The sequence below is a fragment of the Triticum urartu genome, chromosome 3A (assembly GCF_056163025.1).
Source record: "Triticum urartu cultivar PI428250 chromosome 3A, HENAU_Tu73, whole genome shotgun sequence".
Lineage (NCBI taxonomy): Eukaryota > Viridiplantae > Streptophyta > Magnoliopsida > Poales > Poaceae > Triticum > Triticum urartu.
This window is the reverse complement of record NC_141875.1, coordinates 696,408,693-696,480,781: the sequence shown is the minus strand read 5'-3', so window position 1 is coordinate 696,480,781 and position 72,089 is coordinate 696,408,693. Positions and strand designations below refer to the sequence as shown.

The 72,089-nt window shown below is 43.2% G+C and overlaps 1 protein-coding gene and 1 long non-coding RNA gene across 2 annotated transcripts; one reads left to right on the top strand and one right to left on the bottom strand.

The window, feature by feature from the left end:
• Window positions 1–41,535: 41,535 nt before the first annotated feature.
• Window positions 41,536–43,013, bottom strand: LOC125549299 (expansin-B11). The gene is made up of 4 exons (XM_048712742.2): window positions 42,689–43,013; window positions 42,473–42,585; window positions 42,173–42,366; window positions 41,536–42,092 (listed from the first exon to the last, which is right to left on the bottom strand). Exons 1-4 carry the CDS (start codon window positions 42,924–42,926, stop codon window positions 41,768–41,770), a joined length of 870 nt encoding a protein of 289 aa, XP_048568699.1. The 5' UTR covers window positions 42,927–43,013; the 3' UTR covers window positions 41,536–41,767.
• Window positions 43,014–56,935: 13,922 nt separating this feature from the next.
• LOC125546043 (uncharacterized) lies at window positions 56,936–58,446 on the top strand. The gene is made up of 2 exons (XR_007300420.2): window positions 56,936–57,542; window positions 58,131–58,446. It is a non-coding gene; the product is annotated as an uncharacterized LOC125546043 (long non-coding RNA).
• The last annotated feature ends 13,643 nt before the right edge of the window (window positions 58,447–72,089 follow it).

Sequence of the window (72,089 nt, the reverse complement as noted above, 5' to 3'; positions counted from 1 at the left end):
TGTGATGTGCATTACCGAGACGGCCCAGAGATACCTCTCCGACAATCGGAGTGACAAAACCTAATCTCGAAATACGCCAACCCAACATGTACCTTTGGAGACACCTATAGTACTCCTTTATAATCACCCAGTTACGTTGTGACGTTTGGTAGTACCCAAAGTGTTCCTCCGGTAAACGGGAGTTGCATAATCTCATAGTTATAGGAACATGTATAAGTCATGAAGAAAGCAATAGGAACATACTAAACGATCGGGTGCTAAGCTAATGGAATGGGTCATGTCAATCAGATCATTCTCTTAATGATGTGATCCTGTTAATCAAATAACAACTCTTTGTTCATGGTTAGGAAACATAACCATCTTTGATTAACGAGCTAGTCAAGTAGAGGCATACTAGTGACACTAAGTTTGTCTATGTATTCACACATGTATTATGTTTCCGGTTAATACAATTCTAGCATGAATAATAAACATTTATCATGATATAAGGAAATAAATAATAACTTTATTATTGCCTCTAGGGCATATTTCCTTCATTAGGCAACCCCATTACCCCAACCAGTCGAGCCTCAGCGTTTCAAGTCAAAATATCTGGCGGCCAAAATTCCAGCCCTAGGAAATTCCCCTCATGTCCCCGGTCCATAATGACTACCGATGAACAATGGAGGGATGCTTTAGTAACTAGACAACGTTACCTACCGTGCCGAGCACGGTTCAATTCCCTCGGTCGCCGCTTGTCAAGGTCACCCGTCAACTGCATTGCCTACTACTACTACTACTACTACTACTACTACTACTACTACTACTACTACTACTACTACAGGATAAGCACAGAATTGAGCCCGTTTGTTCGTGCCTAGTACTTGAGTTAATATATCAGGCAATGCACTGGTACGGAGGGATTATCCTTTTACTCTGCATATATAACTTGTCTGAAGTCTAACTAAGCAAAATATTTGACCAAATCCTTTCTTAAGAAAATACAACATGACAGATGTATGGCTTGAAAATTTATTGCATGATGCAGGTTATGATATTGTTTCGAATCCTGGATCTTAAATTTCTGAAAATCCAAAAGTGATCATAAATTCTTGAAACTAAGCATGGTCACGTGATATGGCACAAATGTTACTTCGTAAGTTTTTTCTTCAATTTGAGACAAGCTGCTTATGACAAGTTGCACAAATGAAGAGCCAAGGTATTTTGGAAGAAAGGCCTGTCACACTAAGGCGAACGCTTTCACTATTGAAAACGTGGGCGTTTACGTGCCGCCACGAGTCCCCGCTTCTCATCGGCAATCGGCAGGTGCCGTCCGAGCAAGCGTGTGAGTCGACGGGAGGCGTGCGAGCAGACTGCTGCACCGGCTGTCAGGGAGGCGTGTGAGCAGACCGCTGTGCAGGCTCACCGGGAGGCGAGCCCTTTAACCAGGCTCCGCCGCCCACCGTCGTCCCAACTTCTCCCACTATTAATGTCGCCAGCGCCGCAGTTTAAAATCAACCCCACACTACCCGGTACTCCCTCCTTTTCGGTTTATAGGGCTTATCTCAAAATATTAGTTTTTCCATTTTATAAGGCTCAATTTTGTTTTTTCCCATCACCTGTTCAGATTCCAAGGTAAATTAAATCATTGCATGCAAGTATTAAGAGAAAATTGACCAATGCATGTAATTTATGCATGCATGCGTTGCAATTAATGCATTGGTAAACATATTTTTTTGAGAAAAACAAGAGCATTAATTGGGTGCTTTTGCAAACTACAAAAAGTATTCCACCACTCACCATCTACCTTGGTTGGTGAGATTTTTGAATTGAGCCTTATAAACCGGAAAGGAGGGAGTATCGCTACAATCCTCTCTCTTCCTCTCCGATTCTCCTGTCGTCTACCTCCAACTAGCCTGACCTAAACGTACGCCATGCCGCATCACGATGGTCTGCTCTTAGTGTTCCAGTTTCCTGAGGAAGACACCCAGCCGGAGTCTCAAGAACATAAGGCGCTTTGGGACGAGCTTGAACTGGCCTTGCGGGAAGACGCCACGCCTGTCCCCGCTCCCGTTCCGGCTCCCGTCACCCCGACTGCGTCAGCGCCCATCCCCGTGGCATTGATGGGCTGGGAGCCGCACATTGTCGCCGAGCTTGATCCCATGGGGTTCCACGAGGTGCCCGCCGACTTTCACGCGCCCGTGCACCTGCCAGCGCATGCGCCTGCGCATGCACTGATGCGCATGACCGTGCCAGTGCCCGTGCACCTGCCAGCGCCTGCGCCTGCGCATGCACTGACGTGCGCGCCCGTGTCGGTGCCCGTGCACACGAATGTCTCCACCGCGCCGTTGACAGCGCCTGTCCCCGTGCGGGTGCCAGTGCCCCCCTCAGCAGCATGGATGGCCGCCGTCGACCGCTTTCTTGCACCAACGCCAGTCGCCTCCTCCCGCCAGTCGACTCGCTCCGAAGTCCAGAACATTTTGGCCTTCCTTGAAGCTAGGCCAACGTCCAGGAGTACGCCAACAACGGCACAAGACGCCGCCGTCGCCGTCGGTCAGTGGCCCGACGACACACAGAGCACGGCAGAGGAGCCGCTTCCCACCGCGAGACGCCCCCGCCGCCGCCGCATAATCTAAATTTGCCATGAAAAATGTTCGGATTGCCATGCTTAAAATCCGAACGTTTATCATTTCCGTTTATTTTATATCGATCATTGTATAATTTAAAGTCGGAGTCAGACTGAACGAAATGTATGGTTTGATCGATTGAATGTTCTGCTAGAGCCGTATCAAATTAAATATAAAACGTCATCAAGCCACATGTATTCCTTGTCATCCAACGACCTAGACTGCTTCAATGTCGAGCGCTCAACACGTTTAGCGTGCAGTTAATTTCATGCCAAAAATAGTGCTAATCACATGACAACACGCAAATAATATCCTAGTAGTTAATATCCGCATGCACTTAATATACATCCAAATTAACGTGCATTGCACGTACACACTGACTAGTGCTGCTAGTATGTGAAACTGGTGCCGTGACTTGTGAACGCGTCCAGATATGGTCAACGGCAACATCGCCCGCGAGTTCTTCCTGTTTGCCCGTGCGTCTAAACGCAGAAGGGGAGGAGAGAGAGAGCACACATGGAACCCACCACTAAGTGAAGACATGTAGATATATTTTGTGCGTGGGAGGAAGCAAGGTCAACCGATCACATAGGGTCTCCGTGCAATCGAAAGAGTGAGACGGGTTGGAGAGAGTGACCTAGATAGACGATGTGCGTGAGAGAGTATACAATGTGAATAGGTCGAATTGGGCTCAAACATGGTGATATATTGTTTTTGTCCGAGAAAGAGCGAGGTCAATCGAGACATACGGAGAGAGAGAGAGAGAGATTGAGTGAGCGTGGCCCACCATGAGGTCGAAAGAGTGGTGGCGGCTTGGATGGACTGACCTAGATAGACAATCTGCGTGAGAGAGTATAGAGTGTGTCGATCGAGGCCCGAACAGGGAGATATATCATTTGTGTGCGAAAGAAAATGAGGTTAAACGAGACTCGGATAAAGAGAGCGAGATTGAGCGAGTGTGGCCCGCCGTGCGGAAGAAAGAGTGAGACAGTCTCGAGGGAGTGACCTAGATATACAACGTGCGTGCGTGCGCATGCACGAGAGGTTGGGGGGCTAGATAGGCAATGCATGTATTTAGCGCGAGAGGGGGGAGAGAGCTCGACATGGGGTGCAATGGCGGGTGTGTGAGGTAAATACATTTGGTAACAGAGTGGAAAAAGGGGTTGTGTAGTTGAGAGACTTAGAGATCGAAACATGGAGAGAAAGAATTGACGTGTGTTGGAAACCGATAGCTTCCTAAGATGGTTAGGAGAGGAAGATTGACCGATACAGGAAGTATGCAGCGTTTGTGCGGGGGGTGGGGGGGGGCTAAAACAACATTTGAATTTACATAGTACGAGACTTAATATCAATGTTTCAATTCGGTGTACATTGTAAGATTTGAACCAAGGAGCAGGCATACGGGTAATTATTTCGAATTCGTGCCATACTAAGTTTCGAAAAGTTGACATTGACTCAGTTTGTTGTGCTATTTTGTAGGTCATATGTTTGAATCCATCCAAAAGTTTTATCACTACCATGGTGTTCATCATATACATATGCATTTGTATTAAAAAAGTAGCATGGATACAGTGAAATGCGAAATCCACGTTAGAATTGGAGATCGCTACGTGACACACACTCTAATTCAAATAACTAACTACGTGACACACACTCTAATTTAAATAACTAATTATGTGAGACACACTCTAATCCATGTTAGCGTGGTACCATTTTGATTTTTTTTCAAATAACTCATTAATTAATTTATAGTACTTCCTCTGTTCACTTTTATAAGACCTTGAAGACATTTCAGACAATGTGCAAACCAGTTCATTTTAAGTTGTTTGAAACGACTTACAAAAGTGAACGGATGGAGTATCTCGTTTCGAATGACTAATTATTGCAAGGAAAACACGGGCATGGTAATACATACAGATTCGTTTGCAAATGAAAGAAGATTCGTTTGCATTCTCAAATGTAGGCGCACCAGGCAAACCAGGGTCGTGTCGTTGTGGACGCTGCTTCGGTGCCTTAAAGGCAACTGCCTTTGTGTCACTGACATGTGGGCCAGCCACCTGTTGGGCCCATATGTCATGGACACAAAGGCAGGTGCCTTTAGGCACCGAAGCATAGTCCTGTCCGGGTGGTCGCGTGTGTCATACGGACGCGTAGCACCCAGCCACCCACCCCTCCCCCCCAAAAAAAGGACGACGACAACATAAATTCGCGCTTCCATGTTTCGGATTGAAATATCTGGCGGCCCCAATTCCAGCCCTGCAAAATCTCTCTTCTCCACCGTCCCCTTCCATGCCCAGATTGCTCAAATCCCTAATTTGCCGCCAACCCTCGAATCGCCCTTCGTCTCGTCTCTTTCCCCACCGTTCCCCACCTCTGTGCGGGACAACGACGACGAAGACGACGGTCGCGCTTCACCACCGCATCGGAGCTACCTCATCTACGCCCTTGTCCATCGCACCGGGTGGTCCACCGACAACGTCGGCCGCTGCAACCGACGTGCCTCACAGACACCGAGTTCCACCACATCAGGTGCACTTCACCGACGCCGTCTCCCAGCTCACCAAGGCTACTTCACCGAGCACATCGTCGCACCTCCGCCCCCCGAGGCCGTTGGGGCTTCACCAACGGTCTCGTCCACCGCATCGTAGCACTCCGCTGCCAGTCAAGATCTGCATCCGTGCACGGCCAGCCAACGCCAGCGCATCACCCTCAACGGCTCTGAAGTGACCCGCACTCTAGCTAGGCGAGCATGCCCAAACGCCGGCCCGAACTAGGTATCCACACATCACTCCCTTGTGCACTGTTCCGACGATGTTTGGATATCCTTTCACTGCTCTCTTAGCTTACACGCCTGTGCAACTCTGACCTTAACTCTTATTTCTTCTGGAGATATCGTCTAAAACAAGCAAATCCATATTTTAGCGAAGCATGACGGCGCTACGGGATCTGGTACACATCTTGCACACCCGTATAACCTTATAAGTATCTGTCCTCCGGTACAACATCAAGGTCGATTCCTCTTATTTGATCAACCATTCGCCGTGTCAAAAATGCAGAGGGGGATGCAAGGAGCACAAGGCCTGCACATCCAAGCAAGTGGTAACATGGACTTGTACATGGAACATCCCAAGCGCAAGTAGAGTTGCAGTGAGCCTGTACAACGAGCTAGTTTAAGTCCCTGCATTTCATTTAATTCGTACTGGCATTCGTGTATGATTTGTGTGCAGTGGCTGATCCACGAATTCAAGTTTCCAGGGGCGAACATTAACTTAAAAAATACGAAGGCACTTGCACTCCGGAAATCAACATAACTTGAGAAATGTGAAGCTACATGCACTTTGAAAACCAGCTAATGATCCAAAGTAGTTCAGATTATAAACACTAAATGATACAAGCACCAAAAAACACAAAATGCAACATGGTGTACAAGGACTACAAACATGGTCTGTACCTGCTTGAATTATCTGTTCTCTGGCTGAAAATATCGAAGTGTAATTGCACGTATAACCAGTGCGCAAATTGCATATCAATATATCTATCCTGCACAAGTATACCAATAGTTTCAAACAACAGATTAGAAAAGTATTTATGCTATGTTGTCATGATACGGGGACTTTCTGGTAGATGGCCTCGACGTTTCCTCAAGCTATGAAAATGCACTATAATTTGCTTGTCATCAATGCCTGCAAATCTCTGTCTCTCTCAACATAGTAGATCATCATTAGACACTAAATCCTTCAATGAGCTTGCAAAATGCTTGCATTAGATCCCTCATTAGACACTATATGTTCATCACCAGGAGCATGTAAAATGCTTGCATCAAATCCTTCATTAGCAGTCTGTTCATTAGACACATCAGGCTCAAGAACAACATGAGCTTGTATGTTTGCACCGGAAACTTGATTAGATACATCAAATTCAGTCAGTTCAGTATTGATTGGGGGAGTTAAAAAATAAGTAGAAATTGGTTTCATTTTCCCATAGATTCCCTACATACAAGCAGTTTTACAACATCGTCAGGTTTAACTATTGGCCAGAAATTGAAGAGTTGAATTAGATATAATCAGGGATGTGATGTACCTGCTCGTTGCGCATGCTACTCTTGCAATTAGCGACTGTCCGTTTGCGCAAGCTCGATGCCATGCCCGTGCTGCCGCCGCTGCCTCCCATGCAGGCTACACCCAGGGTTGGATCTTCATCTTCTTGTCCTTCCGTTCGCTTGAAGCCCGGCGACCGCCCTCCAACGAGGGCGCGAGGAAGTGCTGTGTAGGTCTATCCAGCGGCGGCTAGGTTAGGAGCGAACCAGACTGGAGGCTGGAGTGAATGAATTGGGATTTTTCCTGCTGTCGATCAATATGGGAGGCGCTCATTTGGGCCACGAGCCTGCTATAGGGCCTGCCTTGCACTTATGTTATTGGCCCATCCAAATTGAAACATTTTTCTTCATTTTTTACATTGCCTGCTCGTGCGTTGGGACGAACAAAACTAGTGTGGGCCAACCTGGACGACTCAAACTAGGTGCACACTTTCCAGCCACCTAAGGCGGCCGCCCATACCAGCCCCTATGGTGGCGTCGCCCCTTTTTGCGTGTATGGATAGTGAAAAATATTCCAGTGGCGCTTTTGATTTACCCACAGAATGATTGAATTGCTTGTTTCTATGAACTGAGTTCGCCAATAATGTGAAGGATGCCAGTCTTTTCATCCTATTCTAGATTGCTTAGATCTCGATATGCCAAAAGTAATTGCATGAAATATACAGTAAAAGCCAGTGTGATGTGTTTGGCTACAACTAGTCTGACTACACGTCCTCATATAACATATCAAGGACGCACCATCTTACCAGATTAACCATTCGACTTACCCATGCAGTGTGGGAAGAAAGAAGTATTGGGACTGCGTATCCAAGCAATTGATGCCATGGACTCCTTCGTACAACCATGTAAGCGAAAAATAAGTTGCAGTGTGCCTGTACAAAGAACTAGCGTAAGTTCAGTTACTTGCTTCTCGGAATTTTAGTTAGCCACTTATTGCAAAATTGTTCAATTACGTTGCTTGGCTTAATTTAGTTTGCTACTGATTACATAATGGCACAGCCTGTTAATCATATTGTAGACTACGCCTATCTATGTGTTTGATACTTACTGTTAAGAATTACCTATTTGCCTTAACTTAAATATCTACTTGTTTGTTTAACTACTTTGCTGCTGCAACAGCGGGTTACAATGATGTTAATAACTACTTTTCAGCATCCAATTGAAACTCTTTAATTCCTTGTTTGTTTAACTGGTTTGGTGTTATAACTCCCAGTTGAGATGTTTTGCTAACTTCAACTTTTTTGAATCCAATCGGAACTTTAATGGAAAAACAGGTTAGCCCAAGATCAAAGAGCGAAGTCCCCATGGACGTTGCATCATCCCACAACAGTGGCACCGGCCAATCGTACATTATGAATTGCCAACTGCTGATGCTCTAGAGGCTAAACTAGTGGTAGAAAGAGATTCTGCTTCTGCACTTAGAGATGAAGTTGACATGTTGAGGAAGCAAACAACACAATCACAAGCAGTACTCAAGACAACCATTAAATATTTGGTGGATTTCAAAATGAAGCAAGCTGAGACTGACCAGATTGTTAAGGTCCTAAAGGAAAAAAGGAAATTAAATACCTACTTGGTAAATCATAGGTGAAATGTTCTTTCCATAGTTGAATAACCTTTGTGTTCTCTGTTCATGTAATCAATCAAACCATTTGTTTTAGAGATCATGTAATAATTGTTTTTTTATTTTTATTTTATTTTATTTGAGCACAAGTCTGTATTAATTGATAAGACTCGGAGACATTTCATTTGGATTGCTGTGCCAGACCTATAAATATGCCAATCGGGCTGAATGTGCATTCAACAATACTAGTATAGATGGACCATAAGTGGCACGCATCGGAAAGGGCCAAGATGCTGGCTAAAAAAAAGGATGTAGTTGTAGCAAAAAAAAAGTACAACGGCCTGGCTTATGTATGTTAGTTGATATTATTGATCCATATACTCTATAAGTGTTTATATGTCCATTAGTTCCGTACATTCTTGGTTGATTGACTCGGTATTTGAATCTTGATACATCGCTTGTGTACATATCTAAATGGGAGTACACATTATGCTGCGTGTGAGTTGGACATGAAGTGTTCCAAATATTCGAATTCACCTTAAACTGGATTCTAGTTTCTGAATTTGAGTATCGGCATTTGTAAACCATATTCATATATGACAGTGGAATACATCTTTGTCGTCCTTTTGAAGATATATAAAAACACATAGAATGATTTATAAAGATTCATATAGGAATACAAAATGGATTCGAATTTAGTTGCCAGGGTAAACGTGGATGCTTATTGTCCCAAAATTCGAAAGAAACAACAAAATTTCCACTCCCACATCGGCTGCCCGAAGCCAAGTGTTTGGGAGATGGAAATTACTGTCTACCCATTACACGGACAATCCATCGGCCTGATTTCCACTGCTCTAAATAGGGGTAGGTTAGTAACTTCAATTAGACGTGACACGACCGCCTCTGAGCCCATTCCGACACAGTGGGCGTCAAATATGGGCGGCAAAACTCATTTGATTCAAGATCGTCTGAAAGACCTCTGTTTCTCCCTCCATTCCCCATTCGTACACGGTCGGCGGCAAAACAAACTCTCCTCGTCCGAAATAGATGTAGGCTAATATTTTAAATAGGGGCAGATGTGTAACTTCCATCAGACGTGACACAACCGCCCTACCTGTCAGCCCCGTTCATACACCGTGGGCGCCAACCGTGGGCGGCAAAACACCCTCTCCTCGCCCGAAATAGTTACCGGCAAATATTTGGGAGATGCGAGATTACCGTCCTATCCCCAACCGACGAGACGTCCAAATTTGAAACGGGGGATAAGTTTGTAACTTTCCCATATTTCAGATAGGCGCGTCCCAAAAACATGGTTTCCTGTACCTCTCCCTCCATTTTCCCATTCATACACCATCCGCGCTAGAACACCCCATTCCCACACTAGCCTCCGTCCGCCAACCCATCCATCGCCGCCGTCCTCCACCACATCCATCGCCACCGTCCTCCACCATGCCGGAGCGCCTACCAAGACCGCGTCGTCCACTGCTAGAGATGGACGTTTCTCATCCACGGTGATGGACCAATAGCCTTGCATCGCGTCCTCTCGCTTCATCGGCGTCGTCGTCCTCTTTGTCGGGGCCGCTCACACGACCTTCTCTTCCACCGCAACGGGACTTATCCCCCGATGCACCCGTCTACCATCGCAGATCTGCTTCAACGTCACCGACAACCATCGCACCCCCGATGCCTACACGGCGCCGCAAGAGAGGTGGTACTTCATATCTCCTCAACTTTTTGATCTCAACCAGAAAATAGATCTTAACTTGGTTACTCTACTTTCTTTTCAGCTCTTAGAATTTAGTTCTTAGTTCAAAGCAAACAATGGATGCTAAATATCATTTCTACGATTTGCAGCTTCAAATCTACCATGGCATAGCCATAATACGGTTTAATTGATCATGCTTAGGGTTTAATTGATCATGTTGGTTCCGTGGTGGTTTCTTTAATAGAAATCAGAGGGGAAACCCTCTTTTGCTAAAAAATATGTGCTTAGAGTTTCCCACTTTTATGATCACTATACGATCAGAATACGTGCTTCATTTCATAATAACACTGCTCCACCCATCAAGCTAAACAAGCTTAGTTGTTCAAATACGAATATGATATTATTAAAACAGAGTTGTTTAATTGGTCAGCTAAATGTTCCTAAATTAGTTTCGAAAATGCATGTTCGCCGCTCGGGTGTGTATCTCTGTGTGTGGTCTGGTCAGCACGGTTGGGGAGGTGAACTTTGCATATGCAAGGGTTTATAGGGAGACACTCTCCAAGTTGAAACCGCAATGCATTCCATAGATAATCTAACTACTTTTTATGTTTTCATGAATCTCAGATTCTGAACAGCATCATAATGATTATGAGCTTGCGCGCATGAAAAGAATAAAGCAGAACAATGCCATGGCTGTCAAACTTGGCATTAAGGGACTGAAATCAAGCCTGGATGCAATGCAATGCAAACACTCTCCACCTACAGATTCATGCTCAGAATATGATCCTAATAGTGATTCTGAGCTAGAGGGAGACCTAAGTCAATGTAGCTCCCTAGTGGAGGAGTCAGAGGAAGATGCCCTATCTTATTCACCCATCAAGGTACTTGCTCTAACTTTCCAAGGTTACATTGCTCGCACATATCTTGCAACTGATGCTTTGCATTGCTTCTACTTTGTTGAACTGCCATTAGCTTAGTTTACGCATCGTGTATGTGAATACACCCCGCCTATCCATTTTCAGTACATATTCCATCTGTCATCATACCATATTTATCCATTCAAATGCTGTTCTTGTGTATCAGACGTTCAAAAGGAAGAGGGCGATTGCTGATCGTGGAGGAGCACAAGCAAAGTATTTGGAAAAGGTAGTGGCACCTGATAAATCAAATAGCCCATTAGGTGTAGTTGCAATATCACCTGACCCAAAAAATACCCCAACTCTAGCAGACTCTAGCCCTACTACACTGGTCATTTCTGATGCCCCAACTCAGCAGACCCCAACTGCAGCAAACAGGGGCTCCTGTCGGTGTACTAGAGTAGGGGTACCCTAGTATCCCGAACTTGTGCACGGGCAGTTGCAGCATCCCGCGGCAAGGCTTGCCGGGTGACCGCCAAGGTCCTCCGTGGTTCCTTTGGAGCCATTCAAGAACAAAGTATCCAAGTCAAGGAGACAAGACCCCGGCAAGAGGAGCTTGTCGGGAAGGCTAACAAAAGTATCCCAAGACCCCGGCAAGAGGAGCTTGCCGGGAAGGCCACCCAAGGCATTTCAAGGAACTTGCCGCGGCGCACCACGCGTCCCGGCAAGGCCCGGTGAGCGACAAGCTCCCGGACGCAACAAGACAACGACAGCGGCAAGGCGCTTGCCGCGGCAAACCACCTCTCTGGGCCCGCGCTCCAGCACATCCACCAACGTGTCGCTCTGGGGCCCTTCCAGGCGTACGTGGCGGGAGGCTGTGCAGCCAGCGGCGTGCGGTGGCAAGCGGCGCTGACAAGATTGCCATCGTGGCGAACAGTGGCGTCCCTGGCGGTCCCTTTTCACACTGTTTAGGCGACACAGACGGACATTTAAGACTCTTGTCCCCTGCCGTCAGGGTTAGGTATGATACACTGTAGCAGGTAGCTGTGCCTACCACAGCTCCTTTCCATTTTTACCCTTTATCCCCGTTGCCACCTGTCGGTAACCCCTTGAGCATATAAAAGGAGGCCCGTGTGCAACATAGAGGGGGGTTCGAACACTCACGCTCAGTCTCGCTAGCTGCTGGTGTGTACTGTAGCACTCCGCGCCCCCAAGCAAGAAATCAATACAAAACACAAAGCAGGATTACGGTTTTACGCATCCGTGCGGCCCGAACCTGGGTAAATCGCTCGCGTGCATCGCCTCGATTTGCTCTTTGCACGATCTCCGCCCCCGCCGAACCGAAAGGGACTCGGTATGATTATGCCAGTTGACATAGCACCAGCTGTACGACGCAAAACCCCCATTCCAGCAAAGAGTACACCAAATCCAGTTGCCAAATCCCTTTTCAAACCAGAGAGAGCCCCAATTGCAGCAAATTGGACCCCTGTTCCATTTCTTCCCAGTTTAGAAGACGAAGCTTATGTTGTTGTCAGGAACTTTGTGCGCATCTTTCCTTCATGGATAGATTATACCGCAGACACAGAACAATTTCCAGTCTTCCTCCGCAACTTACGCGTAAGTAATGTACTAATGTTATTCATGGTCATTACTGCATATGTTTCTGCTGACAGAAGACACAAGATTTCATTCTTTTAAATAGGCGAGGCGCAAACTGGATTGTGATGACGAGCAAGGGTTGGTTGCGCTTTTCAAGCACTCGGTGATGAAGTATCGTTCCTACCTGAGGCAAGCGCACTTCGATGGCAAGCCTCTGAATGAAATTTCTGTGAAGTCTCCGGTGCTACATTTATCCGACGGTGACTGGAATAATCTTGTTACACATTGGTCTCGGCTGCAGCGTAAGGTACTGTCTATGATATCACATCACAATTTGAACTACATTTCTGCATTTGCCTTAATGTCTCACTTGTACGAAAACTGTTAGCAGAAGAACATTCGTTCTCAAGGGACCATAGAATCTCGCAACTATACTGCACACTGCATTGCTCTTGTGAGTACCTCTTGCCCTGCATGACCATATTTACTTTCATAGCTGTTTGATTATGTAGCATCACCGCACATGTTAGCCTCGTAATCGTCCATTTGGTGGACATTATAAGATCCGTATGGACTCTTACATAAATTTAGAATCAACCCAATGCTTTTGAAGAGGTTTAGCTCTGCAGTCCTCTTGTAAGGACTGAACGTGGTCTATCACTGTACTTACATTAACAGCTACTCCCTCCGTCCCATAATATAAGAACGTTTTGTACATTACACCAGTGTTCAAAACACTCTTGTATTATGGGAAGAGGGATTGGTTCATTTTGTAGCATTCTGCATCTTATCTCCCTCGCTCACCATTTACTAAAAAAGATCAGATCTATATTTAATCTTACCAACAAGTAGAATACACAGACAATGCCAGTGCAGAAGTGTGGCCCATTGCTCTTGTCAGTACATTTTGTCCTATAACGCTTGTACTTCCAGGGATTAGTAGTTGATTATGTAGCATCAATCTTCATCTTATCTTCATTATCCTCTACCCCTTCCAGTATTATCATATCTATAATTACTCTCTATAAAATGTAGAGTACAGGCAATGCTTATGAAGAAGATTCTGTGCTGAAATTCTTGAGTTATCCTTCCCTTGACATGGAGAAGGGCATTATAAAGCCGGTGTTAACTATTACTGTAAGTCAGTCCTTCTAAAGCCTTTATCCTTAACTGTTGTTTAATTTGCTCATACTCCCTATCGTTTACTGTTGTTTAGTTTGCTGTTTCTACCAAAATGCATGTTCGTAAGAACCGTAAGTTCTAAGTTTTACTTGTAAAACCAAATTCCTTATTCATACCATGCACATTACTTAATACTCCCTATATGTATGCTTGTTTTTGTGGATCTATAATCTATTGTGTGGTGAAGCAGCCCACCTTTGCACCTTGTCATCTCCTGTTTTATCTTACTGATGTGGCTGATGATATGAACAACATGCTATGCACATTATCCAAAATAGATACAATGATTTTCTTTCCCCTTCATCTATGCTTGTTATGTTGACATGGTAATCCAGTAGTGTGGTGAAGCTCCCCGCATTATGAACAATGCCAAATTATGCTATATGAAGGCTGTGAGACAAACCCAACATATATTGTAGCAAAGAAGGCAAAACATCTTGAAGATAGCGAGACAACCCCAAAGTCTTGTCTTGATGTAGTGTTCAAGTTACTTGACACTAACAGTCAGACAAGCTCACAAAATTCATTGTCTGAATCAGTTCGACTTCTTCAGTCCCAAGTTCTAGTAGAAAGGCATTCTGCAACTCAACTTCGACTTGAAGTCCTATCTCTAAGAAAGATTGCGGAGAACACCAATGAGAACCTCATCGCTAAACAGCTACACCTGGAAGCTATGACCGACATGCTAGGCCGGTCTCACAGCCTTGCTCAGCAGCTTGCGCAGCAGTTCCCCCCGCAAGGTAACCTTTGTTGAACTGTCTTGGAAGTGGTCTCGGTTCAGTATTATTTTGTTACGCTGCAATGGTGCCCAGTTTTTGTAATTTGTTTCTACGTTGCGCTTTATGATCACTGGTGGCGAACTTTGATGCCTAGTGGATGTAATATACCTTAAACCCTTTATTGTATAGTGTAGGTTTATTCTAAGTTACTATGCCGTAATTTCTTTATTGTATAGAGTAGCTTTGTTCTTAATTCATACTAGTTACGTAGCAGCATGAAATGAACCCCGGCCCATGATTGTGCGAATCAAATCACGGGCTTTTAACAGGATAAAATTGTCTCGGTCCTTGTTTGGCCCAATCAGATATCGGCTGCGAGCAGGCCGGATGCAAACATGGCCGTAGTTAGGCCCAACTATATGACTGGCTTTTAACAGGCCGAAATTAATATAGGGCCAAAATGTTAAACGGGCCCTTAACAGACCAAAACTAATATCAGGCCGAATTACTAAGTGGGCCTTTAGCAAGTGGGCCCAAAATCATAGTGTCCAGTTGACGGGCCGAATCTGATATGGGCCATAATTGATCCCAAAGCCTCTTAAAGGGCCGGACCTGATCTGGGCCGTAATTTCGCCCAGAACGTGGTAGGCTTTTAACGGGCCGGATCTCATATGGGCCACTATTAGGCCCGGAGCGTGGCAGGCATTAATGGACTGGATCAAATATGGGCCGGCATTTGGCCCAAAACATGGCAGCCAGTTAATGGGCCGGCCTACTAGGGTCCTCAGAATCTTGTGGGCCTACAGCTGGGCCGGCCCATTAATGTCGGCAAAATCTCGTGGGCCTTTAGCTGGGCCGGCCCATTATGACCCGCAAGAATCTTGTGGACTTTACCTGGGTCGGCCCATTATGGCACACAAAAATCTTGTGGGCCTTTACCTGGGTCGGCCCATTATGGCCCGCAAAATCTTGTGGGCCTTTAGCTGGGCCAGCCCATTACGGTCCACAAAATCTCGTGGGCCTTTAGCTGGGCCGGCCCATTATGGTCCGCAAAATCTTGTGGGCCTTCAGTTGGGCCGGCCTATTTAAACTTGTTGGGCCGTGCCACGTGTCGACATATCATAGGCGCCTATCTGACCCACTGACGAGCTGACACGTGTTTCGTCCGGCCAATAAGAATTTTACACGTGGAAATTTCCCATTGGTCGGGGCTGTTAACGGGTTATCGGATCCAAAACCCGACCCGATAGCTTAACGGCGTTCCGTTACGGTGGATGCCACATGTCGGTCACCCTTGACGAAAGCACTTCTGTGACGCGCGATTTATCGTCATGGAAGTGGACACTTCCGTGATGATAATTTTGGTAATGTCATGGAACACTTCTACGACAGCACAGGTATGACTATCTTGATTCTGTCATAAATTTTTCATGGATGTACATGCATGACAAAAAAGCGACCTACTGTGACAAACACGTATCATCACGGAAGTGTATTTTTTGTAGTGAGTTCTCCCCCTCTCTTGTGGAGATCTATTTGATGTAATCTTGTTTTGCGGTGTTTGTTGAGGCCGATGAATTGTGGGTTTATGATCAAGTTATCTATGAACAATATTTGAATCTTCTCTGAATTCTTTTATGTATGATTGGTTATCTTTGCAAGTCTCTTCGAATTATCAGTTTGGTTTGGCCTACTAGATTGATCTTTATTGCAATGGGAGAAGTGCTTAGCTTTGGGTTCAATCTTGCGGTGTCCTTTCCCAGTGACAGTAGGGGCAGCAAGGCACATATTGTATTGTTGCCATCGAGGATAACAAGATGGGATTTATATCATATTGCATGAGTTTATCCCTCTACATCATGTCATCTTGCTTAAAGCATTACTCTGTTCTCTTGAACTTAATACTCTAGATGAATGCTGGATAGCGGTCGATGTGTGGAGTAATAGTAGTAGATGCAGGCAGGAGTCGGTCTACTTGTCTCGGACGTGATGCCTATATATATGATCATACCTAGATATTCTCATAACTATGCTCAATTGTGTCAATTGCTCAACAGTAATTCATTTACCCACCGTAATACTTATGCTCTCGAGAGAAGCCACTAGTGAAACCTATGGCCCCCGGGTCTATTTTCCATTATATTAATCTTCCATCTACAAGCTATTTCCTTTTCCGTTTATTTTGCTTTCTTTACTTTGCATCTTTATCATAAAAATACCAAAAATATTATCTTATCATATCTATCAGATCTCACTTTCGTAAGTGACCATGAAGGGATTGACAACCCCTTTATTGCGTTGGTTGCGAGGATTTTATTTGTTTGTGTAGGTGCAATGGACTCGCGCGTGGCCTCCTACCGGATTGATACCTTGGTTCTCAAAAACTGAGGGAAATACTTACGCTACTTTGCTGCATCACCCTTTCGTCTTCAAGGGAAAACCAACGCAGTGCTCAAGAGGTAGCAAGAAGGATTTCTGGCGCCATTGTCGGGGAGGCTTACGCAAGGTCAAGTCAAGATTTGGACTCCCGACAATGAGCCATTTCTGGCGCCATTGCCGGGGAGTCTACACAAAAGTCAACATACCAAGTACCCATCACAAACCCTTATCTCCCGCATTACATTATTTGCCATTTGCCTCTCGTTTTCCTCTCCCCGACTTCACCCTTGCCGTTTTATTCGCCCTCTCTCTCCATCCTCCTTCTCTTTCTCTATTTGCCTCTTTTTGCCCGTCTCTTGTTTGCTCGTGTGTTGGATTGCTTGCTTGTCACGATGGCTCAAGATAATACCAAATTGTGTGACTTTACTAATACCAACAACAATGATTTTATTAGCACTCTGATTGCTCCTCTTACCGATGCCGAATCTTGTGAAATTAATGCTGCTTTGCTGAATCTTGTCATGAAAGATCCATTTTCCGGCCTTCCTAGTGAAGATGTCGCTACCCATCTAAACAACTTTCTTGATTTGTGTGATATGCAAAAGAAAAAATATGTGGATAATGATATTGTTAAATTGAATCTATTCTCGTTTTCGCTTAGAGATCGTGCCAAAGCTTGGTTTTCGTCTTTTCCTATAAATAGTATTGATTCGTGGAATAAGTGCAAAGATGCTTTTATCTCTAAGTATTTTCCTCCCGCTAAGATCATCTCTCTTAGAAACGATATCATGAATTTTAACCAACTTGATCATGAACATGTTGCACAAGCTTGGGAGAGGATGAAATTAATGATACGTAATTGCCCTACACATGGTTTGAATTTATGGTGAGTATACAAAAAATTTATGCCGGATTGAATTTTGCTTCTAGAAATCTTTTAGATTCGGCCGCGGGAGGCAGTTTTAGGGAAATCACTTTAGGAGAAGCTACTAAAATCCTAGATAATATTATGGTTAAATATTCTCAATGGCACACTGAAAGATCTACTAATAAGAAAGTGCCTGCGATGGAAGAAATTAATGTTTTGATGCTTTGATTGAAGAAAAATTGCTTAAGATTGATGAGTTGGCTAGGAACGTTGATAGAATTTCTCTTGATATTGATTCTTTGAAACTTAGATATATTCCACCTAATTATGATATCAATGAGTCTCTCAAAGCCATGAGAATTTCCATTGATGAGTGCAAAGAAAGAACCGCTAGGATGCGTGCTAAGAAAGATTGCTTTATAAAATCATGTTCTTCTTGTTTCCATGATAATAAAGATGAAGATATAAAAGTTATTGATGTGTCCCCTATTAAATATTTGTTTTGCAATATGAATCTTGATAATGATGGGATTGAATATGATCCACCTTTACCTAGAAGACGTTCCAAAAATTCGCAGTCTTTAGATCTTGATGCTAAAATTGTTAAAAGTGGGATTGAAGAAGTCAAAACTTTAAACATCAATGAACCCACTATTTTGGACTTCAAGGAATTTAATTATGATAATTTCTCTTTAATATATTGTATTTCCTTGTTGCAATCCATGCAAAATTCTCCTCATGCTTATTATTAAAATAAAGCTTTTACTAAACATATCGTTGATGCTTTGATGCAATCTTATGAAGAAAAACTTGAGTTGGAAGTTTCTATCCCTAGAAAACTTTATGATGAGTGGGAACCTACTAGTAAAATTAAAATTGAAGATCATGAATGCTATGCTTTGTGTGATTTGGGTGCTAGTGTTTCCACGATTCCAAAGACTTTGTGTGATTTGCTTGGTTTCCGTGATTTTGATGATTGCTCTTTAAACTTGCTCCTTGCGGATTCAACTATTAAGAAACCTATGGGATGAATTAATGATGTTCTTATTGTTGCAAATAGGAATTTTGTGCCCATAGATTTTATTGTTCTTGACATAGATTGCAATCCTTGCTTTTATGCCTAGCTAGGGGCGTTAAACGATAGCGCTTGTTGGGAGGCAACCCAATTTTATTTTTATTCCTTACTTTTTTCTCCTGTTTAGTCATAAATAATTTATCTAGCCTCTGTTTTGGTTGTGTTTTTTGTGTTTAATTACTGTTTGTGCCAAGTAGAACCGTTGGGAAGACTTGGGGAAAGTATTTTTAATCTTCCTATAAAAATAGAAACTTTACCACTCACGAGAATTGGAGCCATTTTTATTTGGAAAATTATATTTAGTTAATTCTTTTTGAATATGATTAATAGATAAATTTCTCACGTCCAGCAATTTATTTTAGAATTTTTGGGGTTCCAGAACTTGCGTTAGCTACAGATTACTACAGACTGTTCTGTTTTGACAGATTCTGTTTTTCGTGTGTTGTTTGCTTATTTTGATGAATCTATGGCTAGTAAAATAGTTTAAACCATATAGAAGTTGGAATATAGTAGGTTTAACACCAATATAAATAAATAATGATTTCATTACAGTACCTTGAGTGGTGTTTTGTTTTCTTTCGCTAACGGAGCTCACGAGATTTTCTACTTTAAGTTTTGTGTTGAGAAGTTTTCAAGTTTTGGGTGAAAGATTTGATGGATTATGGAACAAGGAGTGGCAAGAGCCTAAGCTTGGGGATGCCCATGGCACCCCAAGATAATCTAAGGACACCTAAAAGCCAAAGCTTGGGTATGCCCCGGAAGGCATCCCCTCTTTCGTCTACTTCCATCGGTAACTTTACTTGGAGCTATATTTTTATTTACCACATGATATGTGTTTTGCTTGGAGCGTCTTATATTATTTGAGTCTTTATTTTTTAGTTTTCCACAACCATCCTTGATGTACACACCTTTTGAGAGAAACACACATGCTTCGGAAATTGTTAGAATACTCTATGTGCTTCACTTATATCTTTTGAGTTATATAGCTTTTGCTCTAGTGCTTCACTTATATCTTTTAGGGCACGGTGGTGGATTTGTTTTATAGAAACTATTGTTCTCTCATGCTTCACTTAGATTATTTTGAGAGTCCTACAAAACAGCATGGTAATTCGCTTTAATTATGTTAGGCATTCAAGATTAATAAAAAAGTTTTATTATGAGTGTGTTGAATACTTTGAGAAGTTTGATACTTGATAATTGTTTTGAGATATGGAGATGGTAATATTAGAGTTGTGCTAGTTGAGTAGTTGTGAATTTGAGAAATACTTGTGTTGAAGTTTGTGATTCCCCTAGCATGCACGCATGGTGAACCGTTATGTGATGAAGTCGGAGCATGATTTATTTATTGATTGTCTTCCGTATGAGTGGCGGTCGGGGACGCGCGATGGTCTTTTCCTACCAATCTACCCCCCTAGGAGCATGCGTGAAATACTTTGTTTCGATAACTAATAGATTTCTGCAATAAGTATGTGAGTTCTTTATGACTAATGTTGAGTCCATGGATTATACACACTCTCACCCTTCCACCATTGCTAGCCTCTCTAATACCGCGCATCTTTCGTCGGTATCATACACCCACCATATAACTTCCTCAAAACAGCCACCATACCTACCTATCATGGCATTTCCATAGCCATTCCGAGATATATTGCCATGCAACTTTCCACCGTTCCGTTTGCTATGACACGCTCCATCATTGTCATATTGCTTTGCATGATCATGTAGTTGACATTGTATTTGTGGCAAATCCACCGTTCATAATTCTTTCATACATGTCACTCATGCATCATTGCATATCCCGGTACACCGCCGGAGGCATTCACATAGAGTCATATTTTTTCTAAGTATTGAGTTGTAATTGTTGAGTTGTAAGTAAATAAAAAAGTGTGATGATCATCATTATTAGAGCATTGTCCCAAGTGAGGAAAGGATGATGGAGACGATTCCCCAACAAGTCGGGATGAGACTCTGAACTAAAAAAAAGAGGCCAAAAAAAGAGAAAAGGCCCAAATAAAAAAATGAGAGAAAAAGAGAGAAGGGACAATGCTACTATCCTTTTACCACACTCGTGCTTCAAAGTAGCACCATGATCTTCATGATAGAGAGTCTCCTATGTTATCACTTTCATATACTAGTGGGAATTTTTCATTATAGAACTTGGCTTGTATATTCCAATGATGGGCTTCCTCAAAATGCCCTAGGTCTTCGTGAGCAAGCAAGTTGGATGCACACCCACTTAGTTTCTTTTGTTGATATTTCATATACATATAGCTCTAGTGCATCCGTTGCATGGCAATCCCTACCCGCTCACATTGATATCTATTAATGGGCATCTCCATAGCCCGTTGATACGCCTAGTTGATGTGAGACTATCTTCTCCCTTTTTGTCTTCTCCACAACCACCATTCTATTCCACATATAGTGCTATGTCCATGGCTCACGCTCATGTATTGCGTGAAGATTGAAAAAGTTTGAGAACACCAAAAGTATGAAACAATTGCTTGGCTTGTCATCGGGGTTGTGCATGATTTAAATACTTTGTGTGGTGAAGAGAGCATAGCCAGACTATATGATTTTGTAGGGATAACTTTCTTTGGCCATGTTATTTTGAGAAGACATAATTGCTTAGTTAGTATGCTTGAAGTATTATTATTTCTATGTCAATATTGAACTTTTGTCTTGAATGTTTCGGATCTGAATATTCATACCACAATCAAGATAATTACATTGAAATTATGCCAAGTAGCATTCCACATCAAAAATTCTGTTTTTTATCATTTACCTACTCGAGGTCGAGCAGGAATTAAGATTGGGGATGCTTGATACGTCTCCAACGTATCTATAATTTTTGATTGTTCCATGCTATATTATATCCTGTTTTGGACATCATTGGGCTTTATTATACACTTTTATATTATTTTTGGGACTAACCTATTAACCGGAGGCCCAACCCAGAATTGTTGTTTTATGCCTATTTTAGAGTTTCGCAGAAAAATAATATCAAACGGAGTCCAAACGGAATGAAACCTTCGGGAACGTGATTTTTGGAACGAACATGATCCAGAGGACTTGGACCCTATGTCAAGACATCAACCAGGAAGGCACGAGGTAGGGGGGCGTGCCTACCCCCCCAGGCGCGCCCTTGACCCTCGTGGGGCCCATGTTGCTCCACCGACGTACTCCTTCCTCCTATATATACCTACATACCCCCAAACTACCAGATACAGAGCCGAAACCCTAATTCCACCGCCGTAACTTTCTGTATCCATGAGATCCCATCTTGGGGCCTTTTCCGGAGCTCCACTGGAGGGGGCATTGCTACCTCTTGAGCACTTGCGTTGGTTTTCCCTTGAAGAGGAAAGGGTGGTGCACCAAAGTAGCGTAAGTATTTCCCTCCGTTTTTGAGAACCAAGGTATCAATCCAGTAGGAGGCTACGCGCAAGTCCCTCGCACCTACACAAAATAAATAAATCTTCGCAACCAACGCGATAAGGGGTTGTCAATCCCAACACGGTCACTTACGAGAGTGAGATCTGATAGATATGATGAGATAACATTTTTGGTATTTTTATGATAAATATGCAAAGTAAAATAACTAAGTGTTGGAAGATTACTATGATGAATATAGACCCGGGGCCATAGGTTTCACTAGTGGCTTCTCTCAAGAGCATAAGTATTTTACACTGGGTGAACAAATTACTGTTGAGCAATTGACAGAATTTAGCATAGTTATGAGAATATCTAGGTATGATCATGTATATAGGCATCACGTCCGAGACAAGTAGACCGACTCCTTCCTGCATCTACTACTATTACTCCACACATCGACCGCTATCCAGCATGCATCTAGAGTATTAAGTTCATAAGAACAGAGTAACGCTTTAAGCAAGATGACATGATGTAGAGGGATAAATTCATGCAATATGATAAAAAAAACCATCTTGTTATCCTTGATGGCAACAATGCAATACGTGCCTTGCTGCCCCTACTGTCACTGGGAAAGGACACCGCAAGATTGAACCCAAAGCTAAGCACTTCTCCCATTGCAAGAAAGATCAATCTAGTAGGCCAAACCAAACTGATAATTCGAAGAGACTTGCAAAGATAACCAATCATACATAAAAGAATTCAGAGAAGATTCAAATATTGTTCATAGATAAACTTGATCATAAACCCACAATTCATCAGTCTGAACAAACACACCGCAAAAGAAGATTACATCGAATAGATCTCCACAAGAGAAGGGGAGAACTTCGTATTGAGATCCAAAAAGAGAGAAGAAGCCATCTAGCTAATAACTATGGACCCGAAGGTCTGAGGTAAACTACTCACACATCATCGGAGAGGCTATGGTCTTGATGTAGAAGCCCTCCGTGATCGATGCCCCCTCCGGCGGAGCTCCAGAACAGGCCCCAAGATGGGATCTCATGGATACAGAAAGTTACGGCGGTGGAATTAGGGTTTTGGCTCCGTATTCGATCTTTTGGGGGTACGTATGTATATATAGGAGGAAGGAGTACGTCGGTGGAGCAACAGGGGGCCCACAAGGGTGGAGGGCGTGCCTGGGGGGGTAGGCCCGCCCCCTACCTCATGGCTTCCCTGTTGGTTGCTTTACGTAAGTCTCCTGGATCTTGTTCGTTCCAAAAATCACGTTCTCGAAGGTTTCATTCCGTTTGGACTCCGTTTGATATTCCTTTTCTTCAGAACCCTAAAATAGGCAAAAAAACAACAATTCTGGGCTGGGCCTCCGGTTAATAGGTTAGTCCCAAAAATAATATAAAAGTGAATAATAAAGCCCAATAATGTCCAAAATAGAAGATAATATAGCATGGAGCAATCAAAAATTATAGATACGTTGGAGACATATCAGGCATCGATCACGGAGGGCTTCTACATCAACATCATAGCCTCTCCGATGAAGTGTGAGTAGTTTACTTCAGACCTTCGGGTCCATAGTTATTAGCTAGATGGCTTCTTCTCTCTTTTTGGATCTCAATACAAAGTTCTCCCCCTCTCTTGTGGATGTCTATTCGATGTAATCTTCATTTCGGTGTGTTTGTTGAGATCGATGAATTGTGGGTTTATGATCAAGTTTAACCATGAACAATATTTAAATCTTCTCTAAATTCTTTTATTTATGATTGGTTATCTTTGCAAGTCTCTTCGAATTATCAGTTTGGTTTGGCCTACTAGATTGATCTTTCTTGCAATGGGAGAAGTGCTTAGCTTTAGGTTCAATCTTGCGGTGTCCTTTCCCAGTGACAGTAGGGGCAGCAAGGCATGTATTGTATTGTTGCCATCGAGGATAACAAGATGGGGTTTATATCATATTGCATGAGTTTATCCCTCTACATCATGTCATCTTGCTTAAAGCATTACTTTGTTCTCTTGAACTTAATACTCTAGATGCATGCTGGATAGCGGTCGATGTGTGGAGTAATAGTAGTAGATGCAGGCAGGAGTCGGTCTACTTGTCTCGGACGTGATGCCTATATACATGATCATACCTAGATATTATCATAACTATGCTCAATTTTGTCAATTGCTCAACAGTAATTCGTTTACCCATCGTAATACTTATGCTCTCGATAGAAGCCACTAGTGAAACCTATGGCCCCCGGGTCTATTTTCCATTATATTAATCTTCCATCTACAAGCTATTTCCTTTTCCGTTTATTTTGCTTTCTTTAATTTGCATCTTTATCATAAAAATACCAACAATATTATCTTATCATATCTATCAGATCTCACTTTCATAAGTGACCGTGAAGGGATTGACAACCCTTTTATTGCGTTGGTTGTGAGGATTTTATTTGTTTGCGTAGGTGCGAGGGACTCGCGCGTGGCCTCCTACTGGATTGATACCTTGGTTCTAAAAAACTGAGGGAAATACTTACGCTACTTTGCTGCATCACCCTTTCCTCTTCAAGGGAAAACCAACATAGTGTTCAAGAGGTAGCAGGGTGGCGGCGGCTCGGGCGGATCCTGGTGGAGACGGCGACGGCTCCTGGTGGCGGCGCGGGGTCGAGGGTGGAGACGGCGCGAGTCGATATCTAGATGGGGATGAATGAGTGGTGGGGGACAAACCGCAGTGGATAAAGCCGATCTATGCTGACGGTAGGCCGTCGACATAGATAGGCATGCCACGTGTCCATCTATGCCGACAGCAAAGCCGTCGGCATAGATACTATCCATTTTTTCAATATTTATTTTGCTTTTTTATTACGCATAGATACATGATATACATGTGTATGAGTGTTAAAAAAGTTACTACATTCTACCCATCTACATAGGTACTTTACATGTCGGCCCACCGCAAGATTCCCGCTGTTTATCCCCTCCGTGCGACGGCGGCCGCGACGTCCGTGAGGGGGGGTCGCACTCCGAGCCGTGTGACGGGTGCTTGCACTTGCCACCACACTTCCAGACGTGTAAGAGGGCCCATCGCAAGACCTAGCGGCATGGCTATCCCCCCAAGTCCCCCTCCTGTCTAATGCTGGCATAGTTGACCAGTGAAGCTAGGCCTTTGACTTTAGCCGGACGAGGTTTCTCCCATGGACCTTTTCACCTTGTTGTGATAGGCCAACCCATAGGTACACCTCCGAACATGGTCTGGGCCCAACCCACCGCAAGATTCCCTCAATCTCTGCCCCAACGTGGCCGTTTCCCCCCTTCGTAAGACGGCAACAGCGACGTCCGTGAGGGGGGTCACACGCTAGAGCCGTGTGCCGGGTGCTTACACCTCCACCACACTTCCAGATGTGTAAGAGGGCCCAACGTAAGACCTGGCGGCATGGATACCCCTGCCAAGTCCCCCGTCCCATCTAACCCTCGCACAGTTGACCAGCGGATCTAGGCCTTTGACTTTCGTCAGACAGGGTTTGACTGATGGACCTTGTCACCTACTTGTGACAGGCCAACCCATAGGTACACCTCTGATGGCTCATGTCCACGTCAGTTTTTCCCCGAAGAGGAAGGATGATGCAACACAACTACGTTAGGTATTTCCCTCTGTTGTGAAACCAAGGTTATCGAAGCAGTAGGAGAACCAAGCAACACTATGTAAATGGTACCTACACACAAAGAACAAATACTTGCAACCCGGCGTGTAAGAGGGGTTGTCAATCTCTCTTGGGTAAAGATTGGTAAGTGATTGATTGATAGATGCAAAAAATATAACGACAAATACAATTCAGTGAGGTATTTTTGGGTTTTTGGTAATATAGATCTGAAAATAAAAGATGCAAATAAATAAAAAGGCAAATAGCAATATATATCTAAAAATATATGATGAGGAAATAGACCCGGGGGCCGTAGATTTCACTATTGGCTTCTCTCGAGAAAATAGCATACGGTGGGTAAAAAAATTACTGTTGGGCAATTGATAGAATCTCAAATAATTATGACGATATGCATGCAATGATCATTATATAGGCATCACGTCAGAGATTAGTAGACCGACTCCTGCCTGCATCTACTATTGTTACTCCACACATCGACTGCTATCCAGCATGCATCTAGTGTATTAAGTTCATGGAGAAACAGAGTAATGCGTTAATAACGATGACATGATGTAGACGAGATCTATTCATGTAGGAATAGCCCCATCTTGTTATCCTTAATAGCAACAATTCATACGTGTCTTGCTGCCCCTTCTGTCACTAGGAAAGAACACCGTACGATCGAACCCATCACAAAGAACCTCTTCCCACGGCAAGAAAAATCAATCTAGTTTGCCTAACTAAACCAAAGATTCAAACAAGAAATATGAGACTATAAGTAATCATGCATATAAGATATCAAAGAAACTCGAATAACTTCCATGGATATAAAGATCTGATCATAACCTCAAAGTTCATCGGATCCCAACAAACTCACCGCAAAAAGAGTTACATCAAATAGATCTCCAGGAGACCATTGTATCGAGAATCAAAAAGAGAGAAGAAGCCATCTAGCTATTTCCTACGGACCCGTAGGTCTACAATGAAATACTCATGCATCATCGGAGAGGCACCAATGAGGATGATGAACCCCTCCGTGATGGTTTCTAGATTGCATCTGGTGATTCTGGAACTTGCGGCGGCTGGAGTTGTGTTTCGTCGACTCCCCTAGGGTTTTTTGATTTTTGGGGTATTTATAGAGCAAAGAGGCGGTGCGGGAGGCCACCGAGGTGGGCACAACCCACCAGGGCGTGCCTAGGCCCTGCTACCTCTTGAGCACTGCGTTGGTTTTCCCTTGAAGAGGAAAGGGTGGTGCAGTAAAGCAGCGTAAGTATTTCCCTCAGTTTTTGAGAACCAAGGTATCAATCCAGTAGGAGACCACATGCGAGTCACCACGTACCTACACAAACAAATAAGAACCTCGCAACCAACACGATAAAGGGGTTGTCAATCCCTTCACAGCCACTTGCAAGAGTGAGATCTGATAGATATGATAATAATAAGATAAGTATTTTTGGTATTTTTATGATATAGATTGAAAGTAAAGATTGCAAAATAAAATAGATTGGAAACTTGTATGATGGAAAATACACCCGGGGCCATAGGTTTCACTAGTGGCTTCTCTCAAGATAGCATAAGTATTACGGTGGGTAAACAAATTACTATCGAGCAATTCATAGAAAAGCGAATAATTATGAGAATATCTAGGCATGATCATGTATATAGGCATCACGTCCGTGAAAAATAGACCGACTCCTGCCTGCATCTACTACTATTACTCCACACATCGACCGCTATCCAGCATGCATCTAGAGTATTAAGTTCATAAGAACAGAGTAACGCCTTAAGAAAGATGACATGATGTAGACGGATAAACTCATGCAATATGATGTAAACCCCATCTTTTTATCCTCGATGGCAACAATACAATACGTGTCGTTTCCCTTTATGTCGCTGGGATCGAGCATCACAAGATTGAACCCAAAGCTAAGCACTTCTCCCATTGCAAGTAAGATCAATCTAGTAGGCCAAACCAAACTGATAATTCGAAGAGACTTGCAAAGATAAACCAACCATACATAAAAGAATTCAGAGAAGATTCAAATATTATTCATAGATAAACTTGATCATAAACCCACAATTCATCGGATCTCGACAAACACACCGCAAAAGCAGATTACATCGAATAGATCTCCAAGAGAATTGAGGAGAACTTTGTATTGAGATCCAAAGAGAGAGAAGAAGCCATCTAGCTACTAGCTATGGACCCGAAGGTCTGAGGTAAAATACTCACACATCATTGGAGGGGCCATGGAGTTGATGTAGAGGTCCTCCGTGATCAATGCCCCCTCCGGCGGAGCTCCGGAAAAGGCCCCAAGATGGGATCTCTTGGGTACAAAAGGTTGCGGCAGTGGAAATAGGGTTTCGTGGTGCTCCTAGATGTTTGCGGGGTATATGAATATATATATATAGGAGGAGGAAGTAGGTCGGTGGAGCAACGAGGGGTCCACGAGGGTGGAGGGCGTGCCCAGGGGAGGTAGGCACGCCCCTTGCCTCGTGGCCTCCTCGTTGATTGCTTGACGTCCACTCCAAGTCCTCTGGATCACGTTTGTTCCAAGAATCACGCTCCCGGAGGTTTCATTCCGTTTGGACTCCGTTTGATATTCCTTTTTTTCGAAACACTGAAATAGGCAAAAAACAGCAATTTGGGCTGGGCCTCCGGTTAATAGGTTAGTCCCAAAAATAATATAAAAGTGTAAAATAAAGCCCATTATCATCCAAAACAGATAATATAATAGCATGGAACAATAAAAAATTATAAATATGTTGGAGACGTATCAAGCATCCCCAAGCTTAATTCATTCTCGTCCTCGAGTAGGTAAATGATAAAAATAGAATTTTTGATGTGGAATGCTTCCTAACATATTTCTCAATGTAATTTTCTTTATTGTGGAATGAATTTTCAGATCCGAAAGATTCAAGATAAAAGTTTAATATTGACATAAAAATAATAATACTTCAAGCATACTAACTAAGCAATCATCTCTTCTCAAAATAACATGGCCAAAGAAAGTTCATCCCTACAAAATCATATAGTTTGGTCATGCTCTATTTTCGTCACACAAGAATGCTCTCATCATGCACAACCCCGATGACAAGCCAAGCAATTATTTCATACTTTAGTAATATCAAACTTTTTTCAACTTTCACGCAATACATGAGCGTGAACCATGGATATAGCACTATGGGTGGAATAGAATATAATGAAGGGGGTTATGTGGAGAAGACAAAAAAGGAGAAAGTCTCACATCGACGTGGCTAATCAATGGGCTAGGGATATGCCCACCAATTGATGTCAATGCAAGGAGTAGGGATTTCCATGCAACGGCTGCACTAGATATATAAATGTATGAAATCTCAACAAAAGAAACTAAGTGGGTGTGCATCCAACTTGCTTGCTCACGAAGACCTAGGGAACTTGAGGAGGCCCATTGTTGGAATATACAAGCCAAGTTCTGTAATGAAAAATTCCCACTAGTATATGAAAATGACAAAACAAGAGACTCTCTATCATAAAGATTATGGTGCTACTATGAAGCACAAGTGTGGAAAAATGGATAGTAGCATTGCCCCCTTTTTTAATTTTTATATATTTTTTGAGCCTTCTTTTTTTATTATTTGGCCTTTCTTTTTTTTCCTTTTTTATGGGACAATGCTCTATTACTGATGATCATCACACTTCTATTTATTTACAACTCAATGATTACAACTCGATACTAGAACAAGATATGACTCTATATGAATGCCTCTGGCAGTGTACCGGGATTGCGATGAATCAAGAGTGACATGTATGAAAGAATTATGAATGGTGGCTTCGCCACAAATACTATCTGAACTACATGATCATGCAAGGCAATATGACAATGATGATGTGTGTCATAATAAACGAAACGGTGGAAATTTGCATGGCAATATATCTCGGAATGGCTATGGAAATGCCATAATAGGTAGGTATGGTGGCTATTTTGAGGAAGATATAAGGAGGTTTATGTGTGATAGAGATTATTGTATCACGGGGTTTGGATGCACGGCGAAGTTTGCACCAACTCTCAAGGTGAGAAAGGGCAATGCACGGTACCGAAGAGGCTAGCAATGGTGGAAGGGTGAGAGTGTGTATAATCCATGGACTCGACATTAGTCATAAAGAACTCACATACTTATTGCAAAAATCTACAAGTCATCAAAAACCAAGTATTACGCGCATGCTCCCAGGGGGATAGATTGGTAGGAAAAGACCATCGCTCGTCCCCGACCGCCACTCATAAGGAAGAAAATCAAATAATACCTCATGTTTCAAATTTGTTACACAACGTTTACCATACGTGCATGCTACGGGACTTGCAAACTTCAACACATGTAATCCTCAAATTCACAACTACTCAACTAGCACAACTTTGATATCACTATCTCCATATCTCAAAACAATCATCAAGTATCAAACTTCTCTTAGTATTCAATGCACTTATATAAAAGTTTTTATTATGCCTAAAAGCAAATTGCCATGTTGTTCTAAAGGACTCTCAAAATAATATATGTGAAGCATGAGAGATCAATTATTTCTATAAAATAAAACCACCACCGTGCTCTAAAAGATATAAGTGAAGTACTAGAGCAAAAACTATAGAGCTCAAAAGATATAAGTGAAGCACATAGAGTATTCTAATAAATTCCAATTCATGTGTGTCTCTCTCAAAAGGTGTGTACAGAAAGGATGATTGTGGTAAACTAAAAATCAAAGACTAAAATCATACAAGATGCTCCAAGCAAAACACATATCATGTGGCGAATAAAAATATAGCTTCAAGTAAAGTTACCGATAGATGAAGACGAAAGAGGGGATGTCTTCCGGGGCATCCCCAAGCTTAGGATTTTTGGTCACCTTGTATTTTACCTTGGGGTGCCTTGGGCATCCCCAAGCTTAGTCTCTTGCCACTCCTTGTTCCATAATCCATCAAATCTTTACCCAAAACTTGAAAACTTCACAACAGAAAACTTAACAGAAAATCTCGTGAGCTCCGTTAGCGAAAGAAAACAAAACACCAATTCAAGGTACTGTAATTAACTCATTCTTTATTTATATTGGTGTTAAACCTAATGTATTCCAACTTTTCTATGGTTCATAAACTCTATTACTAGCCATAGATTCATCAAAATAAGCAAACAACACACGAAAAACAGAATCTGTCAAAAACAGAACAGTCTGTAGTAATCTGTAGGTTTCAAATACTTCTAGAACCCAAACAATTCTAAACTAAATTTCTGGACGTGAGGAATTTATCTATTAATCATCTGCAAAAATAATTAACTAAATATCACTCTCCAGTAAAAAATGGCAGCAATTCTCGTGAGGGCTAAAGTTTTTGTTTTTTACAGCAAGATCAAAAAGACTTTCCCCAAGTCTTCCCAACGGTTCTACTTGGCACAAACACTAATTAAACACAAAAAACACAATAAAAACAGAGGCTAGGTAAATTATTTATTACTAAACAGAAACAAAAAGCAAGGAACACAAATAAAATTGGGTTGCCTCCCAACAAGCGCTATCGTTTAACGCCCCTAGCTAGGCATAAAAGCGAAGATAGATCTAGGTATTGCCATCTTTGGTAGGCAATCCATAAGTGGCTATCATAATAGATTCATAAGGTAATTTAATTTTCTTTCTAGGGAAGTGTTCCATGCCTTTCCTTAACGGAAATTGGAATCTAATATTCCCTTCCTTCATATCAATAATTGCACCAATCGTTCTAAGGAAAGGTCTACCAAGAATAATAGGACATGAAGGATTGCAATCTATATCAAGAACAATGAAATCTACGGGCACATAGTTCCTATTTGCAACAATAAGAACATCATTAATTCTTCCCATAGGTTTCTTAATGGTGGAATCCGCAAGGTGCAAGTTTAGAGAGCAATCATCAAATTTACAGAAACCTAGCAAATCACACAAAGTTTTTGGAATCGTGGAAACACTTGCAGCCAAATCACACAAAGCATAGCATTCATGATGTTTAATTTTTATTTTTACTGTAGGTTCCCACTCATCATAAAGTTTTCTAGGGACAGAAACTTCCAACTCAATTTTTTCTTCATAAGATTGCATCAAAGCATCAACGATATGTTTAGTAAAAGCTTTATTTTGACTATAAGCATGAGGAGAATTTAGCACGGATTGCAACAAGAAAATACAATCTATCAAAGAGCAATTATCATAATTAAATTCCTTGAAATCCAAGATAGTGGGTTCATTGCTATCTAAAGTTTTGACCTCTTCAATCCCACTTTTACCAATTTTTGCATCAAGATCTAAGAACTTCGAAATTTTTGGGACGCCTTCTAACTAAAGTTGACTCATCTCCAGTCCCATCATTATCAAGATTCATATTGCAAAATAAGGATTTAATAGGGGACACATCAATTACTTTTAGATCTTCATCTTTATTGTCATGAAAACTAGAAGAACACGCTTTCACAAAGCAATCTTTCTTAGCACGCATCCTGGCGGTTCTTTCTTTGCACTCATCAATGGAAATTCTCATGGCTTTGAGAGACTCATTGATATCATGCTTAGGTGGAATAGATCTAAGTTTCAAAGAATCAACATCAAGAGAAATTCTATCCACGTTCCTAGCCAACTCATCAATCTTAAGCAATTTTTCTTCAATCAAAGCATTGAAACTCTTTTGCAAAGTAATAAATTCTTTAATACTAGATTCAAAATCAGAGGGCATCTTATATGCAAACAAATTATCAAGGCAAGCAGAAACTAGCATATGCAAGGAAGTGGAAAGAAACAATAGCAATCTCAACATAACGAGAGGTAATTTAGTAACATGAAAATTTCTACCACCATATTATCCTCTCTCATAGTAATTAAATGTGGGATCATAAGCAAACTCAACAAAATAGCTATCACATAAAATATTTTCAACACGATCCACATGCATGCAAAGTTGACACTCTTCCAAAATAGTGGGATTAACATTAACTAAAGTCATGACCTCTCCAAACCCACCTTTATCAAAAATTTCATAAGATTGAACATTCTCCAAATATGTGGGATCTAAAGTTGACACTCTTACAAACCCACTTTCAATAATATTGCAAATACTATTATCAATCTCATATTCATCATGGGGCTTAAATAAATTTTCAAGATCATAAGAAGAATCGCCCCAATCATGATCATTGCAACAAATAGTAGTCATAGAAAAACTAGCATCCCCAAGCTTGAGGTTTTGCATATTATTAGCACAATTGACGTTAATAGAATTTATAATAACATCATTGCAATCATGCTTTTCATCGAAGGAACCATCAAGTATGGGTGCAATAGCAACGATCTCATGTTTAACATAAGGAACTATAGAAAATTCATCTTCATAAATATTGGCATCATGGCCACAAGAATAGCAAGCATCATGTTCATCAAGGGATATTTCAATCAAATCATCGAAATCATAATTATCTATATATTCATGCATATCATTATTTTCTTCTGAAGCAGCGGTCATTATTTCAATAAATTCTTTGACATAGACATTATGAGCATAGTTTTCATAGCAATATTTAAGTATGTAAAAAAATTCAGATTCGTAGAGAGTAATATCATACTTTTCAATCAAAGAAGCAACTTCATAAGCACCCTTAAAAGCAACAAATTCTTCAATTTGTTCGATATCATAGTAACTATAAACACCCTTTGCATAAGAAGATAAGATTTCATTATCATTAAACTCACATAGGCAGGGGAGGTGTTTTTAGGGTTCTTAGAGCAACAAGTAAGATCACAAATTTCACAAATATTCCAAGCATAACATAACAATCTGTTTATTTGATCCCATAATAGTCTCCCTTTTTCAGACAAACGGTGACGCACAAAATGAGCATGCTCATCTAAAGATTTCCCATCAACTAGGCTAGTTGGGGTTTCAGCACAAGCGCATAAGGATCGAAGATGATCCAAGTAGAACACTTTAAGTGGATCCATATCAATAGATTTTTAGCAAGCAAAGATGCAAGCAAATAGAAGGCACATGGAAACACAAACAAAGATACATACAGGAAGAAGGCGAACGGAAAAGAGGGCGAATAAAACAGCAAGGGTGAAGTGGGGGAGAGGAAAACGAGAGGCAAATGGCAAATAATGTAATGCGAAGGACAAGAGTTGTGATGGGTACTTGGTATGTCTTGACTTGGCGTAGATCTCCCCGGCAACGGTGCCAGAAATCCTTCTTGCTACCTCTTGAGCACTGCGTTGGTTTTCCCTTGAAGAGGAAAGGGTGGTGCAGTAAAGCAACGTAAGTATTTTCCTCGGTTTTTGAGAACCAAGGTATCAATCCAGTAGGAGACCACGCACGAGTCACCTCGTACCTACACAAAAAAATAAGAACCTCGCAACCAACGCAATAAAGGGGTTGTCAATCCCTTCACGGCCACTTGCAAGAGTGAGATCTGATAGATATGATAATAATAAGATAAGTATTTTTGGTATTTTTATGATATAGATTGAAAGTAAAGATTGCAAAATAAAATAGATAGGAAACTTGTATGATGGAAAATAGACCCCGGGGCCATAGGTTTCACTAGTGGCTTCTCTCAAGATAGCATAAGTATTACGGTGGGTGAACAAATTACTGTCGAGCAACTGATAGAAAAGCGAATAATTATGAGAATATCTAGGCATGATCATGTATATAGGCATCACGTCCGTGACAAGTAGACCGACTCCTGCATGCATCTACTACTATTACTCCACACATCGACCGCTATCCAGCATGCATCTAGAGTATTAAGTTCATAAGAACAGAGTAACGCCTTAAGAAAGATGACATGATGTAGAGGGATAAACTCATGCAATATGATGTAAACCCCATCTTTTTATCCTTGATGGCAACAATACAATACATTGGGATCGAGCACCGCAAGAATGAACCCAAAGCTAAGCATTTCTCCCATTGCAAGAAAGATCAATCTAGTAGGCCAAACCAAACTGATAATTCGAAGAGACTTGCAAAGATAAACCAATCATACATAAAAGAATTCGGAGAAGATTCAAATATTGTTCATAGATAAACTTGATCATAAACCCACAATTCATCGGATCTCGACAAACGCATCGAAAAGAAGATTACATCGAATAGATCTCCAAGAGAATCGAGGAGAACTTTGTATTGAGATCCAAAGAGAGAGAAGAAGCCATCTGGCTACTAGCTATGGACCCGAAGGTCTGAGGTCAACTACTCACACATCATCGGAGGGGCCATGGAGTTGATGTAGAGGCCCTCCGTGATCGATGCTCCCTCCGGTGGAGCTCCGGAAAAGGCCCCAAGATGGGATCTCTTGGGTACAGAAGGTTGCGGCGATGGAAATAGGGTTTCGTGGTGCTCCTAGATGTTTGCGGGGTATATGAATATGTATATAGGAGGAAGAAGTAGGTCGATGGAGCAACGAGGGGCCCACGAGGGTGCCTCGTGGCCTCCTCATTGATTGCTTGACGTCCACTCCATGTCCTTTGGATCACGTTTGTTCCAAAAATCACGCTCCCGAAGGTTTCATTCCGTTTGGACTCCATTTGATATTCCTTTTCTGCGAAACACTGAAATAGGCAAAAAAACAACAATTTGGGCTGGGCCTCCAGTTAATAGGTTAGTCCCAAAAATAATATAAAAGTGTAAAATAAAGCCCGTTATCATCCAAAACAGATAATATAATAGCATGGAACAATCAAAAATTATATATACGTTGGAGACGTATCACGCCCCTAGGCGCGCCTAGGTGGGCTGTGCCCCCCTCTGGGCTCCCCTCTGGTACTTCTTTGGCCCAACTTGTTCCTTCTGGTCCATAAAAATTCTCCAAAAAGTTTCGCTGCATTTGGACTCCGTTTGGTACTGATATCTGCAAAGTAAAAAACACAAGCAAAAAACAACAACTCGCACCGGGCACTATGTCAATAGGTTAGTCCCAAAATATGATATAAAGTTGTTATAAAATGATTGTAAAACATCCAAGAATGGTAATATAACAGCATGGAACAATAAAAAATTATAGATACGTTTGAGACGTATCAACCCGCGAACACGGTCCGGGCCCAACCCACCGCAAGATTCCCTTCGTGTCTGCCCGACGTGTCTGTTTCCCCCCTCCGTGAGACGGCAGCAGTGACGTTCGTGAGGGGGGTCACATTCCGTAGCCGTGTGCCAGGTGCTTGCACCTGCCACCACACTTCTAGACGTGTAAGATGGCTCAGCGCAAGACCTGGCAGCATGGTTACCCCAAGTCCCCCGTCCCATCTAACCCTGGCATAGTTGACCGGTGGATCTAGGCCGTTGACTTTGACCGGACGGGGTTTGACCAGTGGACCTTTTCACCTGGTTGTGATAGGCCATCCCATAGGTACACCCCCGAACACGGTCCAGGCCCAACACACCGCAAGATTTCCTCCATGTCTGCCCGACGTGGCTATTTCCCCCTTCGTGAGACGGCGGCGGCGACGTCCGTGAGGGGGGTCACACTCCGGAGCTGCGTGCCGGGTGTTTGCATGTGCCACCACACTTCCAGACGTGTAAGAGGGCCCATCGCAAGACTTGGCGGCGGCTCCCCCCCCCCCCAAGTCCCCCGTCCCGTCTAACCCTGGCACAGTTGACCGACGGATCTGGGCCTTTGACTTTCGCCGGACGGGGTTTGACCGATGGACCTTTTCAACTCGTTGTGATAGGCCAGCCCATAGGTACAGCCCCGAACACGGTCCAGGCCCAACCCACCTCAAGATTCCCTCCGTGCCGACCCGACGTAGCTGTTACCCCCTCCGTGAGACGGCGACAACGACGTCCGTGAGGGGGGTGACACTCCGGAGCCTTGTGTCAGATGCTTGCACCTACAACCACACTTCTAGACGTGTAAGAGGGCCCAGCACAAGACCTGGCGGCATGGTTCCCCCCCCCCCCCCCCCCCCCGAAGTCTCCCATCCCGTTTAACCCTGGCACAGTTGACCGGGGGATCTAGGCCTTTGACTTTCGCCGGATGGGGTTTGACCGATAGACCTTTTCACCTGGTTGTGATAGGCCAGCCCATAGGTACACCCCCAACATGGTCCGGGTCCAACCCACCGCAAGATTCCTTGTGTGTCTGCCCGACGTGGCCGTTTCCTCCCTCCGTGAGACGGCGGCAACGACATCCGTGAGGGTGGTCACACTCTGGAGCCGCTGTCGGTGCTTACACCTTCCACCACACTTCTAGACGTGTAAGAGGGCCCAACGCAAGACCTGGCAGCATGGCTATCCCCCAAGTCTCCCGTCCCGTTTAAGCCCGGCACAGTTGACCAACGGATCTAGGCCTCTGACTTTCGCCGGATGAGGTTTGGCCGATGGACCTTTTCACTTGGTTGTGATAGGCCAGCCCATAGGTACACCCCTAAACACGGTCTGGGCCCAACCCACCATAGGATTCCCTCCTTGTCGGCCCGACGTGGCCGTTCCCCGCTCCCCCCTCGTGACGGCGGCAGCGACATATGTGAGGAGGGTCACACTATAAAACTTTGATAAAATAGATGTTATTATTAATTGTTTGTGATTTTAATAAAGTATAGGGACCTATTTGTAAAAGAACATGAGGTCACATTACTAACATACTCGGAAAAAAATACAAACTACATATTCATAAACAAAGAACATGAGGTCACATTCATATTCACACCGACGGCTTGCCCCCAATTAGAGCCTTTAATGTATCTCATACTCATGAAATACCAAATGCATTGTTAGTGCTTTGACAGATACCATGCATGCATAGTGAATGTTATTTCTTTCTCTTGAACCAGAAATTAGTTGTCCAAATTGTTTGATCTTTTCCTGCTTTGCCATGTCGTTGGAATGGATACCCTCGCGCCAAGGCGCGTTCCCGATCTACGTAGTGGACATGGGGCACCGCAATGGCAGGGCCAGGAACGAAAACCGAAAGGCAGTGGCAGTTACGATCGGCCCCATCTCGAAGCTGACTCACCATCCCTACAGTGCTAGCTTTGCAACCGTCGGCGACGGCCCACGTCCCAGTACAGGAGCGCGGCCGTGCGCGTATGCGTCCCGTTCCGACTCGCCGACACTCTGAAGCGTGAACAGGACACTCTGAAGCATGTGGAGCTTCGAAATTTCGGGACGGATCACTGGTGCAATGCGTGTACACTGACCGCGATGTCTGCCATTTCTTTTTCGTGCAGTGCAGAATACGATGCGCAAATCGCTCCGACATGCTGCCGCTCGTGAAGAACACGATAGTATTATATGGGATCGCGACGCTGGCAAAGTGGCAATAGTATTATAGTTGTGCATAGTTTACGTGCGAAAACTCAGGAACTCGATGGAGATGGATAGATAGATTGGAAGCTTTGAATAGACGATGTGCCAATCAGCACGCACGGCCACCATGCGCGAGCTCCGTCTCCTTTCAGCTTCGCATCCTACGCACGCGGGAATCTCACCACATGCGCATGGACGATCGATCGAGCAGCAGCAGCCGGCGTGAACATGGCCCCGCCCGGCACTGTGACAGCCGTCAGTTCGAGCAGTCTCTCCCTGCCCCCAGTCTTTTCTTTCATCCCACCGCTCTTCATCCAATTCTCACCCTTTTTCGCCCGCTCTCTTTCTTCCCGCCGTCGATGCATGGACACGCAGGACGGGGGTTCATGCTCGTCTGGAAGATCAACTTGTTGAGACGGCAAAATCATCACGTCAAAGCGAAGGATGCAAAGGCGCCAACACTCAAGAATCAAAAGGCTGGTGGAGGCGTAGGTGGTGGTCGTGGTGGTGCGGGTGCTGGTGGGGGACATGGTGGAGGTCGGGGCCTAGGCCGTGGGTCCTCCCACCGTCGCCCAACCGCGCATTACGAGATTGTGTAGATTATTTGCAACCATTTATGCATTGTTGTGTAAATCATTTGTAGCTGGATATGTATTGTTGTGTGGACCATTTGTAGCCGGATATGCATTGTTTTGTTGATCTTCTGTAACCGGATATGCATTCTTTTTTAGCTTTAAATGACTGTAGGAGAGTTTCCTACAGTCTCATTGTATTAAGCAAACATGGTAAATGTGTAGGATTTACATGGTTTTACAAAGCACACAAGATTGTAGCCGGATATGCATTGTTTTGCCGGAAGGTGTTATTGTAGCCTTCAAGTTCAACAGATGATCTATATTTCAGAAGATGAAAGTCTTGTTTAAACCTCCTGAACCAGGAATTTTGCCTCATATGCATTGTTTTGTTGACCATTTGTAGCCAGATATGCATTGTTTTATTAACAATTTGTAACCGGATATGCATTGTTTTGATGATCATTTCTAGCCGAATATGCATTGTTTTGTTGATCCTTTGTTGCCGGATATGCATTGTTGACAATGTTTTATTTTGTAGCCTTCCCATGCATGTAGTGTGTTCTTAAAGTTGGAGAAGAAAACCTTCGCTGTCATGCATTGTTGGTTGAAGTTGAATGGACAACCCAAGTGGAAGCTATACATTGCTAAGACCGTCGCCCATGGCACCGAGGAAGAAACCGGTGATCCAACCAACCCAACAAAAGAACCGCCCAAGAAGGTTAGAAGAGGGTTTGGGGACAAGAAGTCGGAGGAGGAGAGGGTGAAGCAAGAAGGTGTGGCGGACAAGATGACAGGGAGGTTTGGAGACATCTTGGTGAAGAAAGAGGGGGCATATGTCAAGGCTCAGACGTCAAGTAGGCATGCATGGACGAGATAGTTATCATGTTGATGGTGGCGACTCAGAAGAAACTCAAGCTCAAAGAGAATAAGGCCATGCTCGAGAAAAAGAAGGTAGGGATTGCAGCTGCCCCGGAGGACACGAAGATGCTCACGCCTTGAAGATGGAGGATTTAGATGAGGACACAAGGATGATCATGCAAGTTGTTGATACATCTCAAACGTATCTATAATTTTTGATTCTTTCATGCTATTATATTATCATTTTTATATACATTTTATAGCAATTTATACTATTTTTCTGGACTAACCTATTAGTTTAGTGCTCAATGTCAGTTCTTGTTTTCTGCTTGTTTTTGGTTTCGCAGGAAATCAGTATCTACAGAGGTTAACATAAGTCGCTGATTTAACACGTATTTTTTGGGAGACAAGAAGCACACGAAGCTTTGGGAGATCTCGAGAGGAGCCCATGCTCCTGTCGAAGGTTTCGTTGTGTCCTATGCGTTAGTCACGATGGTGTCGGCTTCCCATGCTCTCTGTCTGGTGCATCGACTGGGTCTAGCTCGTCGTGTGGACGTCCACCTTAGCGGTGCTATGTGCCTCTTCGCCCGGTTGCGCGTCTCGCATCTAATCAATTTTAGCCTTCTCCGGCGTTGCCTTGGAGACCTACGGTACTCTTGAGTATCTTTATTGTGATGGATATGGTTTTGAGGAAAAGTTCTATGATGGCAGCGTCTGTGGGCGTCGTTTCCCTTCTTGAAGGCATCACGACGAATCCTTGTCTTTTCTTTGCTGCGGGTGGTCGTGTTTGGTTTGGTAAATGCGCTACTATCCACTGGTGTTGCCTTTGGGCGTTGTCGTGCCGCCATCTACTCTTCTTTCAGTGTTCCTTTCTGGTTTGGTGGGTCATGGCACTTTGGGTCGGCTGCTCTGTGGTATGGGTTTGTGATGCCGGAGCGACGACTCTGAACAATGGGTGTGCACCAAGGCAGCGATCTCGAATGGAGGTGCGGCGACAACTCTAGGCTGTAGGCTAGCCGCTCAGTGTTGCATGGGTTGTGACCTAATGCGGCAAGGGTAGTGAGTTCGTCGGCCCGGTAGAAACGATCTGATGGGCCAGTCTGGCTAGTATGTTGGGACAACAACGGCCTTAGATGTTTGGCGTAACTTTTGTGGATTGCGGGCGATCGTCTCATGTAGCAAGGGCTACAATGTGTCCGAGTGACGTGGCGTTGTGGCTCACATGCGAGCTCGGGAAGTTGAGTGGTGTCTCTGAATCCTAGCGTCTGCCTGTGCTTTATGACTGTGTTCTAGTGTTTTGTGGCCGACAAGGCCTCGTTGCATGTGCAATTTTTTGTTTGTTTTTTCTTGTAAACAGAGCCGTCTTGCTTAGGCTTTTGATCAACTTTCCCTTATAAATTGAATCAATATGTTTTGTTTTTTAAAATGAGATCAAATTCAGGAAGGAATCTTTCTCTGGCAATAGTTTGGATAAAATGTTGTCGCAGGAAAATAAAATATACCATCTTGGACAAAAACATGATAGAAATAGCAAACACAACTAAATATCATAGTACACACGATGAGTATAATGCACACTGGTGTAGAAAATTGGGTATGGATGTTAAATTCTACAAGTGGAGCGTCTTAATTTGTGGGAGCCACATGCCAAACCGGTTGGCCACTATCTAGTTCATGAAGCCGAGTACTAGTGTAGTACAAGTAGAACGAATCCTGATTATAGAAAAGACACAACCGAAGATTTTGTACGTAGACTTATAGAGTAGTGTCTATACATGTGTACGTAGAACTGAAGCTCCATTAAAAATACTTTCAACAAACAGCTTATGTTAATAATTGAGTAGGGCAATCAGTATTTGAAACATTCAAGGCTCTCTGCTCCTTTGACTACGTTTTCGGGAGAATTGCATGTGTCTTCCACGGCATGACAGGGCAGCAGAATCAATCGCGCAGGCGCAGCTACCGGTGGTTCCCAGTGTCCAGGTGGGTAATGGTGCTAGTACAGAGTAACGGTAATTTGCATCTATCGCGTTTCATGATGAGGAAATTTTATTGTCCAAAGAATTGTTGTGCATACACGCCACCGGTTCAAGTTTTATTGGAAGAACTTCCATTCGGAGTATTGAACTTGAGAGTGCAAATTTTAGTAAGAGGAAGCAAGTGATGGTGAAAGGTCATTTCTCTCGCCGTTTTCCTCTTATTAAGAAAAATACAGACAGACGGACTACACACATGATACGTACATCACTAGGGGAATGCAGAGACCAGGGAGGGAACATCACAGTTCCGTAAGCTCCTCCTCATCCGAGACCGCCTCTCGCAGCACCCGGACGCACATTCTTTCTTTTCGAGGTACAAAATTCACACACGGAGCAGATAAATATGGCTGTAACTTAGCGGTAGTTCACCAGGGAGCGATACGTGGCCCCGGCCTTCCAGTTGGCGGGAATGACGTTGTTGACGACGAGGACCCTGCCGGAGTCGGATGTGAGCTTGAGGCAGAATGGGGCGCGCAGCCGCCTGCCGTTGTTGAGGCGCCACAGTGCGCCCCAGTCCTGCGCCATTGGCGTCCAGGCGCCGCTGCCAGCCTCCTTGAGGGCCACGGCCTTGAGGTCACCGTCGTCGCCCACGAACTCGATCAAGGTCTTGAAGTAGAAGGGGTTGGAGCCCTGGTCCACCCTGAATGCAATATTGACGCCAGGGTACTTGCATGGCACCCTAGGATGATTAACAGGAACACCAAGATCAGGAGACATTAGACTGAAGAGGATCCTATCCTATGTCGTACTGCTGCGTACCTCTTGTACTGCATCCTGATGACACCGCCGGCGCGGAGCTTGTCGGCCATGCCAGGCTTCGCCATGGCGCCCAGGGCGGTGCCGCTCATGTCGAAATGGCACGGCTCGCCGGGGTAGAGGTTGCCGGGGCTCAGGTCGGTGATGACGACGGTCACAGGCTTCCCGGAGCAGGCTGAGTTGCTCGTGCATTTAACCTGCGTACGCCACATGAACACGTTTTGTAATTTGTCAGGACAAGCCGAGCCGACCACTTGTCCACTTTGCACCATTAATGGAAGGAGCTTGGTGAGTTATGCTTACATCATAGCACGCGCCGCAGCCCATGCCCGCCATGAATAGAGGCGAGCTCCCTGCGGCGATCATCGACGAGAACGGCCGGTACCCAACAGCGGTCTGGTAGCCACACGCGCCACCTGCAAATTTCTTTCCTTATCAGTATCTCTCAGCTCAACGAATGTGGGTGCGATACAGGTCCCATGCGTGCAACACCAACAGTAAAGTAAGCAAAGCACTAACCGTCGCTTCCGGCGCCGTTGGGGTTACCGTAATACGTGGCGCCGGCGGGCAACCAGCCGCCGCCGTATGCGGCGGACGAAGAGGGGTTAGTGGTGGTCTGGTCTTTGTGGCCCTTGACTGCAGCAGGCTTGTGGTGCCCGGCCGCCTTGGCGAGCTTGCCGGAGCAAGCAATGGGGCTCACAACTTGTGAGAGCACCACCAGTGCGCCAAGCAGCACAAAGGAGCAAGTTTTCCCCATTGCTGCTGCTTGTAGCTTGCTAGCACTAGGAATGGGAACTCGAAAATTTAGATGCTACGAGCTAGATAAGCTTAGCTCGAATGTTCGTTGGGTGAGTTGAAGGACTGGTCACGAGGCCAGTATTTATAGTACTTCCTCCATCTGATGATAAATGTACGTATAGAAATTTAAGGATAAATTATGAAGTGGAATGAAAATACATTGAAACGGTAAGCCATCACTCTCTCATCTTTAGTTACCCTGCTCCTTAATGCGCTAAATACATGTAGAAATTAAGAAGACCATGTGTACAATGTTATTGATCTTGATTACTGTGTTATGAGGGAAAAACATTTTTTCTACTTCAAATTGCAATTTTTTAAACCTATTTTAAAGTGCATTGGAAGATAAAAGTACACTCTTTTGTAAAAAGAAATAAAGAAAAACATCGAGACGAACGGAGTACTTGGCGAGAATTATTAAGAACAACAGGATGAGTGTTTTTTTAGAGAGCACGTGACGAGTTGGTGTAGAAAGAAAAAAGCTTACCGAACTATTACGAATCTGCACTACCTACAAATATGAGCCAAAGTCGAGCCGTAAAGAAAAAAGGTGAGCCAACGTCGTGTAACAAAAATAAATTGTACAATAGGAGAACACACATGTTTTTTTAACACTATACGGACGCAAAGCGCTTGTACACACATGCATACACTCACCCTTATAAATGCACACACGCACACCCTATCCTTATGAAGACCTTCGAGAGACCGAGCTGATATATCATCTTAGATTTATGAAGTTACCGTAGGCGCCTCGTCGTTGACCGGAACATCTCCTTCAGTTGAAAGCGCATCCCAGCAACTCCTGAAATAAATCGAGGAATAATGTGAGTATCAGGACTTGAATCTTGATGGTTGGGAATACCACTGTCTCTATAACCATCCAACCACGGGATGGTTTGCGAAGAACACACATGTTGTGAAGTTTAATCTGGAACTGTTCGTGTACCTATTATAAACACACTTTGTTGTAAGGTCAAACTTACTATCCGTACAGGGACTAGCTATATTGCTACTGGACATCCATAGAACTTTGTTTTAATCCTCCTGTATTAGTGAGGTGAGGATAACTATTTTGCCTCGGTTTTGAGAAAAAGAGAGTGGCCATAACACTCAGCATTGGAGTATCAAAATAAGTCTGGCCCTGTTTAGTTCTAATAAGTCACCTCACTTATAAGTCAGGTGACTTAAAACCAGTGACTTATAAGTCACGCCCGTTTGGTTGTTATCTGACTTATAAGTAACCTGACCACATCTTTTCACCTTGTTTTTATGTAAAGGTGATGGGACCCACGCAAAAGGAGGTGACTTATAAGTTTTAAGTTGGGATGGAGCAACTTATGACTTATAAGTTGGGTATGTCTGGTAAAATAAGTCACTTTTTCACTTTTCGACTTATAAGTTGGTGACTTATTTGAAACCAAACAGGGCCTATATTTTTTCTTCCGAAAGTATCAAGTACATCAACGCCATCTTTATTAAAGTACTAGGACAATACCCGCGCGTTGCTACGGGGACAAGCCAAATGCATGTATGTTGCCATGGTTAATAAAATATAGACAAATTGATCAAATTATTCTTTCAATTCAGAAATACTTGTTAAGAGTGGGACATCATACATCGACAAATACAAACTATTTTCCACTTCTTTCCTTCTCGGAACTCTTTGTTTCTCCTTACCAGCAAAATCGCTCGTCACCAAAGAACTTATAACGGGATATATACCGTCTATAATCAAATAGTATTAGTATCACTTAACTTCACGTATCCATGCGTGTCACTATTACAAGGTACATAAAGCTTGACAATTCCTTATACTCGTAATGTGCCTATTAAATTGTACAATAGTGGCACAAGAAGAGAGATCCAATTTTTGAGATTGTTCTCATAAATCGTTACAATCATACGGATAGCATGTCCAAACAATGTAGTGTGTAGTATGGTTGTTCGGTGGCCTGGGTAGACCACATAAGGAAAGATTACAATATTTTTGAAGTTAGGGGATATGATTTTTGACAAAGGGTGGATTTTATTAGCTCAAAATAAAGCATCAAGAGGACACAAACACAATACACACCCGGCCTCTTCATGCCATGCTATAATCAATTGCATGAGATGTTGATCCCTTTTTGATTGCACCGTTTGCTTGCGTAGTAGTCAATTAGTAGTGTGGTCTCTTGCTAAAAATATCAAGTTAATGGTGCTCTTTCTAGTGTAGCAACACTCTATAACACATAGATTTTCGGGTACGTCATGTCCACATTAGTAGCAACGGATCGTGAGGTGTAAGGTGGCTGAAGGTGTCAGTATTCATAAAATACAGCTGATTTATAATAATACTATGGCCCTTTAGTTATCCATAAGAACAAGCAACAATGATTCTTTTATGAACTACCACTTTTTCAATGATTTAAATATTATGCAAGAGCGTAGAGTATACAAAACTCCATAGTGAATTATGAAAATAAACACAGAAGCAATACACTGATGGGAAGTATTGTAACTTTTACAAAGTTTCCATCACATATCTTAACCTCATTATTTGTTGGTCATTTTGGCCGTAGTAGTTCTTGCATCGAGTTGCAACAACATGCAATCGAATCAATATCCTTCGTGATCAACCAAAGAATTAGCAATTAACAATTTTAATCCCAATTCTTGAGAATTATTATTTTTGACCAACTTAATCTACATCTATAACATGTATGGCATTCATACCTGAGGTGGACATTTAGTCTTCTGTTTTACTTCTAACTAGCAGGTTTCCAGTGCATTTGCATGGCTAGATTTATTTTATTGTTATGTATATATTTCAAATATTTAATATATTAATTATGATATTTCCATAGACCATTAGGCCCACTTCTAGAGTTAACAGAAAAAACACATGATTTGGCAGATTTGTCGGTCTGAACCATTTATTCTCCCCACACCTATTATTTCTTGATTATTCTGCCTATATGTTAATATAAATATCATCTAGAAAACGGATAAATTTAGCGATTATATCTAGAGAAGAATTATTGAACTTCAGTGGAAATCATATGCATCCAGTGGGGAGCCTAATTATATGCAAATAGTGGACCAAAGGCATTGCAGTCTTTAACATGCGAGTGAAACCATATCTCCAATTTGTACTTATGATTCAAAATTAACAATGATTGCTTAATTAAAATTGATGGTTTGTAAGGTGTTTCGATATCCAATTTCTGTGATATGATCTGCATATGGTTTTGTAAAAACAAAAAGCAAATTCCTAATATTTGTATTGTTTCATGTTCTAGTTTTCATATACGTAACAACTATGGTTCATCATTCTTTACTTGGGGCTTCTGTAGTTCTTTGGTATATGTAAATATGCATCGAATATATGCGTCCTTGAACCTATATTTGTAATAAATATGGCTCGATATGAAATAAGTGATTGCCTATTTTTAAATTCTCAAATTTTAAATTAATGATTAAATTAGGGACAAAACTTGAGATTAATTATACTTTGCAAGCCAGTACATTGCACACGGTTTGCGAAAGCAAAACGTCTATGATAAATGTCAAGATCAGACACATTTCTTAGATCCACTACATGTGCAATGAATCTTTATTGCACACACAATTTTTTTTCTAATTAAATGTTTGCGAAAGTCACCTTATCACACATGCTTGGCAATTATAGACTGTTTATGATGTCGTGTGTATCATAAACGTTTGCTCATGGTAGAACGTGTGCGATAGGCCTTCATCCGACACGGGTACGACAGATGAATCATGTGAGATATATTCAAGCTTCGCACACAGGTTTATAGGAACAACTATATGCACTCTTAGATCGAATCGCATACAGTTGAGTAAAAGTAAATGTGTGTAATTGTCTCCTTATCATACATGCTCTACAATCATGAATTGTTTGTGATGGGGCATGCATTGTAAACGTTGCACCACGGAATAGCGTCTTCGATGGTAATGCGAGCACAAACGAGTAGCAAGGATGGGGTGTTTGGGATATTCGAAATATCAGAATTGTGTTTGGGATAGATGCCGGCATCGCATACGCTTAGTTCTGCAAAACATATGCATTACTACTCCCTATCCTTGGCGGTTTCTGGGTCATGTGGGAAGGACCCCCTGTCGCACGCACAGGCAAGGCAGCGGTTTAGAATGCCATCGCGGAAAGGGGTTAAAAACAGCTTGTATAGCAACTCGTTGTCCAGAAGCCCAAACAAACAACAACGAGTCATCTATAACCAGAGGTGTGATAAACTCGACATCTCGAAATCATCCTCTGCAATATACTTGTTAACCAAAGCAGACAAAGCATCGACAACAAAGAGGAATAAAAACAAAGATAACGGGTCACCTTCGATACTGTTATAGTAAGTTTTTTCAACACAGAAAAGATTGAAATTCTAAACAAACTTATTAAAAAACAACGTGATCGAGTATAAAATATCAAGGACATGAGGATCTACCGCCCCCGGCATCACCTAACCTAGGTGACACGGGCGGCGACCCAATCTACAGCACCTTCGACTCCATCATCAGCTCCTACCCCTTGCCGCCGACGAAGGCCAGCGGCGCTGGGCAAAGCCTGCGCGGTGGTATGCATTTTTTTTCTAGACCCTGCCATGCGACTATATGCCGTTGTCTAGTGGCACTGTTCAAATGATGTTGTGCCGCATTGATGGAGATGGACACACTAATGTTGTCTCTCGTTGCAACCCAAATATACCCTTTTGCTAGTATCCGAAAAGCAGTGACATTGGGTCCTAAGAAGGAAAAATATATAGCTCCTTTCACTTTCCAAAAGCAGTAACATAACATAAAGGGAAAACATAATAGCAGTACGACACATCTCACACACGATTTGAGTGACAGATTTGGCTAGGATGATTGCAAGGTTTCCTCTACTTAACGCAAAACTGACGGAGGACAGCCCTTGTATTATGGGGGCCGTCACATGATACCTCCAATGACATGCATGATCTGAAAAGATGAAGAAAATCACACCAGGTAGTTGTCATCGGTCGTTACGATAACAAGGGGATTAAGAAATCGGCCACTCCTTTCTCTTAAGCACATTGCACATCATGGCTATCTTTCGATGGCTCATGGACCATCATCGTGCAAAGAACTTACCACCACACTTTACCTGTCATGCACGACAGGAACGGCCCAAACATCGATAATTCGTGCTCCTGCCAGCCAGGAGGACGACTTCAGCTTGCTGTGCTTGCGACTTTGCGGTACTCCCTCAGTTGTATAATCCGGGCTGAATAACTTGATCCCTGTACCATGTGACCGACCTATGTAACTCACATCTTTATATTAACAATGGGAGACATAGAGCGTATATGATAATCGTGCTATAGTTGAACACAGCTTTATCGATGAACCCATGCATGTATTTGACGTTTAATCAATATTTTAAATAGCCATCTATAGCTCTACTATAGCCTTTTAGAACTCTCCTGCTAAAGCTATGCACTTTGAACGCTAAACTGAAAATGACGCTATTAGCCCGCTATTTCCTGCTATAGCCTTAAATTTGAAGTCATTTAGCCCGCTAAACCGCTATACAAAACCATCCTTCTGCATTAGTTTGTGTTCTTGTTTATAATATATATGATGCATTAAACAAAGCTTGGTTATTGAATTGGACAGTTATGCCGACTGACCGGCAGATAGCAACAGGTCCAACGAATCCACGCCTTCCCTTTCTATAACTTCCAAGCATGCGCTAGCTTCATATCTTAGTATTTCCTTTTCTTGTGGGGACTGCAGTTAGTTTAATTAGCAGCTAGTAATCGTATGCATGCAGAATAAACAAAAATGATGATGTCACCCCTGATTCTTTTCAAAACTGAAAATTCAAAATGATTCGTAGCTCAAACCGCCAGTCAGATTGAAAAACTGTTTTCACATCAAAAATTCGTTGTGATGAGATCTTCAAAACTAGATCCCGTGTTGATATATTCCGACGACTTCTATTTCCGGGTAAAAAGTTACCATGTCTGGCCGGAGTAAGTTATCATGCATGCGATGCGTATATTATCATGTTGTTTGCCTAGAAGTTACCAGAGCATAAAAATGATTCGGTCAACCTTCTCCCCACGTGTATGCATGCACTAGTGGAAAAAAAGGCTAATGCCATTCTACATTTTCTTAATTTAAAATTTTAAAATGTTTTATAGTTCAAACGGTCTATCCAATCCAAAATCCTTTTCACAGCGAGACCTTCATAATTAGATCTCATGTTGATATGTTTCGATGACTTCTTTTCAGGTAAAAAGTTTCCAGACATGTGGTAATTAAGTTACCGGGGCTATGTTCTCCATCATCCTTTTTCCCTCGAGTCAATAAGTTACCATAGTGTTTGTACATAGGTTATCAGGTTCAAGGTGTGTATATTACCATGTTATTTAGTTATTTACACATAAAATATCAAAGGTATGTTTTTCAACAATTTTTTCCCTCGGTCAAAATTTACCGCGGTGTTTGTACATTGGTTATCAAGTCTATGATGCGTATATTATCATGCTATTTCATATAAGTTACCAATGGTATGGTTTTCAACAATTTTTTCCCGGGGTCAAGTGTTATCATTATATTTGTACATGAGTTATCAGCTCCGCCGTGAGTGAATTATCATGATATTTACAAAGTAGTCACCGGGGTATATATTCTTAATGAAAAAATATCCCTGTGTCAAAATTACCGTGGTGTTTGAGCATAAGTTATCATGTCTGCGGTTCGTATATTATCATGCAATTTACATAGAATTTACCGGGGTATGTTTTCAATATATTTTTCTGGGTCAAAAAGACCATTTGATTTACGCAGAAGTTACTGGGGTATGTTTTTAACCACTTTTTCCTCGGGTCAAAGTTAACTTGTGTTTGTACATAAATTATCAGGTCTAAGGTGCGCACATTATCATGCTATTTACATAAAAATTATCGGGGCATGCTTTAAACAACATATTCCCTCAGGTCAAAAGTTATCATGGTGTTTGTTCGTAACTTATTAGATCTGCAGTGTTACCCTGTTATTCACACAGAAAGCTAGGAAGAATGCAACAAGTTTTTTTGTTGTTACATGGTAACCTTGGCTGAGTACTTAACAAGGTCAAATAGAATGACTCCTATTAATTAGACAAAACATTATGTGGTACGAGTTGGATAGTGTGGTGAATGCTCCTCTCCGGAGACCTTAGTTCAAATCCTGTGAAACGCCACTAAACTTGACGTGCAGGTCGAGCAAAAAAAAAGGATTGTGCGGGATCTAAATCGTGCGGGTCGAGAGAGAAAAAATTCCAAGATCTAAACCGCCGCAAGCATATCGAGCGCTAGATGCGGATCGGACGTTACACGGCTGCGTTCGTACCTATTGCAGAAATCCAGACGGCAGGAAGATAGCTTTCTCGTATTGAATTAGGACACCTGATTGGTGCCTGCTCGGGTTTTGATGTGTGAACATGTCTATTAGTCTTTATGTCAAGTATATGCAATATATCATATATGATTTCTGATTGTATACTTATTTTGTAATTTTTTCACAATTTAAGAAAAACGCTAAATGGGTGTCGTAAATGCTCTTGACTGAAGACCGTAGTTCAAATCTTGTGAAACACACTTTTATTTTTCTTGCGGTTTTGAAGCAGCATCGAGCAGGGTTATCTTTTAAACATAAGGTGCACAAAAATAGGGAGACAATAAAACGAGATTTGCGGGATCTAAATTGCCGCTAAACTTGACGAGAGTGTCGAGCAAAAAGAAAGGATTGTGTGGGATTAGCGGGATCTAAATCGTGTGGGGAGAGAGAAAAAAAAAGAATTCCAAGATCTAAACCGCCGTGAGCTTATCGAGCGCTAGATGCGGATCGGACGTTGCACGGATGCGTTCGTACTTGTTGCAGAAATCCAAACGGCTGGAAGATAGTTTTCTCGTATTGAATTAGGACACCTGATTGGTGCCTGCTCGGGTTTTGATGTGTAAACATGTCTATTAGTTTTGATGTCAAGTATATGCAATATATCATATACTCTCTTCGTTTTTATTTACTCCGCATATTAGTTTTGATCAAAGTCAAGCTTTATAAACTTTGATAAAGTTTATAGACAAAAATATTAACATGTACAATAACAAATCAATACCATTAGATTCATTATTAAACGTACTTTCGCATCATATCGATTTGTTATCGTATATATTTATATTCTTTCCTATAAACTTGGTCAAATTTTACGAAGTTTGACTTCAGTCAACTCTAATATGCAGAGGAAATAAAAACGAAAGAGTATGATATCTGATTGTATACTTATTTTGTAATTTTTTCATGATTTAAAAAAAACACTAAATGAGTCTTAGCTCCGCTATAGCTTTTCATAGATTTTTGCCGAGCCGCCGCTAAATGGCATATCCCACTATTTGAAACATTGTGTTTAATGCAGTAGCCAGTATGGGAAGTGCAGTCCAGAGAACAAGATATGCAGGGAAACCGATTGATTGTTCTGAATCCTGCATATGCATATCAAATCTCTCTTTTACATTTGTGGATGGGAATGCAGGGCACCAACCGGTAAGCACATGATTAGGAAGAAGAATCGTTACTCTGATGATCCATGAGATCTCATCATTCACACTTTTCGAAATCCGAATTCTTGGTAGTTGAGGCAACCCCAAGGCCACATGCATGCTTACGTGCATACCGTCTGCACATGTTCGTTGGATCAGATTCAGTTAGGAGTATGACGCTAGCAAACGCTGATACGCTAACACAGAAGAATATCGTACTATCCACCTCAATTCCAGTCCCCATAATGCTTCAACAACCAAACTACCGGCCGCCAATCAGAACACGTGAGTCATATCAGCTCGCACTCTGGCAGCTCAGGGTCAATGCCCAATAATGCCAATTCCGTGAAGCAAAACCGTGCTTAAAATGCGCAATGTGTACGGCGTACTGTACAGTTTCGTCTGGATCTCCCGTTCTTTATATATTATCGAAAGAATGGAAGCATCGTGCGTGGGCGCCAGCACCCAGCGGCACGAAGTCAGCAGGGCGGAGGTTCTTCGCCCGCGGAGAAGAAGGCAGCCTTCTGACCCACGAAGGTCTTGACCGCAAGGGAGAAGTCTTGGCCGGCGTTTAGGCCGGAGATCCGATGCTGTCGGTGGGGGCTTAGTCTCCACGTGGTTGACGTTCCGGCGAGAGTGCCGAGTGCCCTGATTCCTTGAATCACGCCTTAATTACAGAAGACCTGCCGGGCCGCGCTAAACAGTGGCGGTGTTTAGTGTGCTGATAACTACGCTTTGATTTTCCTGTCGCTGCGTGACACTCATGTGACGTGGTCCTTGCATAAATAGGCGGCACACCATCCAGACGTAGATGTGCGGAGGTAGTTTGCCATTCAGCGCAATACCTCATCAGATCACCGACCAGTTTAGATGTATGAAATCAATATATATTTATATATAATTATCTATTTACATACTAATGAAGTAAGTGTTAGACATAATTCCTTTAGATTAAATTAACCCATGATCTTAATCTCGTGATTAGAACACCTCTTATGCGGAATAGTAGTGACTAACCGTGATTGGCAGGGATCAGCAGGAGATAGCCCATGGCGGCACCTTGGGGTCTCCGACAGTGAAGAGATGCCGAGGGAAGAAGGGCAACACCACCTGGGTGACGTAGATGGCAGCAGTCACTTGTGGAGATGCAGCAGCTGCTCCAGGAGCCTTGCCGATGGCAGGAGGAAACTGCCAGCACTGCCTTCACGGCGGCCGGTGGTGGTCGATGGTCTTCACGTACCTCATCACACGTTTAGGATCGGCAGTTAGGAGGCCTTGATTGTGGTTCTGTTATCTGTGACAAAACCCCCCCTTTTCCTTATATATGTTTGTGCTGGGTACATGGGACCAGAACCAACAGTTGTTATATGTGCTCCCGATCAAGGCACAATCGTGAGAGGGTGGAGACTTTGTCTCCCTTATTTTTCTCTTGGTTTGTTTACCGTGAGATCAATTCCAACATTTTCCCCCTTGATTGTAAGGTTAACAAACATCATAAGCCCACTCTCAATAGAAGCAACGCACCAAGGTAAAGTGTTACTATGACCAATAAAATGCCATTGAACCTCGGTACCTATAGTACACCATTCTATCTTGAAATGGAAAACATAATACTTTATGGGAGTTGGTTTATAAGATGGTCCTAATTTCCAGGATCAAAAGGCTTTCCTAACCCATGCCGGCAACATTAACATAAAAGGGTAAATGGTAAGCCTTAGTAAGCGGAACCGCAAAGACTTTATAGATCAAACATCATAGGTTTGATCCTGGACTCTATCTTTCACAACGGAAACATAATATCAATGGTTATGGCAATACCAATTGACTTGTTGTTACTCAAATAGAGAACTGCGTGTTCATATTGCAGTAGGTGGTTACAAAATGCTGTCTGCCACCATAATTTCAGGAATAAAACCTTTTGGCATACAACCTGCCCAATAGCCTCTTAACATGCCACATAAGTAAGTGCATTATTTCTAGTGCCATCAGTGTCATTATAGAGCTTTTCCACAATATAGCTCCATGTGCGAGAGTGAGGATGTAACATAGCGTGGAAACTTTAAGATCCACACATCTCGCATAATCAATGTCCGAATATCCAAGGATATCGAAGTTATTAGACTTCGTATTAGTGAGCATGTAAACTTTTTGTCTTGCATATCTGTAAGACATTTCGCGGCCTTTCCAGTGGTCCACTTCTAGACTTACTTGTATATTTGCCAATTATCGCGATCACAAATAAAGGGCATGTTCATACTTGAATACACATATTGCTTCTGACAGCTGAAGCATAAGGAACCGACATTATCTGATCAGTTCATAATGGTTCCTTGGACACTAAAATGTCCACCTTTATTGCCCTTGACTTTAGTAGCAGGTGCGATAAGAGTACTACTACATAATATTTTCTTTTGTACTCTATCGACGTATGTCGTCATAATAAAACTTATACCCCTTTTGGACCTATATCTTGGCGAAACTCAATACAAAGAAAGTATAGGGCATGACCAAGATCCTTTATGTCATAAATAGAAGATAGAAAATTCTTGGCCTACCAAAAATATTCCATCTTCTCAAGATAGTATACTTACTCCCCCTAGTTTTATGGTATGAGTGTCCCGGCGCTCTTATTATTTCATAATTGAATTTCTTGGGGCAACATACCTTGTGTTAACTTCATCTATTTGACGAAATCTTACGGTTAAGTCATACATACATTCTTAACCTAGTCAACGCAAGAGCATATTGTAATAATAACACAAGCGTCAAAACAACTCAGTGAGGAAACTCTATTGAGTTCCATATATCATTAGAGCTCATTACCACAAGCCTCTAAGATGATCATTCACACACATTATGAATCACACGGAAATTGTTAAGTCTCAACATTAAGTGTTGCAATATGCATTTCTTCTCAACTTACCTGATGCATATGAACAAGGATCTAATGGAGTTATCCTTAAGATTCATGTTCATACGCTCCAGTTTCCGGATGATCACATTATTTGAAAAATGGAAAATATATCCAATATCTTGATAATAATCATTTCAGTTCTAAACCACAACACCGTTGGGCTGAAGATGGAAAAGAACTTAATGAATTGTGACAAATGATTATAAATGACGATAGTCAGAAATATAACCACAAGCCACATGATATTGACAAAACTTGCCACTTGAGTGAAGTGTGATATATGATTATAAATGACGTTGGTCATATATATAATCAACATAATGCTCATAAGGGATTAAGTACACATAATAAAAGGAGTAATTTTATTCATTTTTCTAAATAAGACTTGTTGCACCTTAATTAGAGAACCGACATTACTATGTGCTTTTCATACATTCTCCAACTAAGACTTCTCGATGGTTCCATCTTTAATTAGAGAATTAGCATGCATATTTGGATCTAAGTAGGAGAAGTGAACGTGATATATCTCATATTAAATGGGGCTTCCATTCCCCCCCTCGAAATGTGGTCTAAAACCATAATTTCGATGAGGTCTCATTATTTACACTACTCTTACATCTTTATTTGTAATGTAACACATAATCTTTACAAATAATCCATTCAGGCGAAAAACATAGCTTGTCTCACCCTAGGGTGGGACTAACATTACATAATTGGAGTTGACTTAATAACATACAAAATCATGTCATCTATTCGAGAGACAAAGTTAAGTTTCTCCAATAACTAGGAGCATGAACAAACATCATCAATAAGATGAATAATTAATCCATCTCTAAATGCTAGTGGAATAAATCCAATAGTTTTGACTTCAACCTCCTTTGCATTGGTAATGTGCATGATGACACATGCAACTTATGAGGCCACTCCCAATGCGTACGTTAACATCAACCTTCAACATTAGTGGCAGAAACATTGGGAGTTTTCTTACACGAGACAAGGATCTCTACTCTCCACTTGGGAAAGTTATTTACATAAAGCTTGCCTATGCCAAAAACAAAATTTGGCATCATTAGTAAAATTTAGTACTTGAAAAGAGGAGGCAACTTTATGAACATCATAATAAAACGTAAGCATAAATTAATCATGCAATGAGATGAATTGAAGACATGCTTAATTATTATTTCAATCTGTATCACTGTTGGGCAGAAAACAGAAAAGAACCTTACTTATTTATATATGACACATGAAAAATAATCGACGTTGGTCAGAATATCATCATATGCCATAATAACATTTGCTTATTAAATATCTAATAAAACATCTCTTTGGTTCCATTTTGACTAGAAAAAACATAAGGTCACATAGTGACCAACAATGACATTAGCAATATTAGTAACATTCATCAACACAAGGCAACAATATAGTCCACTCCAATGTGTCATGGGACACAAGGATTCACAACATGTTATAAACATCTTGTTTTCAATTTTGACACTTGATTGACATTGAAAATAACATTAAACCTTAGTGTCAAAATGATCATTAAAATTCTCAATGACACACAATGAAACTGACACTCGAATTAACAAAAATGAATGTCATTGTCACTGAATAAAAGTTAAAGTTGGCATTCACAGTGAACACGACGAATATGTTATAACATTTACAGTTGATAAAATTTGTATATCAAATACCATGAGGATTCACCAAATAGTAATATTTGGTAAATGAAAATGTCAAGTAAATGACATGTGCTTTAGCAAATTTTATCAACATCATTTCGGGTCATTATGCTTATTTCAATAATGCATATCTTAAAAAAAAGGTAACAACATAAGACATTGGTATTGTTCAACGAGCACACTAGCTCAGCATTATCAGGTGCATAGTGTGGCGCGGAAAACCACCCAATGCGACCATTAAGATTTTTCGTGAGGTGGCCTCAGCCATTAGTACGGATCACATCATTAAGAAATGCCATAAGGCTTGCCTCAATATGAATTTCACAAAAAAACCTATAAATAAAATATCTTCAAAATAAATAGCATTTTATGACCACCATTAAGAATTGCCATAAAATGACATTAACTTGACCAGACATAAATATCTCTGGATAAAATTTCCTACCATAAAATTTATATATGATCTTAACATATCTTCAGGCAATTAATACATTGTTGCCAAAAAAGTAACATACATCAAATGCACCATTTTTTAAAGAACATAATCTGGCATAATTACCCACGTTTTTATTAAGAAAACTTTATCATTATTAACATTATTTTACATGACCTTGGGCACATGAAAAATTCCAAGAAAATATTCTTGTAGGTTCCACTCAGAAAACTAAAGCTAGATTTACAAGAAAACTTTTCTGGCTATTTTCAGTTTATAACAGTGCAAAAAACATTTTGAGGATAATCATAATTTAGAAAAGCACTGAAAAAAGGCACTTAACTTCAATTTCGGACTGTACTGCTCGTTAAAAGTTGGGGCTAGCAGAGAAAATGCACCGAACGTTAAAAATACAAGTTGGGTCGTAGCCCACTTATTCATTTGCCCTGTTAAGCGCCAGCAGACGCCCTGAGCTCCGCGTCGATCGCGACCGTCCGGTGGAATCGACTGGCCAGATTAGCTCGAGCTCGAACAAAATCGGCACTGGGTCAAACCCTAGCCTCATTTCCCCTTCTCCCCCCGATTTCCACGGCTCCACAGGAGAGGCGATCCCGGCGGCGACCCAAGGCACGCCGGCCATGGCAGTGCGGTAGCCCCGTTCGTCGGAGCAGCGTGCCTGCAGGCTCAAGGCCGCGCGCTCCTCCACCGAACGATGCTAGCCGTGTCGATCTCATGGTGCGCTGGGAGGCAGTCCGTGCCGGCGACGCGCACGAGGCACTCGACGGCGAGTTGGGGAGGCGATCGCCGACGCCTGATCTTTGGGAGTCGACGACGACGTGTGCGGCACAGGGGCCACGCGGCGTTTGCGTCCATAAGGGCGGCGTGGCCGGCCAATTCTTTCCCCGCGTCGTCCCGTGAGACAGCGGCGTCGCCGGTGTCGGGATCCCGAAGGAGAGCACCGGCACGACGTCATTAGGTGAAGGCCAATCCATTTCTTCGCTCAATTTCAGCTTTCGCGTTCTGGTTTGGGGAATTTTTCTAGGGTTTGGGTTTCGGTTGATTGGGAATTTTGGGGATTTCATTAGTTTGCCCAATCACCTCCTCATTTACATCCTGAGATTTGAGCCGCAAGTAGAGCTAATTGCAACTAACAGATAAAATGATCACTAAACTTGATTAAACGTCTTAACAGAAAACAATGGGCTTAAACATGGTTAGCCGAAAATATATAATCTTGAGGCTTTAAACATTAACCGAAAGCGATTAGTGCTAAAAAGGGTGATCATTAGGATTGCGGCATCAACATGTAAACACGCCTCATTAGGTGCTTAACAGAAACAACATTAATCTTAATTTCACCCAATTTGCAATAACCCAAAAACAGTTGGACGTCATGATAGTAATTACACTAAGCAGAAGCCAAGTTAGGGTTCTAACCGAGATTTACCTTGCTCTAGATACCAATGTTAGACATAATTCCTTTAGATTAAATTAACCCATGATCTTAATCTTGTGATTAGAACACCTCTTATGCGGAATAGTAGTGACTAACCGTGATTGGCAGGGATCAGCAGGAGATAGCCCATGGCGGCACCTTGGGGTCTCCGACAGTGAAGAGATCCTGGGGGAAGAAGGGCAACACCACCTGGGTGACGTAGATGGCAGCAATCACTTGTGGAGATGCAGCAGCTGCTCCAGGAGCCTTGCCGATGGCAGGAGGAAACTGCCAGCACTGCCTTCACGGTGGCCGGTGGTGGTCGATGGTCTTCACGTACCTCATCACACGTTTAGGATCGGCAGTTAGGAGGCCTTGATTGTGGTTCTGTTATGTTATCTGTGACAAAACCCCCCCTTTTCCTTATATATGTTTGTGCTGGGTACATGGGACCAGAACCAACGGTTGTTATATGTGCTCCCGATCAAGGCACAATCGTGAGAGGGTGGAGACTTTGTCTCCCTTATTTTTCTCTTGGTTTGTTTACCGTGAGATCAATTCCAACAGTAAGGTGATATTTTTAATTTCGTCCTGCTTAGACGATTTTTTAGGAATGATTTTCTTAGGGAAGACTGATTTTAACGTACGACCGACCCTTTTTAGGTGAAAACAAGTCGGAAGCGACTATAACTCCAAACACACCACGCCTTCATGTTATTGTAGGGTTCTTGTCCAACCTTTTTTCCTGCTCTTGCACCTTTTCGATAAAGACGGGTCCCAGGTGCGAAGGCTCTTCTTCCAATGACCCAGAGGGATCGTTGTCATTGGGGTAGTACTCCTGTCCATCCAAGATGTGTGGACGAGGTCGGCCGTGTAGGCCTGCCGACACTCACGGTCGTGGGTAAGAGATCCTTCCAAAGTCGCTGGCACTGCATCCCACATCAGCGCCTGTGGACGAGCGTGCTCCGAGAACCCCTCAGACGTCACGGTGGTAGATCGCATCTTGGCTTCATGGCGGCGGCGAAACTAGCGCCAAGAGATCAGGACAGAGTCTAGGCCGGGAGGTCATGTCGCTAAGGCCGCTCCATTCCTTTCTCACTAATCCCTCCTTCCCTACGGCCTGAAGATCAGGCGATGAACACACGTAGCAAGCGCCGACATGACAAGCTCCACTCAAGGACCCTGCTGTCCTCCACGCCATCTCTACCTTCTCCGAGCCGGCGACTCGCTACTCCCCACCGGCAGGAATAGCACAATGAGACGCCACTTACCAAGGCATATGGCGAGTAACGCCATCATGGGGGCCTCCACTTGGAGGTGCTGCTCACGTCCTTGTGACCTTATTCGTGATTATGAGTCCATGACTACACCAGCAAGAGCTCACCGGTCTTGGCGTGTTAGTATGATCGTGATTGTAGAAGTGCATGCTCTAGCCAATGCAACCAAAAAACCGATCTAATGAAAGAGACTACGCAGCACATTATACGTCAACATTCCTCTCACGTGTGACTCACTCAGACCTAAACGTGGACCGAAAGTGGGCTGCAATATAATTGCGCCAGCCAGGTCTTGAACTCAAGACCTCTTGGCTCCGACACCATGTAGAAGTGCTTGCTCTAACCAATATAACCAAAATACCGATCTAATGAAAGTGACTAAGCAGCACATTATACGTCAAGAGTGATGAAACCACCACCACAGAGGTTATCCCAAGCACCGCCGATCAGACTGCGGTAGTGCCAACGAGCCTCGCTGCACGCTGTCCACCTCCTGTGCGGTGTCTCCCTTCTGACCGTAGAGAAAGTAAGGAGCTGCAGCAAGAAGTTCAACATGAGCAGCCTGTGCCGGCACGCACATCGAGTTGACGAGAGCAGAGCACATGAGTGTTCCAGCGGTTTTCCTTAAGCAAGAAGTTCAGAATGTGGTGACGAGAACAGTTGCTCGACACTGAATGGGGGTGCGCTGCTGTCTCTCTTGGGGGGGTAGGGATAGCTATTGTCCTGCCGCTTCTGAATTTATTCTCAAGATGGAGGTTCGTCAATTCATATTCCAATTTTGGTTTCAAGGTGACTGCCCAAGAACCGCTTGTATAGATGCCTGAACGAAAGATCTTTATGTAGTGTTAACATATCGTCACACGGCCCGGCTTACTACTTCTACCGTGTGGCAGCCAACTGCACATCTATTGCGTGATCCTGGCACATTCGCGAACATTCATATTTCAGGCTCAATTTTGTTGCTGTTGAACTATATTTTGTTGTGCTTAATTTTTAACAAAATATAAAATTAGGCAAATGCGGGTCAAATAAACACTGAAAAAAACGTGAGTCAAATGGTACCACAAGAATCCAGCACAAATGGTACCATCTCTGTCTCCGTCTTCATGAGTTGCTCTTCTCTGTCTGTTTCCTTCTTTTGGAATTCATCATGACCTAAAAGTAATAGTACGGGTAGGTCGACGACTAGACGGTTATAAATGCAATCGACAGCGAGATGTGTACTATGTTGTTATGTACTGCGATTTCTATTTAGAGTCGTCCGAGAGAACATGCGATTTTTATGTTGTTATGTACTGTTATGTACTGCGATTTTATGTGCAACGACACTGCATCTTCACATTAGGCATGCGAATAGGCATCCGGGAGAAGGGTTTCTAGACCTGACGCCTCCCGTGACCTGGGTCCTCGTTCTTTTTCTTGACGTTCTTGCCTCTGACATAATATGATGTCAAACTAGTCCTCTTAATCTCTCATGATGTAGCACTAACAAGTAACAATGACAACTGGCATACTCCAGCAGTATAGTGCGGCTGTTTGAGCGCACCGAGCCCTAGCTAGTTATCTAAAATTTGGACATCCGAGAAAGCTTCATTTTCTAAAGCACTGCAACTGTCCGACAGACATGGCGCTAGTAGCAGATATGAGTAATTCATACTTGGTTTAAGTTGAGTCTACTCCTTAACAATTAACATGCCTGTTCATCGAAATGTTAGCTTTTACATCAGTCCTTGATCTGGGCTATGGGCCACATCATACGTGAGGTGCTTTCAGCTGATCACCGCACGGCTTGCCAGTCAAAGTAGCAGTATCATGCATCATATACGCCACTACATCCCACACTACTAGGAAAAGGGCTACTAATGGCGCACCAGTTTTGCCTACTAATGGCGCATCACTGGTGCGCCATTAGTATCTGATATACTAATGGCGCACTAGGCAATGCGCCATTAGTTTTGCCCAGGTGCGCCACTAGTGTCTGCTATACTAATGGCGCACCACATGGTAGTGCGCCATTAGTAACAATTTTTTTTAATTTTTTTTAATCTCAGGTCACTATTTCATCTATGAGATATCCAACACATATATATACAACAAGCATCCATATAACAATCATAGTCAACACACAAGTTCCATCATATATACATACATAGCCAACACATAGTTCCATCGTTACATATTACAAAAGTTTCACATTGTTCATCCAACACCGTTCTCCATCAATTCACAAAAGTTTCACATTGATACAAAATAAAAACACAAATGGAAAAGAAGCACTCCATCCATGCAAGCTTCCGTGAATTAAATCAAATCTGCAAAATGATAAACAAGAAGTTAGAAGAAGAAAAAGAAGAAGACTAGAAGAATACTAGAAGAAAACCAGAGATATTGTCTTTTAACCTGGGCATATTGCTGTTGTCTTTTAACCTGGGCATGATTAATGATAATGATAGCACACTGAACTTGTCTCATGGCTACAAGTGGCAGCAGCTAGCAAGCACATTTTTATTACTATTTATCTCAGGAAAGAATAATAAGCAAAGTGGCACAGCTCATCCCAGGCTGTGTCGTGCCCCCTTGATGGCCTGCACATCCCATCTCTGGCCATTCAAATATTTATATTTGTTTAAACATTTGCCCCTTACAAGCATTATCACAAACACCTACCAAGCAAAAGGCAAATATTTATATGGCACCTTAGCATTTTTATTACTCCTACTATCTATGGCGCTGTCAAAATGCAGTTTATACTCCTGAGTAGAAAAATGCAGGAGTAGGTTTGATGTTATATGGCACTGTGACAAAAATACTCTTGAGTACAACAGGATGGCACTGACCTAGAGTAATTCACAGCAAGTTATAGAATGTCAAGTTATACTCCATTTCAAGTTACTCCTAAAATTACTCTACGATGGGCCAGGATGCAATGAAGAATTTAGCCAACACCCCAGCTGGGCAATAGCCAATGCCTGCTACAACTTTCTACAACTTACCGCTAGTTCACTGTGACACTAGAAGCAGAGTACAGAAACATGAGCTTTTTATCAGTTACTCCCTTTGTAAATATTAGTACTCCAGTTGCAATATAACTACAGAACCGAGACCTTGCTTATAGATATAAAATGCAGTGAAATGCACTATCAATAAAATGCACTAGAGCAGCAATGTATTGACCCAAAAGCCAAGAACTTGTGAAGACTGTCTATAAGAACAGGATCCAAGAACTTGTGCAGAGTGTATATAGGAACAGGATGGCCTGAAACTCGATGGCTGACCGCACACGAGTTTGCTCCGTTAATTTGCTTGTTTGGACGAGAAGCAAGATGCGACTGCTAACTGCTGGGTGAACAGATATACAGAAAGCAGAGCACACCTACATAGACGAATGGCTTCTTTCAGGCTTACACGGGTGAAATCCCGGCGTTGCTCGCGAGTAGTTGCGGAACTAGATGAGCACAAGCAAGCACAAGTTTCTATGCCTAATTACGCTGGTCGATTCGGCAGTAAGCTATTCCTACTCCTATCTACCAGCATGCGGAAGGGGGAGAGGGAGGGGATGGGCGGACTACCTGGCCTCCTGCTCGACGACGTGGATGGTGGCGAGGGTGTGGATGAGACGCATGTTGGGGTTGGCCTCCTGCTCGACAACGCAGGAGATGAGGGCCTGCGCGCGGTCCAGCAGCGCGTCCTCCGCGGCCTCTTGCTCCGCGTCGGCCGCCTCCGTCTCCTCCTCCTACTCGTCCTCCTCCTCTGGCTCGGGGTGCGGGGGAGCTGCAGTAGTGGGGGCGCGGGGACGGCGGCGCGGGGGAGCTGCAGTAGTGGGGGTGCGGGGGCGCCGGGGGTCGAGGCGGCGGGGTGGAGAAGAAGGCAGGGAAGGAGAGGCGGCGGCAGGGGACGGAGGGGGCGGAGGGGGCGTGCAGGCGCGGCGGCGGCGTACGGTTGGGGCGGAGAGGGCGTACGGTTAGGTCGAGTGGGGAGGAAGGGAGGGAGGGGAATAGGTGAAGGGGGGGGGGGGAAGCTTACTAATGGTGCACCCAGCAGCAGTGCGCCATTAGAATATTTTTTGCCAAAAAGTAAAATAAAATAAAATTTACTGGCGCACTCTGTCGCCGGTGCGTCATTAGTAGTTCTAACAACTAATGGCGCACTTTACCAGGATGCGCCATTAGTATGTTTGAAAAAAATGAAAAAAAAATTGTTTTACTAGTGGCGCATCGTTTGCCTGGTGCGCCATTAGTGCCTTCCACACTAATGGCGTATCTCCACCAGGTGCGCCATTAATATATAGTAGTGGCGCACCACTACTCTGGTACGCCATTAGTGTTAATCCTATCTTTAGCCCTTTTCCTAGTAGTGCCACTGGCTGAACTTTAGCAAGCCTACATGCGTCTGGACAATGGACTAGGACACGATCTGTGTTTGTCTATCAACCGCGATAGATAGTTGCAAGCCAGTCCAGTCTCAGATTGGCAGGATACCACACAACCTCTAGAGACAGGAACAGTCCATCCTCATGACTAGTTACCAGTACGTGCCCGTCATGCTATGAACCCTTCCTTGGTTCCTACCTCCTTGCCTGACTCACGAGATGAGTTTCATGATGCCACCCATTGCCAGTGCCATTGCTAGCACATGTTTTCCATATCTGGATTCACCCACACAAGCACTGTCTTCAAGAGGCCGATGTGTTTGAAGATGCCCCCATCACTCCCAGTGCACTGCATACTTATGGGCAACTTCTTTCTGATAGCCATGCATGTTAATTTGCAAGCTTCGGTTTTTGCTCGGATTTCCACCAATTAACCAAGCAATTCTCTTCTACCTTTTGAATGAATCGAGTCCTAAGGTGCTGGCTTCAAAAAAAATCTACTAGCTAGAAAAGATGAGAAGAGCCAAGGAGGCGACAGAAAAAACACCAGAAAGCTACAACTTTTATTTTTGAGTTGAGAAAGCAACAACTTGATATCATATTCAACATGGTAAAGGCTAAGCCATCCTTTATATAGAAGTATTTGTACAATAGACATTCAAGTGTCAATTTTTTTGTGCTTCAATTCAATGATGATTATCATGTCTCTGGCCAAAAGTAGAAAAGAGACACCTTTCATGAAAGCTATAGGTGAGGACTGAGATGCACGTGGATAGATTGCTTAACACTAGAGACTGTTCACCTATTTAGTTTAACCTTATCAACATAGCTAATCATTAATGGTATAAAGATGCTGGAGTACCCTTCTCCCGTGAGTCTTCACGGGTGAGCATGCCCTCCGCGCCATCCGTTTCGCGGTGGTGTGGCATGCATACCTTCTGGGGCTCTTCGTGCCGTCTGATCTGCTCGGATGGCGCGCAGCCGTGCGACGTGTCTATGGGGTCCATGACGGGCGGGCAGCGGGCACACCCAGGGCTACCGTCATGAGTGTTTTTAGCGCCACCGCAAGCGCCCTCATGGTCGTGAGCGAGGCTGCGTGTCAGCGACCTTTTCCCTTTCCGTCGGGCGGGTTGGCTCACACGTGTGAGGCTCGTGCGTGTTCCCTTTCGCTCACGCTAGCTGGCCTGGGTGTGGGGCCTTGTCGTGCGGTGCGGTGAGGCGCTTCTCTGCCGGAATGGTGTCCTATTGTTCTATTTTATTCTTGCTCTCACCTTGGGAGTGGGGCGTTCCCCGTTTGGTCCGCATCTCACGTGCGTCGTGGGGTTCCCCATTGCTGGATCAACCCATGCAGCCCGTTCAGAGGCGAGATGGTGGTGGACTCGGTGGTTTGTATGCGGGCATGCGAGGTAGGTTTGTTGGAGTTTAGCGTGCGTGCGTCCCATGTGGTTAGCCCGCCAAGAGGTCGACTGACAGGTAAAATAATGACTCCCGATGGACCCAACATGAGAGTTTGTCTTGTGTGCCGGGTGCACTGAGTTAATCTGCTGGTCGGTGTTACATCCACGTATGGGTTTGTGGTGTGGTGCGCCAGAGCAATGCTACACTCACGGGCTGTGTTTTTATTGGATTCACGGACTGTCCTAGTTGTGATCTTTTGATTGGATAGAAATTAGGACGAGGGGCCCACCCCCGCTGAAAATCAGGGGGGAGATTAGTTAAGGAAAGAGCCCGTGAAAGGCCCGTAAAGCTCCATGGGTTTAGAATTATCGGGTGCGCAATCCAGTTACGCCAACTCGATGGGTGTAAATATGCCTGCTTGTACGCACCGGGCGGGCCTACAATGGGACATGCAACCTCTCTCATGGTTGGCCGTGCCAGTACTTGCATGGCCTTTCCAGCCTACCCAGTTATTTTGGCCAATCATTTGGATCCATATGTCAGTGTGTTGGATCGATGACTTGTGTGAGTGAGGCCATTGGTTAGTATCTCAGCTGTCAGTCCAAGACAAGTCAATAAACCAAACTTTTATCCGTGCAAAAAGAGGACTCTACCTACAGTAGTCTGTATGATTATCACATACACTTTTTCATGTGCAACATATCTTTTCTTGGTCAATACAGTGACATCATCATTAAACTCACATTGACATGTCATACACTTTAGATTTGGGTCAATCATTCAAGACTACCTTGCTACTGGAATGTGTCGCCTAGGACAAACTCCCTATATAAACCAGCCAACTCTATGCATGAACTCCGACAAAATTCACGCTGTTCCCACAACTTGTCTTGTTTTTTATATTTGGGTCAATACACATTAGGATTATGAGGCATTGGGGGAATGAAACCGTTACACGGTTCTGCTCCCTAACTGTTACAATCGACATGGAAATCTCCAAAATGCTAATGTGATTCAGAGAGGTTAGTGTAGAAATACGTAATACTATATTAGTATTATAGAGGTATTCAAGTAAGGATGCTAACAGTAAATTACAGACATGCTTTTGTTGGACTGTCTGCTCAGGTACAATTGCGACGTATGAGACATCTTTGCTCCCCGTTTAGGGCTTGCTTCTACTTTACCGTTTCTGGCAGACATGCAAAAATACTAGAGCGTTGCTACAGCATGACGCATTAGCGCGCAACGCCCCCTGCTCATTCCATGGCATCGTGTACATATAGTCCGTCATGACCATGTGAGTGTGCTGCCGTGCAGCTGGATTGGACGACATCGTGCATAATTACGCTGGAAGATAGAAAAATTGAACGTTCGTGTGGAATCTTGATTGGTTCTCCCAGGTTGGCTCACTCACTGTGCATGTAATCTCTAGTTTAGTATAATAGGGATGTGACGAAGCTTGTTACAAAAATCTCGTGCATCGCCGAGACTAGCGATCTCTTGTCCTCGATCGTGATGGCCTGGGCCTGCCTATCTTGTTGATCGATTCCTCCGTCCTCCCCATTACTCTGCCCTGTCATCGTAACAACCCAATAGAGTATATTCGAAAAGCGTGCTATGAGATCTTCAGCATTACAACATCATTCAAATAGTAATTTGCTGGAGCTGCAACACGAGCTAAACACAGCCAGGGTTGTAGCTAGTGCAACTTATTACCAAATCTGAATTAAGCTACTGCACTGTAGGCTGTAGCTGCCAAGGTAGGAGTAATAATTAACCGGTCATCAATCAGAGCTAGAGCTAGACGCAGTGGCGGATCCACAGTTGGTTATGGGTGTACAGATGTACATCTAAATTTTTTGGCTAGGAATTTTTATATATTGTGTATATTGTAAGAAGGGAGAGCACGGGAGATACAGAAACTATGTTCATTCATCTGTCGAATGAGTACAAATATATATATAAAGAGATGAAGAGCACGCGAGAGCGCGGCCACTACGCTAAATGCCTCCGTAGCTAAGAGTATAATTGGTTTGCTGCCAAAAATTGGCATGCCAATGTTTGGCATTGTGCCAAATATTGGCAACTACTTGGTTGGCTACGAGTTGTTTTGCCTCTCTCACATAAAGTTGCCAATAATTGGCAAGTCTCGGTATTGCCAATAGTTGGCAGTGCCAACATTTGGCAAGCCAAATATTGGTAGCAAACCAATTATGCTCTAACTCCTCTAGCTAAGCACATGCAGCCATGCAACCTGAGATTAGAGGTACTCCCTCCGTTTCAAAATAAAGTTGTATTAAATTTAAGACACTTATTTTGAAACGGAGGGAGCAGGGCCGGCCCTGAGGGGGGCGGGGGGGGGGGGGGGGGGGGGGGGAGCGGCCGCCCCGGGCCCCCCAACTCCAGTGGGCCCCATCCAGGTACGTACGTGGCAGCCTACCGACCTAAAGATCGGTAGATCTGCAGTAGTTACGCAGCTACGCGCTGGCCTTGGGCTGGGCAAGCAGTCACGACATGCAGCTCAGTAGCCCACACGCATGCACATATCCCACTCGTTCAGTCAGGGCCCATGTATAGGTTGAACTTCTTGTAGTCGTTGTAGGGTTGTACGAGTTGATCGCGTGATGCCTGTTCAAGCTTCCTATAATTCCCTTCCTTAAAAGAAGTATCCTAATTCACATCTATTTTTGAAAGAGTTTCCCTAATTTCATTCTCAGATCAGATCGAGGCTTAAAGTCTTCGAGTATCCCAGCCGCGATTGCGAGCTCTAAACGGAGTTGCCGTTTCATGGCTGAACTCCGCTCTTCCATCTCTAGTGCTCTACTCCATCAACGCCATCACGGGAATCACCCAGCAGGCCAGCACACACGTGATCATCACATAGCCAAGCGCTTGCTTCAGACGCATATACACGCCGCGTCAATGCCGACCACCCGATCAGACAATTATCGACACCGATTCAACCGATCTAAGGTAATATCATATTCATGATTTTGTATGGCGGGCGACATGGCCAAGATTGCAGCGCAATCCTGCATGAAAATTTCTCCGCGATTGACATTTAGGCCAAGATCACGGGAGATCGTGCTGATTTAGGGTAAAATTTTGTTGTAAATTTGGTCGTGCTGATTTAGGCTAAAATTTTGTTATAAATTTGGTTGCTGCGTTTTCCTTTCTCTGACGATTTTAATCATTGGTCAAACTATCATTCATTATTCCTTATACATTAATTGATAATTAAGTAATTATCTTTATCAACATGATGCATTGTTTGTTTGTCATACTCCTACCGTTTCTAAATATAAATCTTTTGCGATCTTAATCCGGACTAGATATTTATGTATATAGACATATTTTATAGTGTAGATTCACTCATTTTGCTTCATATGTAGTCTCTATTTGAATCTCTAAAAGGACTTTTATTTAGGAAAGGAGGGAGTACTTTTGATGCAAAATTTCTTTATTTCAACATTGTGTGTATAAATAATTTCATATCAATACTGGTTTCGGAATTATTATTAATTTTTTTTGGCAAATGTACTGTAATGTTTGTTGGTAATATATATACGATTGTATCTACTATAATTGCTATGATGATCATATCAATAGGCCTATAGACCCGTCGAAACAATATATATTAAGGGGCCCTTAGTTTTAGTTTCGCCCCGAGGCCCCCAAAATCTCAGGACCGGCCCTGGGAGGGAGTAGTAGTTACAGAGACAAGGGCACGTGAGAGAATGTCACGTTGGTGCAGTCACCTATTCAGATGGGAAAATGACTATACTACCCTAACGAAATCAACGGTAGATGGCTGTATACTGCTCCCTCACCTCTGTAGCAGTTTAGGGTACCATAAAGAAGCACTATATTAATGGCTATGTGGTCCCCAACTGTATGGTTATGTAGTAAATAATCCTTGTTTCTTTTGTCATTTCTATAAGGTATTATCATTTTTATGGAAAAAAGTTCTTGCTACATGAACATTTTAGATCTCTTCTTCTGGGAAACCCGCAAATTTTTTTTTTAAACACCCAAGTATGAGATCCTGGATCCGCCATTGGCTAGACGTCTCCCTATCACGAGGCTGGTCTGGGACCTAATCATCTCCACGTACACCATCAGTGAGGAGTACCAGAGACATATAGAAGAAATATCTCATCTACCATTTTAGCAGACTTAACTGAAGCATATGAAACATCTGAGCGTCATCCCTTGTTATAAAGCATGTGCTGCCTCATTTCCTTACATGTAGCTAGCCTTAGTCTCTACCACCCTGCCCAACCATCTTTGCTCTCTTCACCCAGATAGTGTCATAGGCTGTTAGCACCCAAACAAGCAACTAATGACCGAGGAGAGATAAACCAGTAGAAAATGAGCAAAGTAGGATCACTTAGGTGGAGTTGGACACATGAATGGAAATGGCAGGCATCTGGATGTACATCGTGGGCTAAAACTTATGTCCACGTTAGGCAAGTTACCGCAGTACACGATATATCTCCAGACGAAGCGCGAGCGGTATCTCTACGCGAAGGTGCATCCAAGGTATGTAAGAAGACATTTCGCACTTGTTAGAGAGGTCTGTGGTGATGAGCTCATCGAGGATACCTTTGAGGCATTGGCGACCTCACCGTGATGGACGAATGAATACCGAAGAAATCGAGGAGCCTGAATTGCAGTATGATCGTCCAAGAGCGTAAAAGCTGCGACCCCAGCATCACCAAATTTGATTACTTCGGTTGCCGTGTTACCATCAAAGACTGCAACGACCTGGCCAGTAAACGCGAGCTCCGCGTCTGGCACCTCCTCACAGCCAAGCGAGCCTGCCTGCCCGATCCCTGCATCACTACGAAGGAGTTATTTTTCGTGGCAACATTGCCGTCATCTTCAACCGATGGTACTCTCTTCATTTTTATATACAAGGCCACAAACTTATATTACAGATATCAAGGTAAAATTTAATGTTTTTCTTTGCAAACCAACTTTTCTTTTCATTTATTGGGATCAATGCTTCGTATGCATGCAAGAAAGGGATAGGAAGCTGAGTGGAGTGTCATTATGACTGCATGCATGCAAGTATTAAATAGATTGTTAGTCTCTACTACTATTAAACAAGCAAACATATTCTTCGCTAAACGCATCCCACCACATGTACATAGAACAGTGAAAAAGAATTACCATCACATGATTAGACCCATTTGATTAGATCTAACCGTCAATATAAAAACTAACCAACACCGAAAGTACCTGTAGCAATTACCACAGGCGGACGAAACTCTGCCAACAAGCGAAAAGTTTCGCGCGGCCGCGTCCGGAGAATTCGCGAGGAGGATTTATTTCTCTGAGGATTTAGTGGTAAAAAAAGGAAGATTAAGCGTAATGTTCCTTGATTTATGGACGTGAAGATTAAACGTAGTGTTCCTTGATTTATGGACGTGGGACGTCCAGTACTGTTGTGGAGTGCGGAACTGCGGACGCGATTTCTCCGGACGAATCCCGTCATCGCGTCCCGCTTGCCGTCCCTATCTTCCCTCATCTTCAACTACCCTCATCGTCGTCCTTGCACGCGCCACCCCGTCTGCGCCGCCCAGCAAGCACCCTTGGCGCGGTGCACACATGCCCGCTGATGAACAGGCGCCACGCCTCGTCAGGCCTGGCCATGCACCTCCCCACCCGCCGCTGCCCACGAACAGTCACGCCTGTGCCCGCAACATGGCGGCGCGGAGCCCCCCTGCCGTTTCGCGATCTGCGCTGCCTCCCTCGACCACCGCAACTCTGCCGGATCCCCGTGCGAGACCCGCCCGCCGCAGATCCCGCCGGCTGCTTCACCACCGCCCGCCGCCATGTCATTGTTGCCGCCGCCCGACGCCTCATGAGGGAAGGAGACGACGTTGGGGGCACCAGGCAGCCACCGATTAGCAGCACAACGGCTGCAGCGATGCCCGTTCGCCAGCAGCTGTGGCACTACGGTGGGAACGTGGATCCATGGTGGGAAGGCAGATGGATTCTGGAGGAGATGGTCAAGGTATTCCTGCCTTCTATGTCTGCGTCATTCACTCAGTTCGGCCTCCTCTTTCTCAGTACCTTGCTTATGCTTCTGTCTGATCAGCACCACTACTCCATTTGTGCAGTGACATGTGCTGCAGCCGTGGTGCTCTAGGCTCCAGGGACACCCCTCTGCTGATCAAATGAATAGATGCATGATGCTATCTTATTAGGGCAAACACAAAGGTTAAGTCCTATATGCACTTTATTTCTACTTGCAGACATCAAGTTCAGTCAAATATGTCATGGTTAGCTGAATGGAAAGGAATTTTTTCAGAGAAGTGGTGCCCAGATCAAGAAGCACTTTTTTAGTCGAGCCATCATTAAATTTCAAAAATTGAGACGATTCACTTATGTTTGTTGTAAAAGTTATACTTGAAAAACTGTGCCAAATTGCACTTGAAAATTGTGCATTGGTGGTGTACATTTTCTTACACTTTCAGTTTGAGTGGTGTCACAAAACTGTGCCAAATTGCACTTGAAATGTGTTCTGTGATGTGGTATAACACCATGCTCGAGATATCCTTAATTTCCTATTCATAAAACAAGCAAAAGCTTTGGGAGAAATATCATCTAATGTTTTGTGTTTTCATGTTAGGGGCATACTTCTACCAAATGGTATTTTTGGACGTGGCACTTAACCATTTATTTGTGACATGGCGTGCATTAATTGGTGCAAATTAGTTTATCAATTTCATTCACAAGATTTTCACGTACACATGCCTTTGCTCTTGGTGCTAGGCCAATAGAAATTATTCCCGGATTATTAATTTTAGATCTTAGGACTAAATCCGGTAAGGCTCAGAGCAGTGCCGAATAAAGAGACGTCAAGTATCCTCAGCCTAAACTAAAGATTCGGTCTGTGGCATTTTAGAGGATCTATAGTGGCGCTGATCCCCATCTTGTTGCTTTAGACCGAGGAGTGGCTGTACAAGTAACGTTTTCCGCTTATAAATGCACCACAAAAATGAGCCATGAGATTTGGATGACACTCATTTGTTC

Bases quoted from the DNA above. Each gene is read 5' to 3' on its own strand.
- LOC125549299 (XM_048712742.2), bottom strand. From the start codon at position 42,926: ATGGGGAAAACTTGCTCCTTTGTGCTGCTTGGCGCACTGGTGGTGCTC. The intron at 42,586-42,688 runs GTTAGTGCTTTG...AGAAATTTGCAG, and splicing joins CAACGGCGCCGGAAGCGACG to GTGGCGCGTGTGGCTACCAG. The intron at 42,093-42,172 runs GTACGCAGCAGT...TAATCATCCTAG, and splicing joins ATCAGGATGCAGTACAAGAG to GGTGCCATGCAAGTACCCTG.